General features: G+C 34.2%; 1 long non-coding RNA gene and 1 pseudogene across 2 annotated transcripts, besides 1 other annotated feature; both read left to right on the top strand.

Moving 5' to 3' along the window:
* The first annotated feature begins 1,823 nt into the window (after positions 1 to 1,823).
* On the top strand, positions 1,824 to 6,438 carry LOC105374688 (uncharacterized). 2 transcript variants are annotated; one of them, XR_925853.1, is made up of 4 exons: positions 1,824 to 1,940; positions 4,257 to 4,334; positions 4,520 to 4,641; positions 6,406 to 6,438. It is a non-coding gene; the product is annotated as an uncharacterized LOC105374688 (long non-coding RNA). The 2 variants fall into 2 exon arrangements; XR_925852.2 differs by lacking the exon at positions 1,824 to 1,940 and adding an exon at positions 2,251 to 2,715.
* On the top strand, positions 45,787 to 47,133 carry PTPN11P4 (PTPN11 pseudogene 4; annotated as a pseudogene).
* Positions 54,308 to 55,507: an enhancer, noted in NCBI's record as "BRD4-independent group 4 enhancer chr5:23295698-23296897 (GRCh37/hg19 assembly coordinates)". NCBI's record gives its function as "activates an origin of replication core promoter dependent on BRD2, P300/CBP, MED14 and CDK7 cofactors, and independent of BRD4, by STARR-seq in HCT116 cells {active_cell/tissue: HCT116}" and the evidence as "EXISTENCE:reporter gene assay evidence [ECO:0000049][PMID:35650434]".

Genomic DNA, 72,089 nt, shown 5'->3' with positions numbered 1-72,089 from the left:
ACAATGAGAAGCTCAATTTGGGATAATTTTTATTATTCTTTCCATTATAAGATGCACAGTATACTAATCTAATGAGCGCAAATAAGATTGACTTGTCATTAGATGTGTAAAGTATTTCAACAGCATCACTTTATTCTCCTTCAATCTCCTAACATAGTATGTGATTCATGTCACACAGATATTCATTCAAAAAGGTGAAAATGTTAATCTCTACCTAAGTTTTTCAGTGAGTTACAAGGATGTCCTTTGATGATTGAATTAAATGACACAGAAAAATGCCCAAGTTAGTCTAATGTACTCTCGTTAAAATGCATGTATGTTTTACCTAGTATAGGTCTTTCTATTGGCTATGCACCTAGGGATATATATTTTTTAATGCATTCTGATGGAAAATTTCTTACTGGAAAAAGTTTTTAAAGATCACATTTGGTGAATAACATGTGAAAAAGTGTAATTTGTTTTGCTCAGTCTGGATTTTGTCCAGAAAATAATACTTCCCTGTATTCATACTGAAGACACATACAATTGTTACATTGGATTTTCACTTACAAAGTGTTGTGATGGGTATATTAGCATTTATATAGAAAATATGATTTTTTACAATGAATACCAATTATTTTTATTTTTTACAATATCTAGCACTCAGGATAAGTGTATGGTATAAACTCAGAATATAGGTGCATGCCAAGTCATGTATTCTATAATATACTAAATTCCCATAAAATTATAGGTATGTTGTGCTTAGATAAATTCTTAGTTATCAGAGGAATGCATTTTTGGTTACTAATTTTAGGATTTAGTATAAACTGTATATATGACTGGTTAGTTTTAAAGACCAAATAAGAAAAGGTGAATGGGAACAGCCCTCAGGAAAAAAATGATTGGTATGAATTTAATGGAATTTTACATCATACAAGGATTTCTTACTCCATGAAGGGGGATGAGATGGTACGGTTTGAAACAAAGAGATGAAATTGGGCAAATGAAGTTAAAAGTACTGGCAACATAAAGTTCACTGCTTAATATTAGCTGCTTATTTAAGAATATCTTTCCATAATTCATTGAATTCAGACTGGTTTGTGAAAACTTATTATGCTCCAGGCAATTAAGATATAGCAAAAATTAGATATTATCTTGTCTTCAAGAGATATAGGCTGTTATCCTAGGTATAGAGAAGTAAACTGGTGATTTTCCTAGAGTAAAATAAATATTTTGACAGATGAATATTCAGAGTTTTATGGGATGAAATGCGGTTACAGAGACCTGTAACCATCTTGGAAAATGTGGCATAGAGCTGAGTCCTGGTGGCTGCTCAGAAGCTAACTCAAGAAAGAACTGGGAAGAGCATTTTCAGGCATGAAAGTATAGTACATAAAAGCTGAGAGTTGGGAGAGATTGTACATAAAGTATAAATGGGAGAGTGCTGAGCCAAGTAAACATATGGGCACCAATGCATGCATGCTTATTTGTGATGCATAGATGGGAGGGCACAGGACAAAGACCCTGCAAACATAATCCTCAGTGTACCATGGAAATAGCACAGCAGTTTGTTTTCTTCTCCTTTAGGAAATTTGAAGAATTATATTTAAAGATAGTTTATAAGAATAAAGCAAATTAAAAATACAAATATATAAAGAAGGCAAAAAATACCACCTAGCTCTCAATATTTGGTTTTCAGCCTCAATGTTATATTTTAATATATTTTAGCTTCCTAGTTATTGTTTGGGAGGGTTTGTAGTTACAGATTATATCACTCTCCCTTCTGCTTTGAGGAACTGACAAAGGAGTCTGACCTAAAATGGTAATTTCATTTACAGATGAATCTGGATGACTAAACTCATCAGGGACAAGGATAATATGGCCTCTTGGGTGCTTTCCCTTCAAACTGAACTTTCCTAAAATCTCAGAAGTAGCGGTACCATACTCAACCTAGAAGAAAGGTAAGATTTCTATAAAGAAACAAACAAACAAAACCATCAGTGTAGCATGTTTTTAGTAGTGTTGGCATTGTTCATCGAATAGTACTTGTGTTTACTGTGGGATACTGAAAATTAGTAATAATACAATATTCTAATCAAATAATACCTTATGCCTTTAAGAAACAAGGTTCTAGATGTGGTGAAAGAAGAAATAGAGATACAAGATAGGATAAAGTTTGTAAGCCTGAATTCCATTTGGAACTCTCAGAATGGAATCATAAATCTCTTTTATATAATATGTTTCCTATAACTGCCAATGGAAAGGCTTAGAAATAGTGAAAGAAACCTCTTCTTTGAAGCATCCTGTGTGAAAAATTACTGCTAGTGTCCAGACAGTGGTCCTGAAATAACATATTTCACTAAAAAGCAAATATGATAACAGAGATCTCCATAGAAACAAATTTATTCCTTGTTTGAGGCAGAGCATGGACAAGATGGACCATTTTGATAACCAATTAGCACAGGAGTAAAATAGCTAGTAAGGATCTTATTAAGAAGACTCAGGAGACAATTTGAAGCAGTATTCACTGGCAAAAGATGGAAAATTTGTATCCAAGAAGACACTGAATGAAGCACAGCCAAATACATCAACCATACTAAATCCATAAGTTCATAACAGTATTTAAGACATAAGTTTTCAAATATGATGTGTTGTCAGGAAGCAAAGGAACAGTACCAAGCATTTATCTTGCCTTTATTAATGAACTAAACCCTAAAATAACCACAGGTCTACAAGGTAAAATGTATCTTTTTATAAGTATTCTTTTATCCTAAAAGAAGGAAAAATAATGTAATTATAAGAAAATTTGTGATAAACTAATAAATTAGTGTATTGAACATCAGCTCATACAAGAAGAAGATATATAGTAAACATTATATGACTTTTGATGAAAGAAAAAAATGCCATCTATAAAGAAGTCTTGACAGAACATCACATGGGTTATGACTGAGTCTCGAGCGAAGCAAACCTCAGTGAAATTTTTTTTTAAGTTGTAGAAATGAACAAGCTGATTTTATAGCTTAAAGTTAAATATAAAGAATATGGAATGTCTAAACAATCTTGAAAGAGAAGAAATTTGGAGAACTTACACTACCTGATTTTAAGACTTATTACCATGTATCTAGACTGTGGTTTTTGTGTAAGAATAGAAATAAAGAACAATGGTGTGAAAAACAGAAGCAAGAACAGACATCTTACATGTACTAGTTTAATAGCTTTTTGACAAAGTTACCAAATAATTTCAATGTAGACGGGGTAGTCTTTGAACAACTAAGGGTAGGACAATTGGATACAATCTTTGGGGAAGAATTAACAACAGTATTTAAAACCCAACTAACACAATATTCAATTAATACAAAAATATACCACAGACAGATATTTTAAAGTTGAAATATATGAAAGATAGGCAGAAACACGGAAAACATAGGAAAGATCACTGCGAAAATGAAACGGTAGAAAAAAATTAGTTTTGACCTTGATGGAGGCAAGAATTTTCTAGAAATGACAAAAAAGTATTAAGCACACACAAAACAGATACATTTTATTGAATCATATTACTTATATCCTTTAAGATACATTTTAAAGATGAAAAGTACGCCTCACAAGGAGAGAAAAATGGTTGCATGCTTTATTAGACAAAGGACTTGTTTACACACTTTATAAGATATCTTTAACTTTATGAAAGTTAACAACCCAACAAAAAAAGGTCAAAGATTTTAATACACACTATCCAAAAGAAGTTAAATGAATATTACATAACCAAATGAAAAGAAACAAACATTCATAGTCATCAGGGAAATGCAAATTAAGCCACAACAAAATACCACCACACAAAATGAGAATGGCTAAAATTAAAGACACGCCACATACTGGTGGGATGGGAAATAATTTATTGTCATTGCTGGTTAGGGAGTAAAATATTTTGGAAGTTTCATATAAAATTAAGAACACACTTCCTATATAAAGGAGTAATTTCAACTCTAGGTATTTAAACAAGAGAATGGCTTGCACACAAATGTTCATAGCAATTTTTTTAAGGTACAGACCTAGAAACAATACAGACACCCATCAAAAGCAAATAAATTAATATTGTGATATATACATAGAAATATGACTTGGTAATATAAGGTAAGGAACTGCTGATATCACATACGGTAGCAAAGATGAATTTTATGAACAGCATGCTGAGTTACAGAAGACAGAAACAAAATAGTATAAATGTTAATATTTTATTTATATGAAATCTTAAAATAGTCAAAACTAATCCTTAATCATAGAAACCAGCTGTGGTTTTTTGAGGCTGAAGAATGAGATTGTGGAGTGATGGGATGAGGATAACTACAAAGAAAACTTTAGTAAGTAATCTGATTTGGTTGTGTCCCCACCCAAATCTCATTTTGTGTTGTAATCCCCATGATCCCCATGTGTCTAGCAAGAGACCCTGGTGGGAGGTGATTGGATCATGAGGGAAGTTTCTCCCATGCTGTTCTTGTGATAGTGAGCGAGTTCTCAAGAGATCTGGTGATTTTATATTTTCTAGGGCTCTTCACACTTGGCTCCTCACTCTTCTTTCTCCTGCTACCATGTAAAGAAGGTCTTGATTCCCCTCCAACTTCCGCCATGATTATAGGTTTCCTGACGCCTCCCCAGCCATCCTAAACTGTGAGTCAATTAATCCTCTTTTCTTTATAAATTACCCAGTCACAAGCAGTTCTTTAGAGTAGCGTAAAAACAATTACAGTGAATTATAGAAATATTTTATTATTATTATGGTTGAACTGCTTTGATTATATATTTTTATAATGTATCAAAGTATATGCCTAAAATGTTTTTTTAAAAATAGGGAAGCTATACTTCAATAATGTAGATTATTTAAACAATTAAGAATATGCGAAGTAGAATGACTTTTTCTGTTGTTCTAAAATCTTGCAAACATAAAATAGAATATTTGTAGTGTTGTGTTTGGGGACATGTTACACATTGATGCCCTGGTTTGAGTACTATGAAAACTAAAAAATATTTTCTAAAAATCTCTCTTAAATTCATTATGAAATTTTACTTTAATATAAAATTGATTAAACCATGTCCCCATTTTATTTCAATAGGCAATATACTATTATTGTTCTTTAGAAATAGGATTGTCTCTGAAGTGATTTGAGATTATGATGTTAAGATAAAAAATGAACATAAATATTTACACAATATTCATGGCCTTTATTCACTGGTTCATTGCTTTTTATTTTGTTTTGTTTGCTTTGTGATCTACTTCTCAGTTCAGCAAAAATGTCAATTCCTTAAATAAACTCATTATACATACTAATTGAGTAAATGTGCTCTTTATAAATAATATTATCATGTTGAAACTTAATAAAAATGCCCAAATATGAATTTTTTAAAAAAACCTGTAACTATGATGTTAATTAATCCATGTGGAAAGCAATAGACTATTTAGACAAATAAGTTGTATGCTTCTGTATAGAATAACAATTTAAATAAATCACCAACCAGAAAAGAGATAAAAACATTGTGTATTGGTACAGCAAAACAAATGCTAGACTTTATCTCAAGTTCAGTGAAGCTATATGAAAATCTCAATTGAATGGCAAAGAAAATAATGAGAAATGCTTTTAGGCCTGAACAACATTTAACAGAAATATCAACCAAAAAAAACCCCACAATTTTAATACGGCAGGAGTTGAGGAAACCTGCCAACAACTGAAGATCTATTTTGTAGTGAATATAAAAATGTGAAGGTGATTCCAAGGAATTCAACTGAAATAAATTCACATGAACCATGATTAACTGGATTGGAGACTAAAACTAGCTAAACTCTGCTGAATAAAGCTGGGTTAACAGCCAAAAGAGAGATGTTTTTCTAAATGATACCTGAAGTCTACTTAACTTTTTAAAAATGTTTCTTTTTTTGTTGTGCTAAAAATCATATAAGATTTATCCTCTTAGAATTTTAAGTGTGCAACACAATATTGTTTAAGCACAATGTCCTTCAGCCAACTTTAGAATTTTTCAACCTGCATGACTGAAACTTTGCACCATTGAACAGCCATTATCCATTTTCCCCTTCCCTCAGCCCTGACAACCACCATTGTACCTTCTCCTTTCCTGAGTTTGCCTACTTTAGATATCTCACACACGTGGAAGCACGCAGTGTTTGTTCTTGGTTGACTGGGTTGTTTTACTTAGCATAATATCCTCAGATTAATACATTTTATAGCATATGACAAGATTCCCTTCTTTTTGTGGCCGAATAATATTCCTTTATGTGAATATACCATATTTTCTTTATCCATTCATCCATCAATGGACGTTTGAATTGTTTCCTTATCTTGCAAATCAGACTGCAATACCATAAAAATGCACATATCTCTTTGAGATCCTTATTAATTTTAACTTTTATTTTTGGTTCAGAGGAACATGTGAAGATTTGTTATATAGATAAATTGCATGTCATGGGATTTAACATACAGATGATTTCATCACCCAGGTAATAAACATAATACCTAATAGGTAGTTTTTTGATCCCTTCTCTTCTCCCACCCTTCACCCTCAAGTAGGTCCCGGTGTCTGTTGTTACCTTCTTTTTGTCTATGTGTTTTCAATGTTTAGCTCCCATTTTTAAGTGAGAACATTTGGTATTTGATTTTCTATTCGCATGTTATTCCAGTTCACTTAGGATAATGGCCTCCAACCTCATGCACGTTCTGCAAAGGACATGATAGGATACTGATTTCAATAATTATAGATAGATACCAGAAGTGTGATTGCTAGATTTCATGGTAGTTCTACCTTTAATTATTTGGGAAAACTCTATACCGGTTTTTATAGATGCTATACCATTTTGCATTCCCACCAACAATATACCAGGACTCTGATTTCTGCTTCACAATACTTGCTATCTTTTTTTTTTTTTGCTTTTCTAATAATGGCCGTTGTAATAGGTGTGAAGTGATGTCTCATTTTTGCTTTTAATTTTCATTTCCCTGATGATTACTGAGGTTGAACATCTTTTAATATCACTGTTGGTCACTTGTACATCTTCTTTGGAAAAATGTCTATTCAAATTCTTTGCACATTTTTTAGTTGGATAATTTATTTGTACGCTATTAAATAGTAGGATACATCTCCTTAAATTTTAACAGTATTTAACAACTTTACAATTGACAAGGCTTTGGTTAGCATGTAAGAAATACATTGCAAGATATTGGGATAATGTAATAAATTCAACAGCAATCTGCAACTGATATTCAGCATATCGCTAATAAAGTAATAATGCTTTAAAACACACACTTTTTGATCAAGATAGAACTATGTCATCTATGTGTCCATTAACGTCCAAATTAGTATCATTTGAGTTATATTTCCTTTCAAAAAATCTCTCATTTGATGAACTAAATAATAATATTGTGAAGAAAAAATAATTTATCATCTCCCACCTCCATTAATGTCAAAAAAGGAATTTTATATAGACAAAAGACATGAAACACGATTTCCTACTATAAATTTTAGATGGATGGATTCTACCTATAAAAGATTTCATCTATGATTTCTTTCTGCCTTAGAGACATTTTGTAGGGCAACACTTTTAAATATTTCATATGAAATCTTGTAGCCTGATGAAAAATGGATGGCTTCTGAATACTTAATTATGTTTTTGTTAAATTTTAGTTTGGTTTTCTTTTTTAAAACTCCATTGGTCCTCTTTTATAATTTTGACAAACCAAAATTAATTTAATAAAACATTTGTTATTTTAAAGCACCTTAAATTCTGCTGATTAAGGGAAATTACCATTACCATTTTAATATATGTCATTCCAACCTTTTGTGTATATTTTATGTAACTGCTATTATAAATTACACATACAATTCACAATCCTCATTTTATAATATAACGATATATTGAACATTCGTCTTATTAAAAGTATTTTATAACATTAGTTTGAATGTGTTCTAAGTTTATAGTTATTTTATTGTAAGGCTAGAACATGCTGTAGCTTTTCTCATACCATTAAGATTTAACTAATTCAAGTATTTTGCTTTTGACTTTTGATTTTATATGTAATGGCAATTGGAAAAATCATTTTTAAAATGTTTATTTCCACTGGAAAAATCCTCAAAATGAATGCTAAACAAAATAATCACCCTAATTTTTAGATGTGATATACATTAGGGTATGTATGTCTGAGTAGATTGTCAATTATTCTCTCATCATTTTCAAATCCTACTTTATTTCTATCTATGCATGTATCTATGTAGTGTTATATATTTATTATTAATTATATATTATTATATAGTATTATATATTTATACTATATGGCAACATATAGTATTTACTACTTTTATAACTTTATACTTAGAATTGTCCACATATTATTCACTTTCTTAAATATTAATTCCTAGTGCAGGATGCACCTTTGTAGAGTCTCATACTTTATATTTACCTAATCACTAATTGTGGGTTATATTGGCTAATTTAAACTTAAATTTCATTTTGATGGAACCACTTAATCGACTCTGTATATTTCTCATAATTTTCTTCATAATGAATGGCATTGGTCATCCAGTTGATATTATAATCTTAATCTTAAAAAATTATATCTTTTCATACAATTCTCTGTACATTTTCACTGTTTTTCTCTAAGAAGAATGACTGTTTTTTACATATATGGTAATATTAGTGTTGACATTAAGTTGTTTTACCAATTTGTTAGAGGCAATATATGAATTATATGAATGTGCTGTTTTTCCTTGCATACGAGTTTTATTAATATTTCTCTTTTTCAGAAATAATTACCAATACATTTTTTCTTTTAAAATAATTTTCTATTTTTTTATATCTATTTTTTGCTTATTGAATTTTGTTGAACTTTTCCTCTGGTTTATTATTTGCTTTTTTATTTTGCCCTAGTAATTCAACAATCACTTTTGTCTCTAATTTTTGTTGTCAAATGTTTTGACCTTTCCTCTTGTGATCTATTTTGTTTTGTATGCTAAGCTAAATATTATCGACCTCACATTGACTTTAATTCTGGCCTTTGTCAATGATTCTCGATGTTTTTAGAAGATATATAAGTGATAGTGTAAGAAACTCAATGTTGTCTTCTGGAACCGTGGGAATGGTGGTGGGGCTTGGATTTGAGGAGCAGTAATAATGGCTGGTACTTGAAAGAAAGACATTTTATTAAATTTTCCATAAACCTTAAGAAATTGATTACTTTTGTCATTATAGTGCATTATTTACCCTTACTTTTAAAATTCGAATGTTTAAAAGTCTACTCTAAGAATAAATGGGTGATTCTTCTTTATATTTAATATTAAATATAAAGAAGAATCACCCATTTATTCTTAGAGATTGTTGGTAGTTTTGTGGCTGAAAAAATTATGAAAACAGGGTGTTTTATAATTTTATTCAACTGGAATTAATGGTGGTTTATGTGTAAGGTAATTACAATTTTATTATTTGCACTTAAAGGATTACCAAAACAGTATATGTTTTGTTTTGTTGTTGTTGTTTTTTTGAGATGGAGTCTCTCTCTGTCGCCCAGGCTGGAGTGCAGTGGCACCATCTCAGCATCTCAGCTAATCACAATCTCCGCCTCCCGGGTTCAAGCGATTCTCCTCCTCAGCCTCCCGAGTAGCTGGGACTAGAGGCACATGCCACCACGCCCAGCTAATTTTTGTATTTTTAGTAGAGACGGGGTTTCCCCATGTTGGCAAGGCTAGTCTGGAACTCCTGACCTCAGGTGATCTACCTGCCTCGGCCTCCCAGAGTGCTGGGATTACAGGCGTGAGCCACTGTGCCCGGCCATGTATTTTTTAAGTATTTTTTTCCCATTGATTTTAAGATACATTTCTTTCTGGTTTTAGTCTCTGCTACACCCATGTGAGTTTCCTGATGATTTAAATTTGTGATTTACAATATTTTCTGTTATTTCTAATGCAAACCTTTTTTTCATATTTTTTTTTGAAGATTCCTGGTCTGTTTATAACAACATATTTATTCCAAGAGAGGTTTATTTGCTTGACAAGTTCAAAATCTTTTTTTTTAAATTTAACTTCTATTTTAATTTTGGGGTACATGTGCAGGTTTTGTTAATAGGTCAACTTGTTGTGTCATGGGGGTTTGTTGTACAGATTATTTTGTCACCCAGGTATTAAGCCTAGTACTTATTAGTTATTTTTCATGATCCTCTCTCTTATCTCAGCCTCCACCCTCCAACAGGGCCAGGTGTGTGTTGTTCCGCTCTATGTGTCCATGTGTTTTCATCATTTAGATCCCACTTATAAGTGAGAACATGTGGTATTTGGTTTTCTTTTCCTGTGTTAGTTGCTAAAAATAATAGCCTCCAACTCCATTCATGTTTCTGCAAAGAATATAATCTTGTTTTTTTTTTTTATGGCCGCATAGTAATCTGTGGTGTATACGTACCATATTTTCTTTATCCAGTCTACCATTAATGGGCATTTAGGTTGATTCCATGTCTTTCTATTGTGAATAGTGCTGCAATGAACCTACTTGTGCATGTGACTTTATAATAGAAAAATTTATATTCCTTTCAGTATATATCTAGTAATGAGATTGCTGGGTCAAATGGTATCTCTGTCTTCAGGCCTTAGAAGAATTGCTACACTGTCTTCCACAATGGTTGAACTAGTTTACACTCCCACCAACAGTATAAAAGCGTTCCTTTTTATCTGCAACCTCATCTGCATTGGTTATTTTTTGACTGCTCAAATAAATAAGAAATGACACAAACAAATGAAAAGACATCTCATGCTCATTGATAGGAAGAATCAATATCATTAAAATGGCCATACTGCTCCAAGTAATTCATACATTCAATGCTATTCCTATTAAACTACTATTGACTAGAAAAAAATATTTTAAAATTCATGTGGAACCAAAAAAGAACCCAAATAGCCAAGACAATCCTAAACAGAAAGAATAAAGTGGGAGGCATCATGCTACCCAACTTTAAACTACATTACAGGGCTATAGTAACCAAAACAGCATGGTTCTGGTGCAAAAACAGACATATAGACTGATGGAACAGAATAGAGAATCCAGAAATAAGACCACACACCTACAACTATCTGATCTTCGACAAATCCGACAAAAACAATCAACAGGAAAAGGATTCCCTAATCAATAAATGGTGCTGGGATAGCTGGTTAGCCATATGCAGAAGATTGAAGCTGGGCTCCTTCCTTATTCCATACACAAAAATTAACTTAAAGACTTAAATGTAAAACCCCAAACTATAAAAACCCTGGAAGATATTACCATTCTAGGCAATACCATTCTGGACATGGGAACAGTCTTAGACTTCATGATGACGAAGGCAAAAGCAATTGCAACAAAAGCAAAAGTTGAGAAAGGGGAACTAATTAAACTACAGAGCTTCTGTACAGCAAAGGAAATTGTCGACAAAATAAACAGACAACCTACAGAATGGGAGAACATTTTTGCAAACTGTGCATCTAACAAGGGGCTAATATTTAGCATCTATGAGAAACTTAAACGAATTTACAAGAGAAAAACAACCCCATTAAAAAGAGGGGGCCAGGCGCTGTGGCTCACACCTGTAATTGCCTGAGCTCAGGAGTTGGAGACCAGTCTGGGCAACATGGTGAAACCCTGTCTCTACTAAAATACAAAAGAAGTTAGCCAGTCGTGGCAGCCTGCTCCTGTAGTCCCAGCTGCTCAGAAGGCTGAGGCAGGTGAATTGCTTGAACTGGGGAGTCGGAGGTTGCAGTGAGCGGAGATCGCACCACTGCACTCCAGCCTGGGTGATAGAGTGAGAATCCATCTCTCTAAAACAAAACAAAACAAAACAAAACAAAACAAAACAAAAAGTGGGCAAAGGTCACAAACAGACATTTTTCAAAAGAAGACATACATGCATACATGTGGCCAACAATCATGTAAAAAAATCTCAACATCACTGACTATTAGAGAAATGCAAATCAAAAAACCACAATGAGATACCATCTCACAACAGTCAGAAAGGCTATTATCAAAAAGTCAAAAACAAATCTTAATGTGTTTTTTGTTAAAATTAATTAAAACATTAATTAATTGGGGTGAGTTTCTGTTTTATTTTAGGTTTTCCATACACAAACATGAAATATGCTTCCATTTTATTTTATTTTATTTTCTTCAATAGAGGTTTTGCAGGTTTTATTTTACTCATACAGGTCTTAAATGTTTCTTCTTAGATTAACTCTATAAGCCTGTATAATCAGTACATCTACTTACTTTTGTTTTTTATTACTATTATAAATGAACTTATTTTCAACCCATCATATATTCAAGTGTTACAATTAATAGCTTTAAGGAAATTTATTCAACTCTATTCATTTTTTTCCAAACTGATATTTTTCATTTATTCATTATTTTGGGGGTAGCAACCTTGTGATTCCACATTGGTGATTTTACTATTTGAAAACGTTTACAGTATGTTTTCAAATATTTATACCTATTTTTATACTTTACAGCATTTGATAAAAAAATTTGTTAATTATGTAATATGTTAGATTAACTGAATGTCACATTTTTTTATTTAGCTTTTTATTTATTCAGTTTATTTTGGTTTTATGTCTTCTCTTATGCAGAATTACTAAATCTTTTTTATTTATTTTATAGGTTTCTGTTTTCTACAAATTCTAATTATTCATCATTTAGGTTAAGTCTCATTTTCTACAATATCAGTTCTTTCTATGTATATTTTTTCTATAAAATTTTAATGTTTTTAAAATTAGATTTTAATATTTTTAAAGTCATATAAGAACATCCAGTATTGACATTTAAATAACTATATTGTATCTAAACACTGTGTAATTGATTAGGTACTATAATACCTAATCTTGGCACTATAATAAAGAAACTCCCAAATCCTAGTGGGTTTACCAAGTAAATATTCTTGGTGGGTTCACAGAGAAATTTTATTTCTTGTTCATGTTGCAGTCCTGTACAGGTCCATAAGGGAGGGAGTCAGAAGATTTCTGTTCAATGTAATAATTCAGGGACCTCAAATCCTTCAATCTCAAGGCTTTCATATATATACACTGGAGTGCAGTGGTGTGATCTCAGCTCACTGCAACCTCCGTCTCCTGGGTTCAAGCGATTCTCCTGCCTTAGCCTCCCAAGTAGCTGGGACTGCAGGTGCTCGTTACCACGCCCAGCTAATTTTTGTATTTTTAGTAGAGACGGGTTTCACCATGTTGGCCAGGATGGTCTTCATCTCTTGACTTTGTGATCTGCCTGCCTCGGCCTCCCAAAGTGGTGGGATTACAGGCTTGAGCCACCAAGCCCAGCGAAGGCTTTCCTGTATTCTAAGACACCACTTCTCTCTGTTGGAATCTAGCCCTTGGTAAAGAGAACAGGAGGAAAAAGTATACTACTTTTAACTCCTTTGACCTCAAAGTAATCCATGTCACTTCAGCAGACATTCTAAAGGTGGATTCCCGTCACATATCGCCACCTAGATACACAGGACTTGAAAAACATTTTCTAGCTGTACCTTAGCAAATAGAGAAAAAGGCTAATTATTTAAGAACTGTTTTCTTCATCATATGCTGCTACATTATATTTTCGTTTTGTGTTTGTCTCCTTGCCAATAATGGTACTTTACCTACTCTAAATATGTAATAAAAAGAGGTATCTTTTCTAGGTAAATGAAATGTTTATCAAAATGTACTCTGTGTAAACAGTTTAACATTAGTCCTAATGATGAAATTAACAGAGAAATAACACAGCGCATATTGGTAAAGGTAGAATAGATGCAAACTGTCTTTACCACAGCAGGTAGAAATGTCCTCATAATAAGATTTTTAAAAGAACACTGTAAAAATAATATCATTCACTTATAATAATGTTTGTAATTAATGATCAACACTAATTTTATTTTTTATCATTTTGATTTTATAGTAACATAAGTTCAATTGCAAACTCACAAAATAACTTGTGAGTTAAGCATATTTGACAAAATGCCTTTCCTGATCAGTAAATAAATACAACATACTCATTAGAAAAGATTGTAGTTAGTACTGTTAAGACGATGCCACAAATAGACTACAAAGTGTTTAATGGTTAAAGAAGTTTATTTCTCTGGCACATAATGTCCAAAACAGTTTTACTTCTTTGTATGTCACTATCTTCCTGGTGGTGATTCAGACATCAAGGATCATTTTATCCTGGGGCTTTGCCATCTTCAGTGTCTGGCTTGGGAGTTCACGATGCTCATCTATTAAGGTGACAGAATGGAACATAGTGAAATAATTATTGTTGGAGTTTTTCATGGCCAAGGTCTGAAAGTTGTGCATATATTTTCTGTTTATACATCATGAACTATGATTCTGTTCATATGTGATTGGATTGATATGGCTTGGCTCTGTCCCCACCCAAATCTCATCTTAAATTGTAATAATTCCCACATATCAAGGGCAGGGCCAGGTGGAGATACTTGAATCATGCCCGTGGTTTTCCCCATACTGTCCTCATGGTAGTGAATGAGTCTCATGAGATCTGATGGTTTTATAAATGGGAGTTCCTCTGCACATGCTCTCTTGCCTGCTGCCAGGTAAGACGTGACTTTGCTCTTTCTTCTCCTTCCACCATGACTGTGAGGCCTCCCCAGTCATGTGGAACTGTGAGTCCATTAAACCTCTTTCCTTTATGAATTACCCAGTATTGGATATATTATTAGTAGTAGCATGAGAATGGACTATTACAAATATATTAGTCATATTTTTATGCTTAATTTTAAAGAAGTCTTGAAAATACATTTCACAAAGTATTACTGAGGGAACTACTACAGGTTTTGGTCAACAAACAGCAATCTCTCACACTGGATTTTTAAATTCATCTATCTTTACTTTAAAAACTTTATCTATAAATGAATAGATAAATATAAATTTCAGGATAAAAGGTATCAAGACAATAGAAGAAATTTATAAACTACAAGAAATATATACAGATTATCTATGATGTAATAAGTAGCAGATTTCTAATCCCGAACAATAAACAAAAGAGGTCAATAGAATAATATATTTTCAAGGTAGTAAAGACTTGTTCAACTGGAAATCTAAAGAGAACTCAACTAAAATTCTAGACTAAAGATAAAATTACAGTGTTTAAGCTATATTAAAAAGCAAAAACAAAGATACTTTTTGGTCTCAAGAATCTCCCTTCACAAAAGGAAAAAATAAGAAATAAATTTGAACAAATAGTTTAGTAAATCCGAATGATAATTAACTATAGAAGTACTTGAATATATAATGCAAGTATTTTGAGATTATATCATCCTTATGACTTGTCAATTTCTGGAGAAAGTATAATATGTAAGTTAAGTAAAACAATATGTAAAGAATTTCCTCCTATATTTGATTTTTACAAATACTGCCATAATCTCTCTTCTATTTTACATACATAATTTCTTTCTAGTCAATAAATAATAATTTAGAAAGTTAAGATGTTGTAGAAGTATATTCTTCATGACATTCAGTATGCCATATATTTTATACATACATTTTGAATATGTAGATTGTGAATTTCATGTTTGAACATATTTTTCATAGTTTAAATGCGTAGATATATTTCTACTCTACTATCATTATGCCAAAACAGATGAAATTATTTCAAGTGAACTTCAACTCACATCCTCCATATAGATAGCTATCCCTTAAATTATTTCTTTAGCTTTCTAAATATACAATATGTTGGAGGAAAAAAACAGAAATCTTGACAGTTTATGCAGAAATTAGCATGAACAAAATCACCTTTTCTGACTGAGAGTAAAATAAAATTATTCTAAAAATGATTTTAGTGAATGATTTACCTATCTTAACATTCACCTTGGGTCAAAGAAAAACTAAACACAAAACCCCAATGACTTTGTCTGCTATATGTTAAAATAATAGACATCTATGGCTTTTATTACTTATCACAGGTTTTTCATTCATAGATCATTTTGCAATTTACAATGAAATTACTGAAATCTTCAAGTTGTTTCATAATCTAATATATGAACAAATATTTATAAGCTTTATATCTATCTATATATGTGTACTTTTTTAGGAGGAGTTTCACTCTTGTCACCCAGGATAGAGTGCAATAAACTTTACACTTAAAATGATCTTATTCTTTATAGATAATCAAGATGTAACCTGCTTTTATGTAAGTTCTTTTTCAGTCTTTTTTAATCTACAGAAATGTTACTATTAAGAAATGAGCAGGTCAGTTTTTCAGTTTAAATTCACAGATCCCCAAATATGATATATAACCAAATATGACATTTGCATATGAAGATTGTGCAAAGCAAATTTTCTTTAAATGATTAAATATGTGCTATACTCTGTATTTTACATATAAATTATAGCTTTATTTAAACTGAATGTTTCTAAAGTTAAACCTAATTATATTTGAAAATTATGTTTTGATGGGTTTTATATTTGAAACTGAAGAAAGCAAGAAAATTGAGAGTCTTTACTTCACTTTGTGATACTTATAGTAGGTGAGTGTATAAGATATTTCAAAATTACAAGTAAAATTAAAATATTAAGCTTCTTCAGTATGCCAGCTTCTGAGTAATTATATATGTGCATATGTATATACATAAATATATATTCCCTTATGTGGCAATCATATCTTTTTTCTTTTCTTTCTTTTGAGATGGAGTCTTGCTCTGTCGCCCAGGCTGGAGTGCAGTGGTGTGATCTCGGCTCAGTGCAACCTCTGCCTCCTGAGTTCCAGCAATTCTCTTGCCTCAGCCTCCTGAGTAGACTAGCTGGGATTACAAGCGCACGCCACCACGCCCTGCTAATTTTTGTATTTTTAGTAGAGACGGGGTTTCACCATGTTGGCCAGGCTGGTCTCAAACTCCTGACCTCAGGTGATCCGCCTGCCTCGGCCTCCCAAAGTTCTGGGATTATAGATGTGAGCCACTGCGCCCAGCCGGCAATCATATCTTTTTCAGTGTTGATCAGGCTGAGCATTAGAGGTCAAGTAAACTGCCCAAGATTATAGAGAATCAGGATCTTTTATTTGTACATGGGATACCAAATCTCATTTCCTTTCAATACGCTAAGCACTCATTATCTCCTGATAGATGTACAATGCTTCTTTCAGAACACAGAGTTAAAGCAACACCTGTGAGAGGTAAATATGGTTAGTTAAAGCTCCACAGAGAATGTGAGAGATGATCACGGAAATGGGCTTTAAAGGATAAATAGGATTTTACTAACAGTATTGAGACTGATCTTGACACAGGGCCACATCTGACCTAATTCCAAAGGAAAAAAAAAGTGATGAAGCACCGATAGTAGATACATAAGGAAATGAGCAAAACAAAGGAGAAAGAGGAAGGGGAGAATCAAGATATTAATGCTAGTAAGGTGGAAATTTTCAAATGGTTACTAAGAAATTTGAGATTTAAAGTAGACATTCATGGGGTCACAATATGGGTCTTCAGGAAAGATTCTCAGAAGTTGGACAGAACAACAAGACTTCTTGCTGGTCCCAGAATTTAAAGGTCCCTAGAAAAATTGGCTTTCTTCACTCTAGTTTGGAGAAATTCAAGAAAATTGACCTACAGTCATCTGGGACAATTATCCTCCAATTTGTTGAAGATAAGGCCTGACAAGTGGGGCTGGGTTCCTTGGCCTAACCCCTAGCTGGGGTTCAAAGGTCATGTGCACACAAGGCAAGGGGAAATCAGGGTGCACTCAAATTCAGTGTGTTCAAGTTCAGTGCTTACAAGGTCTGTTTTCTACCCAACAGTATAACCAAATTCTGCTTAGTTTGCTATCATTTTAAAATAAGAATCTCCTTTTCTCCAGTTTCCAATATCATGTTTCTCATTTCCTTTTGAGACTCATCAGAAACACCTTTAATGTTCTACCAACATTCTGTTCATGAAGATTTATCTATTCTTCAAGATGATAGAAGCTTTCTCTACCATGCTTTTTACAGCCAATAAGCCTTCATCAATAACATCTTTAGCATCTATATTTTTACCAAATGACTTTTCAAGGCAATCTAGGCACTTTTTGTCATATGCCCCAAAGTTTGTCCAAGGTTTGTGTGTCTTTTAACCCATTCCAAGGCACTTTCCATTTTTTTATATTAGATACAGCAGTGTCCCAATCTCAGTACAAAAATCCAGGTAGCTTAAAACAAAATACACTTACTCTCTCACATTTCTGGAGGCTGTAAGTAAAAAATCAAGGTCTCAATGAGGTTATGCTCCCTCTAGAGGCCCTAGAAAAGAATCTTTCTTTGCCTCTCCCAATTTCTGGTAATACCAGCGTTTTTGGCTTGTGGCAGCATAACTCAACTTTCTGCCTCCATCTGCAAATGGTCTCCCTGTGCATTCTCCTTTTTCTTATACAAGAATAGACTTAGGGTCCATCCTAAATTTAGGGTAATTTCATCTTGAGGTCTTTAATTACATGTGCAAAGAACATATTTCTAAATAAAGTCACATGCTGAGGTTCTTGGTAGATATAAATTTGGGGGGACACTCTTCAACCCACTGAAATATAATACAAAAATATATAAGTCAAACAACTTATAAAAGAACTTCTTTTAAATTTTCATATTACATTTACAATAAATAGGTAATTTTCCAACCCTTTTCTTTTATTTCTCTTGAATTAATGTGGCTGATCTTATTCTAACCCATCTTAATTCTGGTCAATATGCAACCTCGTTTTCAATTCCTTTTTTATGGCATTTACTTACTTACAGAATAAATCAACTTACTTCACAATACTAAGCATTATGATCTGATTTGTTGTGAGACTGCAGAATCTGGAGTATAGCCAAGGATGACCCTTCTAGGGCTATAAGTAGGCAAAGCAGTCACTCTGTCACCAAGTAATTTAACTGTGCAACGGAACACAACTTGTCCAAAAGTATGTTTGTCCCTCATGTTTGTTTATGCTATTTCTTCAAGCAATTGATGTGAAATGACATACCTAGAGTTGTTTTTAGGGCTAGAAAACAAAGACATAAATACTTTGCTAAAATCTGTGTGCTACCTATGCACTGCTTGTGGTATACCTTCCTTTACTCTTCTAGACTTGGGTACCTCAGAAAGCTGCCCCATTTAATTTTCTTAAATCTGGAGTCAAAGGGAAAAGAATGGAGCATATTTCCAATAATCATAAAAAAGCCAAGGGCATATTAACTTTCTTATTTGCTTCCAGTAAGATGGAACATGGATGAACAAATTAATGGCAATTAAAATGAATTGTATGCTGGCATGCCTTTTCATGCCTACAATAAATGTTAAAATTTGCAATTAGAGGTGCTCTCTAAAAGGATATCATTGTCACTAAGGTCATGCATGTATTGGGTAATTTTCAGCTGCTCTGCTAAGTTTCAGTTATATTGGCATCCATCTTTAATGTGTGATCATTTTCTTAAAACATAAATCCAGATTTTAAGACTTCAGATCAATTTAAAAACTCTGTTCCTCCTAATACTGCTAAAGTATATGCAAAGTTTGGCACCTTTTCATTTGCTAAATTTTTATATTCATTATTAGAAAAAAAATTCTGTAATAAAGACTACTGAACATCTTCTCTTCCATACACATTTCCAAGTCATTATTCTCTTTATAGGGTAATTCAGTTTTGTTAATGTTCAATGGGGCAGTAGAAATAATATAGTAAGCTATTATTTTTTCTTTTATATCAAATGGGCACTAGCCTTCAATTTCCATTCTCATCAAGACTCTCTTTATTGTCTATTTAAGCAGGGTTTCAGACTATTCCTAAAGCCATGTACTTTGCAGCTGTCTAAAGCCATGGCTACATATTTTCTTTTTATATTTATTCCAAACACATTGTTCTAGTTTATTGTATGTCTAAGTAAGTAATACAAATATATAGGGTTAAACATATGACATATTTAAGCAAACTAAAATTATCCTTCAATTATTACAGGTGGTGCAATGTAGAGAGATAAGTTACTACTTTGTTTAATTAAAAAAGACAAAAGCTTGATATGAAATGTTTCCAAAATTAGCACAAATATGATAAAATCATTTTTGTTTGCATACTTTCGAAGTTTCTCCCCACAATACATATTAATTGTGAAGATAAAAACATAACCTTACTATTTAGAAACCTGTCATACACCACTTTGACCAAGCATACAAAGTTAACGTAACCAGTAATGACTCATATTGCCATCATCCACCCACTGAAATGATGTATCAAAAAAACATAAACCATTACTTCCATTATATTTTTACTAAAAATACATACCATAATCAGGAGAAAACATTAAAACGCTCATTAAGAACACTCTTGAAATAACTGGCCAATACTCTTCAAAAGTTTTAAAGTCATGAAAAGCAAAGAAAAAAATGAGGAATTGTGTTGGAAGACACTAAAGAGACATGACAACTAAATATTTGGTCCTAGATTGGATCTTGCACCAGAAAAAGGAAATTAGTTGGACACATAAATTATTATATTTTTCTTTTTGCCCTAATCTTTAGAATCTGTGACATAAATTAATTTGAATAATACTGGTAGATTATTACTCATATTAATTTATTTTCCTAGTGTTCATCATTGGTTATATAACATGAAATTTTTAAAATACTAGATGAAGGATATATTTATATATTTTGAAAAACTTGGGTTCCCTTTTTGTAAGTCTGCATTTATTTCAAAATTAAAAAATAAACACTCATGACACAAAATTGTGACAGATGTTAGAATATTTAAATACAGTTGCAGAAAATTATATAGGTTTTTATTGCTAAAATCTTTATTTTGAAATATAAAACGAGTTATTCATCTTTCTTGTGAGATCATAGCACCCACATAAAGTAGGAATAAGAATTAACCCAATCATTTCAGAAATTTGAATTACACTTTTTAATCCATTTGTAATTATTAATATATACTCTATATTTGTGCATATAGAGAAATACATATCTATAGATTATCTATATATGGGTGTGTTTATGTGTATGTGTGTGTGTGTGTTTATGTGTATGTGTGTGTGTATACATATACATCATTGGTTATATAACATAAAATTTGAAAAACACTGGATGAAGGATTTTTAAAAATTTTTTGAAATATTTTTGTCTCTTTTTGTAAGCCTGAATTTATTTCAAAATTAAAAAATAAACACACACACAGATGTGCAGAGAGAGAAAAAGAGGCAGAGAGAGGAAGAGATGGCAGATTATAAAAGATCTTATGGTTCTGCTGAATGAGATTCTGGAACAAGTGGAAGATAAAATATGTCTGAGATCATTAAAGTAAATCAAAATGAAGTTAGAAAAATTCAATAGAGGAATACAGGATATGATAACTAAGCAGTAGCAGTAAAGAATGCCAAAATGACTGTCATTGTACAAAGTAAAATAAAAAGAATAAAAAAGCATGTGTGACTCTCAAGCATATGTCATGCAAGCAGCCCTAGCATCAAAATCTACTCAGCAGAATACGAGCAGAGGTCAGAGAAGGTGACAGGACAGTTTGCCTGGTGTGAACAGATGACATCAAACTCTCAGGCTAACATAATGTGATCTAGAAGTTCCAGAACCAGAATCAGAAATAAAGGTGACTCAGTCAAATGGTAGCTCTGTTTTAAGTTGTTAGAGAAATCTCCAGACTGATTTCTAAGTGGACGAATTCATTTACATTCCCACCAGCAGCATATAAACATTCCCTTTTCTCTGCAGCCTAGCTAGCATCTCTTGTTTTTTGACTTTTTAATAATAGCCATTCTGACTGGTGTAAGATGGTACATCATTTTGGTTTTGATGGACATTCCTCTGATGATTGGTGATGCCATATATATGTAACTTTTCCATGTTTGTTGGCTGCATGTATGTCTTCTTTTGAGAAGTGTCTGTTCATGTCCTTTGCCCATTTTTTAGTGGAGTTATTTGCTTTTTACTTGTTTGTTTAAGCTCCTTATAGATTCTGGGCATTAGGCTTCTGTCAGATGCATAGTTTGTGAATATCTTCTCCCATTCTGTGGTTGTCTATTTACTCTGCTGATAGTTTCTTCTGTTGTGCAGAAGCTTTTCAGTTTAATTAGGTCCCACTTGTCTATTTTTGCTTGTGTTGCCATTGTATTTGGGGACTTACCCAAAAATTATTTGCCAAGGTCAACATCAAGAGGAGTATTTCCTAGGTTGTCTTCTAATATTTTTGCAGTTTGAGGTCTCACATTTAAGTCTTTGGTGTATTTTGAGTTAGTTTTTTTATGTGGTAAAATGTAAGGGTCCAGCATCAATCTTCTGCATAAACCTTCTTGCCAATTATCCCAGAACCATTTAGTGAATAGGGAGTCTTTTCCCCGTTGCTTGCTCTGGTCAGCCAAGTTAAAGATAAGATGATTGTAGGTGTTTGACATTATTTTTGAGTTTTCTATTCTGTTCTTCTACTGAAAGGAAAGTAAGTAATTCTACCAAAAAGACATATGTATTCATATGTTCATCTTCACGCTATTCACAATAGCAAAGACACGCTGTCATCCCTGATGCCCATCCATGGTAGACTGGATAAAAAAAGTCATACATATAACCATGGAATGCTGTGTAGCCAGAAAAAAAAATGAAATTATGTTTGTTTTTGCGGTAATATGAATGCAGTTGAGATAGGTACTATGCTCACTACCTGGGTGAAAGGATCCATACCCCAAACCTCAGCATCACACAATATTCTCATGTAACAAAAACTTCACATGTACTCCCTGTATCTAAAATAAAAGTTGAAATTTTGAAGAAAAAAATGAAGGTGAGATCATAGAGAGCAATCCACACAGCAGCACTGGAAAACAATAAACTCAATTTTGCACAATTTAGAAATGCATACATAAGCTAGACATAATGGAGGTGGTCTCCTTACTATAATATTTTTGAAAATGATAGTTATTTGCTTTAATAAAGTTATTTTTGTGTGGATATACTTTATTTGTAGTCAAGTAACCTTATTGATCATTAGATCAATCGTACACTTGTTTATATTAACGACAAGAAAAAGAATGAAACTGGTAAATCTCAAAGAATTAATTTCATTTCCGAAAGGTATTGTAGCAAAAAGCAGAAATTAAATTTTCTCCCTAGAATAAGAGAAAGAATTCTCTGAAGTTGTGCTTGACTCTTTTATCATAGAATGAAGGGATGCTTACATTTGTATGCTGGCTATGTATTTTGCTTGGCTTCAAATAAAGGAATCCCATAACAATCTGCTTTTTATAAATAAATATATTACAAGACATTATATTTTTAGTGATTTATCTAGCTTAAACAAACACAAGGTCAAATTTAGAATATTGGAATGTCATTCTTTGAAACAAACTAAATTATTTTGCTTGAATTATAAAGTATAGAAATTCTTTGAACCGGTGAAAGCTAATCTGGCCCAAATTTAGTGTTTTGTTTTGGTTTTTTTCTCTTTACATTTCTGTTTTCTCTTCAAATGTTATTGTATACAGTAATTGGAGATATGTTTGGAAATATTTATACATTAATGCATATGGATCCTTTCATCTAATAAGTCCATATGCAATTCAAATGTTATCAAACTTTTTTTCAGATCCCAAGAGATTCATAGGCCACTACATGACCTAAACAAGGTTTATATGCATTTTTCTGCAAGTTGATAGAGATTTAGCTTTTTAAATTTAAGTTCTATTGCCTGAAGTGAAATTGTGAACCCCTGAGCTTAATTCTTTCAAAGAAAATATTATCTCAACAGAGTTTGTCAATTAAATCCACCTTTCTTTCGCTTTTTATTTTTTCCTTGTCATCAAAATTATTATTCTTCTTTAAATAGCTACATGGTTACATGAGTTAAAACTAATAATCACTATGGAAAACAGAATTTTTCATGCTATAAGTAGAGAAGTGAAGAGAGTTGCAGTATTATAATTATTTTTATTTTTACTGTTATTTTTTATTTATTTATTTATTTTTTTGATGGAGTCTCACTCTGTCGCCAGGCTGGCGTGCAGTGGCATGATTTCTGCTCACTGCAACTTCCACTTCCTGGGTTCAAGCGATTCTCCTGCCTCAGCTTCCTGAGTGGCTGGGACTATAGTGATCTCCTCCTTACTATTCAGACCACAGTTTAAATGTCTTTTTTGAATAAGAGATGCTGGTGAGGCTGCAGAGAAAAGGGAATGCTTATACACTGCTGGTAGTAAAAACTAAGAAAAGATGCAGACTCCTACTCTAATGCCTCTCACTGTTTCATTCAAAAATAAAATTAAAAATACAGTTGCATATCACACAGACACAGCATTGATTATAGAAGAAACATCAATTTGCAAGAGAGGCCCTGAACAGAAGTCTCTGTGCCTCAGCTGTAAGACTCCTGTGGGGAGAGAAAGGAAAGCCCTTGATGTCTTTTAACACATTCTACGTTGACCGAAAATTCATCAGGTGATGAATAACGGGAAAAACAATCAATACATAGAAGCAGAGGCACTTATCTAGGCTAATTGGGAAGTGACAACAATTTAGCAGAATCTTCATCCCGACTTTAACATTTATTTAAAATAGAACTTTTTCAGCCCTAGAGAAATAATGTAGAATTGTAGAGTTCTCAGCTAATCCCACCCAAACCGAGTGAGGCATCTTCGATATATTCCAGGGAGAAGCTTCTACAGGTAGCTGTTTACTGTGCAATCATCAAAATTGCATTGTGCAAAGCTGTAGGACAGCATCCACAGAGGCTTTCCACAAGAAAAAGCACACCCCTCCCCACTCCTCTTCTGTCAGTCTCCCCTTCCCTGAATTCTCTCCCTCCAATTCTCTTATATGTTATTCAAGTAGTTTTAATATAGTCTGGCTGAACATAAAATTACTGATTCTTCATCTTGTTTCTGAAGACATTCAGCCTACATGTAGGCCAGTCAGCCTACATACCTTTTTTTTGTTTTTCATGCCCATAATAATTTCTCCTGTGTTTAAGCAGTTATCTATGTTACATCCTGTTACACATTTATCCATGCAATTGTTATATAGTATGTTTGTAAATATATCAAAACAATAACAATTGATGTTATTTATTTATTTATTTATTATTATTATTTTTTTGAGACGGGGTCTCGCTCTGTCGCCCAGGCTGGAGTGCAGTGGCGTGATCTCGGCTCACTGCAAGCTCTGCCTCCTGGGTTCACGCCATTCTCCTGCCTCAGCTTCACCGGTAGCTGGGACTACAGGCGCCCACCACCACGCCAGGCTAATTTTCTTGTATTTTTAGTAGAGACGAGGTTTCACCATGTTGGCCAGGATGGTCTCGATCTCCTGACCACTTGATCCACCCGCCTCAGCCTCCCAAAGTGCTGGGATTACAGGCGTGAGCCACCGTGTCCCGCCTGATGTTACTTTTAATCTTGATGCTGTTTGAGTGTGAAGGGAGAATCATTGCTTCTTTTTTAAGGTGATTGCGTTTTTACTAATTCATTGTTTTATATTTATTATTGAGTGTGGGATTGCTCAAATGAGTCTCTGTTTTTAGTTTACAGAAGGAGAGATATGACATGTTGTCATTCGGGAAAGGAACTTGACTAATTGTTCATGTGATGCAGAAGCATAATTTTTTTCTGCTAGTTTCCAGCTATTCAAAGCCTCAGGCTTTCTCTTTATTCTGGTAATTTCTTTGGGTTTCTAGAGAATAAGGCAGTATTATCTGGATTCTGGTGCTCAGGCAATGAGAATGGGGTCAAAAATAAGGTCACAGAGTCTAGATCTCCATATCAAATGTGCTAGATAAACGCTGACAGTCTTTCCCGGGCACTCTCCTGATCCTGTATCCACTAGTACCAAGATGTGTACATTTTGAAACTGATCCCTCCTGTCTCTTTTTTCTCTGTAGTGAATGATTTACAGAGTGGTTTCCTCTGTAGATCTGACTGCATTAGTTTTCTATTGCTACATAACAAATTGCCATATACTTAGCAGACTTATAAACATCCATGTGTCATCTCACTGTCCTGTAATTTAGAAGTCAGAGCAGGTTAGACTGGGTCTTCCGCTCAGGGTCTCACAATGTTGAAATTGATGTGTCAGCTAGATCATGTTGTTTCTGGAAAGTCTGGGGAAGGATCTGCTTCCAAATTCATCTAGGTGGTGGACAGTGTCGCTCTGTGATGTTTGGGACTGAAGCCTCTGCTTCACCATTGGCTATCAGTCCTGCTCATCCTCAGCTTCAAGAAATCACCCGTATTTCTTGAATCATGGTTTTTTCCTTTTTTTTTTTTTTTTTTTTTTTTTTGAGGCGGAGTCTCACTCTGTCGCCCAGGCTGGAGTGCAGTGGCGCGATCTCAGCTCACTGAAAGCTCCGCCTCCTTGGTTCACGCCATTCTCCTGCCTCAGCCTCCTGAGTAGCTGGGACTACAGGCTCCCGCCACACCACGCCCGGCTAATTTTTTTTTTTTTTTTTTTTTTTTTTTTTTTTTTAGCAGAGACAGGGTTTCACCATGTTAGCCAGGATGGTCTCGATCTCCTGACCTCATGATCCACCCGCCTCGGCCTCCCAAAGTGCTGGGATCACAGGCGTGAGCCACTGTGCCCAGCAGGTCTTTTCCATTTTTAAATTTAGAAATTGTGACTTGAATCTTTCTTGTACATCAAATCTCCCTGACACCCTCTTCTGCCACCAGCAGGGGAAGGTTCTCTGCTTTTAAGGACTCATGTTATTGCAATAAGTCTACCTGGGTAATTTTCTTATTTTGTGATCAACTACACCTTATAACATAAAATCATTATGAAAATAATATCTTATGATATTCACTGGTTCTGGGGCTCAGGGTAAAAACATCTATTTAATATGAATGGTCATTTTAGAAAATCATTGCAGATTAAACTACTACGCTTTCTTATTTCCAAAGATTCTTCCTTTTCCTGGCTCACCACCAGAAGTTACTCATGTTTTTTAGCATTAATACCAATATTTTTCTTGAAAACCCTATACATATGTATGTTTGTAAATATCTATATTATGATAATTTCTAAATATTTGAGATAGGAAGAAAAGTCTAAGTAATCATTCATTTATTCAAAATTTTTATTAATGCTGCATTACTGAAGAGTCCAGGGATATGTGGGTCAAGGAGACAGATGATGTGTTTGTTGATATGGCACTTGCCTTTCATGGTGATAGACAAATAGCAGAAGATTAATAAATGCATAAAAACAGTTGTTTTGTTAGCCTCTCTTTCACTCCATCAGTGAAGGAGGAATTCTGGTCAGAATGGCTATAGGAAGGCTGAACACTGCATAGATGAGATAGACGGCAGTTTACTCATCATAGATAGAATCCAGGGAAGGAGAGCACCACATTTCATGTGGGGGCACGCAGAGGTTAAATTCAGGAAGAGAGTGAAAAAGTATGGGCCATAGGAGGCTGGCTTTTTAGTATCACAAAGGTGGGTGCCCTCTAGTTTCCACAGGAAGATATGACTTGGCTGAATAATTCTGCAGGCTAGGAGGGAAGCAAAACCCACTATTCTGGGTTTACTAAGGTAAGTATCTAAGGAATATGCCTTATCTCCTTGAAAGAAATGTTATTTAGTGGCCAGGCGCAGTGGCTCACACGTGTAATCCCAGCACTTTGGGAGGTGGGCAGATCACCTGAGGTCAGGAGTTCGAGACCAGCCTGGCCAATATGGTGAAACCCCATCACTACTAAAAGTACAAAAATTAGCTGAGCATGGTGGCAGGTGCCTGTAATGCCCGCTACTTGGGAGGCTGAGGCAGGAGAATTGCTTGAACCTGGGAGGCGGAGGTTGCAGTGAGCTGAGATCATGTCATTGCACTCCAGCCTGGGCAACAGGACGAGACTCCGTCTCAACAACAACAACAACAAAAAATTTGGTGACAAGGCCTTATCCATGGAAGCAGAATGGGAGAAGGAACTTGAAATGAGGCCATTCAAAACCCTCCTGGTTTCACAGGATGTCAAAGCAGCACTTATTATTGAACCTTAATTTTATGCCTTATGCAAGAACAGTTTATGAAAAAAATATGAGTACCGTATTAAAATCATTAGATAGAATGTTATTAGGTTGGTGCCAAAGTAATTGCGGTTTTTGCTGTTACTTTTAATAATTGACTAGAGGACTGATAGGCTGGAAATAGAATGGTTAGGGAAAGCTTCATTGCAAAAATAGCATTTTATTTATTTATTTATTTTCAACTTTTAGTTTCTGGGGTACATGTACAGGTTGGTTCTATAGATAAATTATGTGTCACGAGGATTTGATGTGTATATTATTTCATTACCCAGATAATAAGCATAGTACACAAAAAGCAGTTTTTCAATCCTTACCCTCCTTCCAGTTTCCAGCCTGTTGCAGGCCCTGGTGTCCACTGTGCCCTTCTTTTTTGTCCATGTGTACTCATGTTTAGCTCTTACTTGTAACTGAGAACATGTGATGTGTGGTTTTCAGTTTTTGTGTTAGTTCACTTAGAATAATGGTTTCCAGCTCCATGCATGTTGATGCAAAGGACATGATCTCATTCTTTTTATGGTTGCATAGTATTTCACGGTATATATGTAGCACACTTTCTTTATCAGCTTACTGTTGATGGGCATTTAGGTTGATTCCATGTCTTTGCTATTGTGAATACTGCTGTAATGAATATATGAGTGCATATACCTTTACGGTAGAAAGATTTATATTCCTTTGGGTATATACCCAATATTGGGGTTGCTGGATCAAATGGTAGTTCTATTTTAAGTTTTTTGAGAAATCACCAAACTGCTTTCCACAGTGGCTGAGCTAATTTACATTCCTACCAGCAGTGTATAAGCATTCCCTCTTCTCTGCAGCCTCACCAGCATCTCTTATTCAAAAAAGACATTTAAACTGTGGTCTGAATAGTAAGGAGGAGATAGCTATGTGAAGTTTAGGAAAGGCACATTTTAAAGAGGAAGTAGACCTAATGTGGAAATCTCAAGGTCAAAATAAATTTTTCCTGATTAAGGAATAGAAGGAATTTCAGTGAGACTGTGATATCATGAATGAGTGAGGGAGTGATGGGAGATAAACTAGAGAGCTAAACTATGTTTAGGCGTATGCAGGATTTTTAAAACCAGGTCAAGTCTATTCGGTGCACAATCAGAAGTTATTTAAGGATTATAAATAGGGCAGTGACATTGTCTGGACAATGATTTAATTAGAAGTGATGAAAAGAATCAGCCAGTATGCAGTTTAAGAAGGAAAGGGGACTTATTATAGAGATCTGGACACTCTAATGTTAGCTGTCCAGCCAAGGAAAGTTTGGCCAAGAAAAATATGCTTGGTCTCCCACCAGAACACAAATCTTAAATCACTTCTTTAGGAATTCATAATTTGGCATCATTTATATCACATTTTTGGTAAATCAGGGAAAAAGAAAATTATATTGACTAATGAGAGAGCACCTATAACCTATAACTTTCAAATTTATAGGAATTTAATGTAAGATTGTCAATGTTAGAGACTTACGTATTTTTATCTTTTCTTGGAGACAGGGCCTCACTGTGTCACCCAGGCTATAGTGTAGTGGTGATCAGAGTTCATTGCAGACTTGAACTCCTGGGCACAAGTGATCTTCCCACCTCAGCCTCCCAAGTGGCTAAGATTACAGATACATGCCATCATGCCTGGCTTTAAGTATTTTTATATGCTGGAATACATGTTTAAAGGGGATGATCTTTTTGTATTTTTCTATTAATTACTGTCATGACATTTTGCTATAACTTTCTAAAACTTAAAAGATAAATTTAATTATGTACAAGTAATTAAAATGTACACACATACACACACTGAAAATTACAATTTGTGTTTCTCTATCATTCTACATCCCTGATCTTTCTAAGATGATTTTAAGCAATTATTTTTTAAATATTGCAGCTTTCCTACTATTATCAATAAGCTGATTTAAGAAGTGCATCTATAAGGTAGTATACCTTTTAAAATCCACTTCCATCTTCATTTTTTTAATGCAATGAATATAATCAAATGAAATTTGATGATAAATTTAAAAAGCAGACAATTAATATACTTTATTGGAAATTCACTCAAAACCACATAGGTGACAAATAATTGAAGCCACATTTGAAAACCTGTTTGAAATTCTTGCCACCTTACCAGGGTAATAAGAATTTTATGAAAATTGAGAAAAAGCAAGAAATAGCAATCTGATTGAAAATATTATCTCTTCAAAATAGTTGAGGAAATTGCATTTATAGTCCCAGTAATAGAAAATTATCTGAATACCTCAGTAAATGTGGCAGAATGGCAAGAAGAATAATCAAAAAACGTTTTCAAATATGACTTCAGAGAAATAAAAAGGATATTATAAAAATTTAAATTCAAGACTTAAGAAAATTTTCTCATACATTAGGGTACACAGAGATCTGCGGGGATACTGCTTTAAAATGTGTCAAAAGGATGGGAATTCTTCAAACATTCTGATTCATATGCTCTAGAATGAGACCCAAAAATCCCAATTGTAAACTTACATATCGCAAAAACTCTAGAATAGAATACCATGGACCACCTTTTCTAAACACTGACCTAAGATATTTGAAGAAAACATCTTTATATTTAACATGACTGAAATGCAAACAAAATTAATGCAACTTTTTCAAATCTTCAGCAGAAAAAATGAAAATCTTCTAAGTATTATATTATTGTCCATGAATAAATATATATTTAATGTTATTTATGGTAATTCAAATAATTATAGGAATTGATTTTTAAATTACATTTGTTTTGGACAGTAAGAGAAATAAAATAGTTAAAAGTTTAAACATCTTTAATATTGGAGTTGGGAAGAAAGGGTGACAAATTTTGTACATAGATTATAAATTGCTTAATAGAGAGATAAAAATGCAATTGATAGAGGACAGAGGATATAGAGGCTTTGAGGAAAAAGAGAGATAGAGAGAGAACAGCAAAGCACACAGAGAGAAAAACACTCAGGCACTCATTTCCAGGGAAGTTGCTCCCACTCAGTGGGAGTAATATCCTCAGTATCATATTCACCGCAGCTGAGTTCTGCAAGCTTCAGTTGGAAATTTCTGCTTAATAATGCATTTTAAAGCTTCCTGTAGTTTTATCTTGAAATCATTGAAAATGGAATTGTTTCTGTGATTGTGGGCGTGCTATTAGAATTATACTTTCGGAACAAGCTTCTATTTTTGCCACTGTCTTTACTATATGTTTAAACGCACTGGTACTGACCCCATGAATATTAAAATGATAATGAAGAATATTATGAATCACTCTATGCTCTATTGAAACAACTTTGATGAAATAGACCAGTATTTTTTAGGACACAAACTCCCAAGCTTAACACAAGCAGAAACAGATGAACTGATCTTTCAGGCCCGGTCATAGTCAATTACAAAGTTTTACTGGCAGGTTTCAAGGGGGAAGGTGGCTCTCCCCACTCAACACTCGGTGCACAGCCAATGCATTGCAACCTTTGGAGATAGTTATAGTCAAAGATTCACCCCCACCCCCACAATGGCAGGCCACACTTTTAGGCACATATGCCTTCCTAGCTTAGACATCCCCATTCAGAGGCCTCCTATGGCAGGCTGGGGAGGCTACACTGACAGAGTATTCAGAACGTCTACTGAGACCTCCTTATTGGTGGCCTTGAGATATTTCTTCAAGCTGGCTCAGTAATTTTCCATTATCAGTAATTTTAAACGTTCATCTGACTCTCTGGGTCCACAAAATGGCAGAAGGCTTTTGTTCATGGCTTCCTCAGCAGTTTTTTCTCATGATTATTCCCATTTATGCTGATCCATCTCACCCTCATCCTGTGCTGTTCCATGTGAAAAAAAAATGGAACATTGTGGAAGTTGGTAGAGTTCCAAATAATTTATGTAGATACTCTACCCTCAAGGAGTGGAGGGCATATTTCCTCATTCCTGAAAGAGTAAGGCAACCTTACAACGGAAAACCCTGACCAACACTACCTCAAACATGGGCTTATGGCCAACACTGACATGATCATAAACCATGTTGCTAGCATATACTCTTAATCATCAAAAAAAAATATATTGGGGAAATCCTACAGAATACCTGGTTAATATCCCTCAAAACGGTCAATGTCATCTAAAACAAGAGAAGTCTGAGAGACTGGCTGCTAACAGTGGCCTACAGAGACATGTCAAGTAAGTGGAATGTGGTATCCTGGATGGGATTTTAGAAAAGAAAGGGTATTAGAAAGAAAATCTGAACAAAGACTTAATAATTTATGACCATTTGTTCTTAATTTTAACAAATGTTCCACACTAATATAAAACATTAAAAACAGGGGGAACTGAGCGTGGAGTTTATGTCAATTGTCTGTACCACCTTTGTAATTTTTCTGTAAATATATAACTGTTCCAAGATTTAGATAGTTTATATTTTTTAAAGTTTTGTTTCATAACCACTGCATTATTGGCCATAAATATGAAAATCTTACTGTTTAATATGTATATGAAATACATTGCACTGTATTAGGCACAAGGTATATTCTATAAAGCATCTCCCAGAAACATAAACTACACCCAATATCAACCTAAAGTATTAAATTTGGAAGGACAGAATGGATAGCATGTTGGTTCTAGCGCCAATCACATACACATAGAAACCTTCTTTGTTAGCCATGAAGGCATGATTACAATAAAAACTATTGGGTAAATGCCAAACTCTACCATTACTAAAGGAGAAAAGGTGGGAGTTGTAGAACAAAGCCAAGTTGTAGGGGTGACAAATAGGAGGCAGCAGAGTAGACAGATACATTTCTTTTGTATTGCTCAACATATATAATGGATAATAGCAGATCTAATAACAGGAAGACTGGCCTTTTTATGCCATAATAGCATAATTGTAAAACCACAAAAATATTCTAAGGAGATAACTTTCATTCACTGTTTTGATAGAGATTGTTTGGAATTTTGTTTTGTTTTAAAAGCTTTAAAGATTCTGAAGCCCTATAGCTTCCAGTGCTAATTTTAAAAAACTTTTCATTATGATAAACATAATATTAACCACTTAAACTCTTTTTAAAAATATAATTCATTGGCCAGGCATGGTGGTTCATGCCTGTAATCCCAGCACTTTGGGAGGCTGAGGCCAGCGAACCACCTGAGGTCGGGAGTTCAAGATCAGCCTGACCAACATGGTGAAACCCCGTCTCTACTAAAAACACAAAATTAGCTGGGTGTGGTGGTGCATGCCTATAATCCCAGCTATTCGGGAGGCTGAGGCAGGAGAATTGCTTGAACCAGGGAGGCGGAGGTTGCGGTGAGCTGAGATTGTGCCATTGCACTCTAGCCTGGGCAACAAGAGCAAAACTCCATCTCAAAAAAAAAAAAAAAATCATTGGCATTAAATACATTCACAATGTAGTGTAAACATCACCACTAGCTACTTCCAGAATGTATTCATCACCCCAAAAGGAAAGTTCATATCCAGTAATCAGTCACTTCTGAATAACTCCTCTTCCATTCCCTAATAGTTACTTATCTGCTTTCTTTCTCTGTCTCTGGATTTGCCTATTCTGGATATTTTATATAAGTTGAATCATACGATATGTGTTTTTTGTGTCTGGCTTCTTTCACATAGCATAATTTTTTCAAGGTGAATCCATGCTGTAGCATGTATCAGTACTTCATTCCTTTTCATGGCTGAATAATATTTCATTTTATAAATACATCACATTTTGTTTACCCATCCATTTGTTGATGGGTGTTTAAGATGTTTCTATGTCTTAGCTATTGCATATAGTGCCACTTGGAACATGACTATACACATTTTTGTTTGAAAATCTGTTTTCAGTTCTTTTGGTTACACACCTGGAAGCAGCTTCACTAGGTTATAGGGTAATTCTATGTTTAACTCGTTGAGAAACTCCTAAACTTTTTCCCACAGTGGGAGTACCATTTTACATTCCCACCAGCATACTTCCAGTGCTATTGTTCATGCTTTTTATTCTTCTCATTTTTGAATGGGAGATTGCCCCTGCTACCAATCCATGTATAGTTTGTAATACAGAGTTTGATTTATACTCAAATCTGAAATCTTTTTGTTATGTGAGATATGAATTAAGGAACATTTTTTTCTTTCTGAAACTCAGGTTACTCATCTTAAAGTGGGGTAATTCTTACCTTATAAATTTCTCAGTATTGCAACAAACAAGAGAGAAACTTTTAAATTTGCATGCCTTGCCATCTTATCAGAATTGTCACTTATGCTGTTCATCTTTATATATTTGTTTCTCTTGCTTTTGTTTAAATAGAATGTTGTGGTTTCCTCCTAACAACTGAGTCAATTTGCATTTGCTTCTATGAGCTGCCCTTTCAAATACTGCCCTTCTGAGATTCACATTAGCCCTTCTTTACTCCTAAGTCTTTTGACTCAAGTGACCACTCACAGAGAGAAATTTACTCTATGTTGATGATTCTCATGCCTATATCCCAGCTCAAACTATCCTCACAATTGCAGATCAGAACATGTGTCTCCTAGATATATCTATGGATATGGTATACAGACACATCAAACTTCACAAACTCCAAACTGAAATTTGATTCTCCTTAAACTCAGTGCCTTTTCCTTGTTTCTATGAACGTGAATGACACTGACAACCACACTATTTTTGAAGCTAAAGCCTGGCTATGTACCTCTCCCTCATTTCCTGTTTCCCACAAGTCCCCCAAGAGCCTTGATTCTACAGACTAAAGAGATCTCTAATTAGCCTGCTTTTTCCATTTCCTCCTCCTAGCCTGTACTAGTAGGAGTTGTTGACATAGAGTAGCAGCCACATTCAATTGGGATTTTAAAGAGAATTAAAGAAAGGGACCAGAGACAGATTTAATATGAAGCTAATGAGGTTTAAGCTGCAGGGCCCTCATTTGCATGAGCTTCTGTGAAGTCTGGGATTTGCTGTGCAATTCAGTACTCTGGATGGGGAGGGACAACAAGTTTTCAATTAGGAATCATTACAGTAAGCATTTCAGATAAATTCCCTAAAGGGATTTCAGGAGAAAGGGATCCACCCTTTTAAGTCTGTAGTAAAATAGTTTTGCTCTCAGATTTGGTGTCTATAATTGTGTACTCCCTTTCTTAAAAAAGGAATTCCAAATTGCACAAATTTCAGGCTCCATAAAACCTATATCTACCACTGGAAGTGACAATTTCAACATGTATGGACAAAGTTAAGGAATATAACAAGTAATATTGAGGCACTTAGTCAAGCAACAATAGGAATTAGTTACAACCCATAGGTCTGTAAAGTCAAGGGGAAAAAATGGTTTTGTTACCAGAAAGGGGTTGTGATCCAGACCCCAAGAGAGAGTTCTTGGATATTGTGCAAGAAAGAATTTAGCATGAGTCCACAGAGTAAAGTGAAAGCAAGTTTGTTAAGAAAGTAAAGGAATCAAAGAAGGGCTACTCCATAGACAGAGCAGGGTGTCCTCGAAAGCAAGGGGAGAAATACACCACCTTAGGAACGATGCCTGTTTATATATAAGATACATAGCAAGAAAGCATGGGAGAGATGTGCTCTACAATTATACAGGGCTCCTCACAAAGGATTGTTGGTCTTTGTGTACCTACTGTCTTCAGCAAGAATCTATATTATTACCTTTAAAGAAGAACTTAAACTAAGAATTGTTTTCTTCATAAGATATTGGTCTGTCCGGGCATGGTGGCTGATGCCTGTAACCCTAGAACTTTGGGAGGCCTAGGTGGGTGGATCATCTGAGGTCAGGAGTTCAAGACCAGCCTGGCCAACATGGTGAAACCCTATCTCTACTAAAAATACAAAAATTAGCCAGGTGTGGTGGCGTATGCCTGTAATTCCAATTACTCAGGAGGCTAAGGCAGGAGAATCACTTGAACCCAGGAGGCAGAGATTGTGGTGAGCCGAGATCGTGCCATTGTACTCCAGCCTGGGTGACAGAGTAAAACTCTGTCTCAAAAAAAAAAAAAAAAAAAGGTATTGGGGCATTAGGACATTTCCTGGATCTGTTAAGTCCTGGATCTGTTTAGTCAACATTACTAACCTGTTCCCTTAGCCATAAACATCCTGTGACTAAGAATGCCTAACCTTCTGGGAATGTAGCCCAGTAGATCTCAGCTTCATTTTTACCCAGCCCCTATTCAAGATGGGGTCGCTCTGGTTTGAACTCCTCTGACAGTTTTATCAGGACTGTGTGAGAGGACAAACTTTAGATGGTGCATTTGGAATATGATCTAAAACAATTCATATGAATTGAAGCCTCTGGAGGTTACCAAATATTTCTTATTTTCTATAGTGTTTTTAAAGTATACTTTTTTATTTTTGATCACTTTTTGACTTATACATTTACAGTGAAGATAGTACAGAGAGTTTTCCACATAACTTAGTTTCCCAGTTTTTAACACTTTATATCAGTATGGCATATTTGTTGTAATTAATGAACCAATATTGATACATTATAATTAAGTAAAGTTCAGATTTCATCATATTTTCTTTTTCTGCTGTTGCAAGATCTCATCTAGGATTCTCCATTACATTTAGTAGTCCTGTCTCCTTACAGTTGTTGTTGGCTGACAGTTTCTCTAATTTGCTCTGTTATTCATGATGTTTTCAGTTTTGAAAAGTCTTGGTAGGATATTCTTCTATTGGGATTTTCCTGATGTTTTTCTTATTATTTGAGTGGATATTATTTTCTTAAGATGAAGACCACAAAGGTAAAGTGCCATTATGATAATAAAATATCAGCAGAAGTACTACTCAACAGCGCTACTATGGTTTGAATGTCCCCTCCAGAATTCAAGTTGAATTTAATTGCCATCGTGAAGGTATTAAGAGTGGGACCATTAATAAATAATTAGGCCACTATGTCTGTACCCTCATGAATGGATTTATATTGTTCTTGTGGGACTGGGTTGTTATGAAAGTGGGTTCAGCCCTCTCTTGCTCTCACTCTTTCCATAATCTGCTTTTGCTTTTCTCCTTTCTGCCATGGAATGACACAGCACAAAGGCCCTCACCAGATGCTGGTACCATGCTCTTTGACTTCCCAGCCTTCAGAACTATGCGCCAAATAAACTACTTTTTTAAAAAAATAAATTACCCAGCCTGTGGTATTCTGTTATAGCAACACAAAACACACTTAGACAAGTACATACTGACAGCATGATTTATCTGTTGATGGTGACTTTTATCACTCAGCTGAGGTAGTGTCACTCAGGAACCTCTATTGTAAAATTATTATTCTTCCCTCCTTTTAATAATGTGTTATTTGGAATGAAGTCATTATGCACAGCCTGCACTTAAGGAATGGGGAGATATGCATCCTCTAATTGAGGTTGAACTATCTCTATAAATTACTTGGAAAATTTCTATTCAGGGCATTATTTGTCTATTTTTTCCCATTTGTTTATATAGCTAATAATGTGTTTATATCAGTATGCACCGAAGGATATTTATTTGATAATTTAAGTTATTATCTCGTACAACATTTTTTGTTGCTTAAATTTGACTCTGATATTCTTTCGGTATACCGCCATCATTGCTGTTTTTTGTTGTTGTTTGTCTATTTGTTGCTGTTGTTGTTTTCAAAACTTTCTGGTACTACATGAAATCCATGCTAATTTTATGCATTTCTTGCTCGAGTCCTAGAATCACCTTTTTTTTCTCCAAGACGGTTTGGTTACATTTTTGAGAATGACATTAAATTAGAAGCCAAGCTATGAAAGTTAAGTATGCTTATTAGTTCTGGTAAAGCAAATAAGCATATGTGGATAGATCAACCCATGTACACACACACACACACATACACACATGTATTTAACTGCATTTTTCTATATTAAACTAAACATGTTGTATTGATGTCTCCAACTCTAATCCATGACCACCTGGATTATTCTGTCCTCTTTTCCTTACTTGCCTATAATCTCTCACTCCAATATTTAGAAATCTTGCCCCATCATTCACCATTTATTTACCTAATTATTCAATTTCAGTGTTCAGTGGTTTCAAAAGTATTAATTTGTATCTCCATGGAAAATCGTTTTATCAAGTAGAGTACGGTGCTTACATACACTTCCTTTTGCCCTTATTTTTAAAAACTCCACTAACTCCAAAGTTACTTGTATTGGTGCCTCATTCCATAACGTCAGTCGGTGAGGTTGTTTTATAAATTTGTAATAGATTTGGATTACTTTCTCACATTCTACATTCCATTCTATTGGCATCACATATATCACACAGAACTTTATGGCACAAGGTGTGAACTTAAATGCACAGCATGTCAAATGTTAAATTTCTTCTATTCACCATTACAGAATAGTTTTGTCACAATAAAATATTCCCTCTGATTCACCTACTAAAGTTCCCCCCATCTGAACCTCTGGCAACCAGTGATCTGTTTACTTTCTCAATAGTTAAGCACTTTCTAAAACTTTACATAATTGGAATTATACAATATATGATTTTTTTCTGAATGACTTTTTAAATATAACAATGGGCAGATTTAAGGTTCAGCCATAATTTTTTGATAGCTTGATAGTTCATATACTTTTTTAATCACTGACTCATATTCTACTCTCTGAATGTATCACAGTTTGTTGTTCCATCTACCTGTTAATAGCCATCTTCTAGTTTTTGATGATTATAAGTAATACTGCTATAAACATTAATGTGCTGGGTTTTCTGTGGATATAAATTTTTAACTGAGTTTTTTAAATACCTGGGAGCACAATTCATGGATTATATGTTAAACATATGTTTCATTTTTTGAAAAAAAATGCCAAACTGTCTTCCAAAATTATTAATTTGTCATCCTACCAGCAATCCTATGACCAACTTATTTTCCTGTTGCTCCACATCCTCCACAGCAGGGAGCATTGTCACTTTTTTGGTTCACATTGAATTCATTCTATTAGATGTTGTTTTAGTATGCAATTCACTAATTAAAAATGATGCTTAGCAGCTTTTCATTTGCTGTGTGCCCATCTGTATATCTTCTTTGGTGAGATGTCTGTTCATGTGTTTTGCCCTTTGTTTTAACTGTTTGTTGTTACATTTTTGAGCTTACAAGTTATTTGTGTATTTTGAGTGCAAGTCCTTCATCATTTGTGCTTATCAAATATTCATTCACAGTATGTGGCTTAAATTTTCATTTTCTTAATAGTGACTTTTGCAGGGCAGACAATTTTTGGTTTTAATAAAATGCAACTTATGACTTTTTTAATTGCTGAATTATGCCACTGTTACTGAATTTAACGCATCACAATATCCAACTCCACATTTTTTTAAATTTTTTTCAAGAGGTTTCATAGTTTCACATTTTACATTTAGGATGAAAATGTATATTTACATATTTACCTCAGACTTTACATTTTGCCTTTTATACAATGATCCATTTCAAGTTAATTTTGGGGTACAATATAATGTCTCTGTCTACACTTTTTTTTTGCATATGGAAGTCCAATTGTATTCCATCATAAATTGCTGAAAATACTATCTTTTTCTCACTAAATTGCCTTTGTTCCTTTGTCAAATATTAGTAGATGATATGGTTTGGCTGTGTCTCCACCCAAATTTCATCTTGAATTGCAGTTCCCATAATTCCCATGTGTTGTTGGGGGCTCCGGTGGAGATAATTGCATTATGCAGCAGTTTCCCCCATACTGTTCTCATGGTAGTGAATAAGTCTCATGAGATCGGATGGTTTTATATGGGGTTTCCCCTTTCACTTGGCTCTTATTCTCTCTTGTCTGCTACCATGCAAGAGGTGCTTTTTGCCTTCTGCCATGATTGTGAGGCCTCCCCAGTCATGTGGAACTGTGAGTCCATTAAACCTGTTTTTCTTTATAAGTTATCCAGTCTCAAGTATATCTTCATCAACAGCATGAAACAGACTAATGTAGTGGTCTAGATGTGTGTGGGTCGATTTCTATGCTTTCTAGTCTGTTTCATGGATTGACGTGTCTATTCTTTCATCAGTTCCACATGCTCCTGATTATTGCAGTCTTATAAAATTGGATAAGGTTTGTCATCCAACATTTTTTCTTCTTCTTCAGTATTACGTTGGTTTTTGTAGGCTGTTTGCCTTTCCACTAAAATGTTACAATCAATTCACCCATATGTATATCCTAGGTTGCTCAGACTTTGATTGAGATTGTGTTGAATCTATAGATTAAGTTGAGGAGAATTGACATTGTAACAATATTGAGACTTCTAATCAATAAACAGAGAAAAAAGTATCAATTTAATTAGAGCTTGTATTTTTTCATAATGTTTTGCAGTTTTCCTTAAATAGGTCATGCATACATTTTCTTAGATTTAAAAGGAAGTATTTTACTGTCAATGTATAGTTCTACTGTAATATTTTTTGAATACTCGATTGCCTTTGTATATTAATGTTAGATTTCACAATCTTCTTGGACTCATTAATTTTAGATGTTTCTGTTTATTCCTTTGAATTTTCTACATGAACTATTATTCCATTACAAATGAGGAAGTTTCTATTTCTTCTTTTTCAATCTTTATACCTTACCACCCTTGCCCTGCTTTTTTTCTTATTGCCCTGGCCAGGAATTCCAATATGATGTTGAATAGAAGCTATGAGATAGGATATTATTGACTTGTTCCCAGTTGTGATGTTTAATTTTGTGTCAAATTGACTGGGCCATGAGATTCCCAGATTGTGTTTAGAGTGGTAGACTGAAGAAAGAATATTTCCTGGCCTAATGTAGGTGAATATCAGCCAACCTGTTTAAGTCCCAGATAGAGCTAAAATATGGAGGAAGATTGAAGTCTTGCTCTCTGTCTGGCTGCTTGAACATTGAAACAACAGTCTTCTCTTACTCTTGGACTGAGACTTACACCATCAGTCCTCCTGGTTGTTAGGCCTTCAGACTTGGACTGAAATATATGGCTGTCTTGGGTCTTTATCTTTCAAAGGGCAGATCCTGGGCCTTCTTAGCTTCCATAATCACACAAGACAAGTTCTTATTATAAATAATATTATTAAAAATAATAATAATATTATGTATTTTTTCTATTGATTCTGTTTTCTAGAGAACTCTAAGACACCAACCTTATAGAAAAACATATCATTTCTCACCAGCTGTAGATTTATTGTAGGTGTATATTATACTATAAATTTCCCTCTAAATACTTCTTTTCCTTCATTGCACAAAGGTAAATATTTTATTTTTATTTACTTCACATTCTTTACAATATTTGTTTGAAACTACTGTTTGATACATTTATCATTTAAAAGTGTGCTGTTAAATCTTCAAATGTTCTGGGATTTCCCAACTATATTTTATGCATTTCTAGTTTAATTGTATTGTTTTCTGAACACATGGTTTTCATGATTTCTGTGCCTTTAAGTTATTAATATGTGTTTTAAGTTATTAATATGTTTTAAGCTATTAATATGTTTCTAACACATTGATAGGCATTTTATGTCCCAGAAAAGAATGTGGTTTCCATTGTTGAATGTTCCATGCAAACTTGAGAAGAATATACATGCTGCTGTTATTGAATGAAGTGGTATTTAAGTATCAATTATACCAAGTTGATTTTTAGTATTGTTCAGGTCAACAATGTCCTTACTGATTTTCTGCTTACTGATATATCACTTGTGAAAAGAAATGTTGAAATTTTATAGCACACTAAGTATAATAGTGTATTTCTCTATTTCTTCTTCAGGTCTAATAGAGCACTTCGATTCTTTATTATTAGGTTTAGGGTTGTTATATATTATACATATTTGGATAATTGTTTCCTTTCTCGTTATGTTGTGTTGCTCTCTATCTGTAATAAATTTTCTTCTTCTGATGTCTGCTTTATCCAAAATTAATACAGTTACTTCTGCTTTCTTTGTATTAGTGTTAGCATGATATCTTTTTCATCCTTTTTAAAATTTTAACCTTAGTTTATATGCTTCAGATGAGATTCTTTTTGACAACAAAGAGTTGCATCTCTGTCTTTTAATGGTTCATCTAAACTAGTCATTTTAAAGCCATTATTGATATAGGTGATTTACTGTCTACCATGTGTGTAACTGTTTTCTATTCATTTTGTTTGTTCTTAGTATATCATTCATAGTAATTTTTAAAAATTTTAAGTGGCTACCCTTAAGGTTCTAATACATTCACTTAACTAATCAAAGTTTATCTTCAAATTATAGTGTATCTATTCATGTTTACTGTAAGTTTCTTAGAATAGAATAGTCGCAATTCCTCCGTTCCATCACTTTTGTCATTGCTGTTATGCATTTCACTTATCCATATATTATATAAACATATGTAACAACAAATTGTCATAATTATTTAAACACAAATTTTATATTTTATTCATAAAAATAAGAAAAATAAAAAATATTGTTTATCATAATCTATTTCTTTTCTCTTGCCTTTATTTCTAAGTTTCAGGCTTGCATTATTTTTATTCCTCTTGGAGAACTTTTATCATTTATTATAAGGCAGATTAAATGATGATGAATTTCCTCAGTGTTTAATTTTCAGAGGATGTCTTATTTTTCCTTCACTTTTGAAAGATAATTTCTCATGATATCTAATTCTAAGTGGTTTTTTAATACGTTAAATATTTGACCCTAATCTTTTCTTGCTTATGGACTTATGATAAGAAGTTTGCTGTAATTCCTAACCTTATTCTTCTCTAGGTATTTTCCCTCTTGTGTTTCCTCAAGAGTTTTTTTTTCACTTTTAGCTGTCTGCAATTTGAAAATAATATGTGTTATTTTGTGAGTGTGTGTGTGTGTGTGTGTGTGTGTGTGTGTGTTTATCATGCCTGTTATCTCTGAGCTTCCTGAGTGTTTGTTTTCGTGTCTATTCTTAATTTTGTAAAGTTCTTAGCCATTGTTCCTTGAAGTATTACTTCTGCTACACTATCTCTTTATTCCTCTTTTAGTATTACTATTATGTGTTTGTTGAAGATTTTCAAATTGATCCTGGTTTTGGGACATTCATTTCTATTTTTGTTGTTGTTATTATTAGTTTTATCCTTTGCATTAAGTTTAAGACAATTCAACTGGCCTAATTTTAAGCTCACTAATTTCTTTTCTAGGCCATGTTCAGTCTACTGATTAGCTATCAAACAACATTCTTCATTTCTGTTACTGTTTTTCATTTCTAGTGTTACCTTTTGATTTTTTCTTATAATTTTCTTTACTTAAATTGTCCATCTTTTAAGTTGTCTACTTTTTCTATTGCAGATTTTAACATATTAGTCATAACTAACTTCTTATCTGTATCATATCTGAGTCTAGTTTGTTTGCTTTCTTTATCGCTTCTGTTCTTCATGGGCATGACTTATAATACTTTTATTGAAAGGCAGATATTTTGTAAAGGGTAATACAATATGTATATTTAATATCATGTCTTAAATATATCTAAGGCATTCCAGGTTTATGTGCTAACAACAAAATAAAGTTCCCCCAAACATGTGCCTCTTCCAATGTTTCCTATGTAGGTGAATGACATTATGATCTATAGAATTGCATATATTCTTATTTATTTTACCTAGTAAAAAATACTGTATTTTTTTTGACCTTCCCTCCATCTACACCACAATACCTGCTCATGCAATTATATCACTCACCTGGAAATCAGCAGTTAAATTTTTGTTTTTCCCACACTAGCCATAGATTACCTGTGCTCCATTTTCCCCATAGCAGTCAGGATAATATTTTAAAAATCTGAAAATGCCAACAAACACAAAAAATATTTTAATTGTTTTCACTCTTTTTTAGAAAAAGACAACTGTTAGGCTGGGCACGATGGCTCACGCCTATAATCCTAGCGCTTTGGGAGTCCAAGGCGGGCGGATCATGAGGTCAAGAGATCGAGAGCATCCTGGCCAACACGGTGAAACCCCGTCTCTACTAAAAATACAAAAATTAGCTGGACGTGGTGGCGGGTGCCTGTAGTCCCTGCTACTCAGGAGAGTGAGGCAGGAGAATAGCTTGAATCCGGGAGGTGGGGGTTGCAGTGAGCTGAGGTCGCGCCACGGCAATCCAGCCTGGCAACAGAGTGAGGCTCCGTCTCAAAAAAAAAAAAGACAAAGAAAAAGACAACTGTTATCCTGATCAATAAAAATCTAACACCCTCTCCCTAAGTGTCTCTTCAGCTTTTTTTCATATCATGCATCCTCATTGTATTCTTTGCTTTGTCATCTCTGATCTTTTACTTTCGGGAGTCTCTGTACTCATTAATAATGCCCCTGCATATCACAGTACACTTCATGTGCTATTTCCTGTGTCTTGGCTTCTCTATGCTGCCCCACTTATTATCTGGTTTTTTGATTATTCAACCATTAATGCATTATATTCCATTATTTGATTTCCACTTTCACTAATCATAATTATGTCAAATCTTACTTCCATAAGTCCTCAAAGAGTTAGTTCCTTTATATAGCAGTAATCATGGATACACATTTATAGTGTCTGTTGTGTTTAATGTGCTTTTCTATCTCTGGATTATTAGTACAAAGTAGGCCAAAGTCACATCTGTTTTTGTTATCAACACTTATAAAAAATCATGACAACTTTAAGGGCTCAATAGTGTTTTGATAAATATTTATACATTAATTTCCTGCTGAAATTAGTCACCAGACTTATACATTTAAAAACTACGTATTGAGCCCTTCCCATACTGTTGTCTCAATACTAGGCATTAAAAATGCAGTGATGCCTAAAATGTACTTATGCATCCTCATGAAACTAGGAGGATCCTCATGAAGCAATGAGTCTAATACATGGCCTAATAGATAGCATAAATATTAGGTATTACTTTTTAGTCTCAGAAGTATATATTAAAAGGTCTGTAAAACAATAGATTATATAAGATCTATCTTGTCTGTATTCACCATGTAATCTTTACATGTAAGTGTTATTCAAACATAAAGAAACATTATGAAAAAGTAAGGCAACTTCTACTTTTCGAGGCATACAGATCTTTATAGGAGTAATCAATTGTATCTGTTTTATCAGGTACCCCTTGAGTCAACACATAATAAGTATGAGAAGAAGAAAAAATGCTAGAAAATAAATACAAAATATTTTAAGTGAAAGAATTTTAATGTACAAAACTAAAATACTGCGGAAAATAAAGTTTCATTTCCTAAAAATTCTGTTTCTTCTCATAACCAGTTCAGAAAACAAAACTCTGAATGTATAGATGTACAAAAGCAATTCTATCAAATGGCAAGAATATCATTATGAAGTTTGCATTTTTCTAGTAGTGAATTTATCAGTTTTACTACTTTACATTGTTGGTCTTCTTATGAGAGCCTCTAGAATTTTATTGGAAATTCAGGAAAATCTTGTCTATCCTATAATACACCATAATTTTCTTCAGTTATTCCTATAAGCTAAGAAAAATATAGTCAGATAATCCAATAACAGAAAATCCATATCTTTCTAATTTTGGATATTACAATTACTATTTTGTATGTTTGAATCCCATGCTCAGATCTTCAGTGTTTTATTTGAAATTCATGAAATTATATACAGCTTGTAATATAGATATTTCTATAATTAGTTATGGAAAGCAAAGCAATATAATACAGTATAGGCTTCTCCAGATGTCCATCCAAATAAAAATCATATTGAAATAGAGGCCCGACCAGGCCTGGTGGCTCAAGCCTGTAATCCCAGCACTTTGGAAGCCCAAGGAGGGTCAGGAGTTCAAGACTAGCCTGGCCAAAAGTGAGAAACCCCATCTCCACTAAAAGTACAAAAATTAGCCGGAGGAGGAGCAAGCCGGACCGGGGGGGGCGGCTGCACAGTCTCTGGGATCCCCAGGCCTGGAGAGGGGGTCTGTGCACAGCCGGCTGGCTCTGTCTCCTCGTCTGGTCCCGAGTAGGCCTCCCTTGGGCTAGCCCGATGTGACCCAGCCCAGTGGAGCCTGAGCAAGCAGCGGGTCCGTCACAGAGCTGGAGGGCGGGAGGAACATGACATCGCGGAGATGGTTTCACCCAAATATCACTGGTGTGGAGGCAGAAAACCTACTGTTGACAAGAGGAGTTGATGGCAGTGTTTTGGCAAGGCCTAATAAAAGTAACCCTGGAGACTTCACACTTTCCATTAGAAGAAATGGAGCTGTCACCCACATTTAGAGCACTGGTGATTACTATGACCTCTATGGAGAGGAGAAATGTGCCACTTTGGCTGAGTTGGTCCAGTATTACATGGAACATCATAGGCAATTAAAAGAGAAGAATGGAGATGTTATTGAGCTTAAATATCTTCTGAACTGTGCAGATTATACCTCTGAAAGGAACTGAAATATGACGTTGGTGGAGGAGAACGGTTTGATTCTTTAACAGATCTTGAAGAACATTACAAGAAGAATTCCATGGTGGAAACCTTGGGTACAGTACTACAACTCAAGCATCCCCTTAACACGACTCATATAAATGCTGCTGAAATAAAAAGCAGAGTTCGAGAACTAAGCAAATTAGCTGAGACCACAGACAAACTCAAACAAGGCTTTTGGGAAAAATTTGAGACACTACAACAACAGGAGTGCAAACTTCTCTACAGCCGAAAAGAGGGTCAAAGGCAAGAAAACAAAAACAAAAATAGATATAAAAACATCCTACCCTTTGATCATACTAGGGTTGTCCTACACGACGGTGATCCCGATGAGCCTGTTTCAGATTACATCAGTGCAAATACCATCATGCCTGAATTTGAAACCAGGTGCAACAATTCAAAGCCCAAAACGTGTTACATTGCCACACAAGGCTGTCAGCAAAACACAGTGAATGACTTTTGGCAGATGAAGTTCCAAGAAAACTCCCGAGTGATTGTCATGACAACAAAAGAAGTGGATAGAGGAAAGAGTAAATGTGTCAAATACTGGCCTGATGAGTATGCTTTAAAAGAATATGGCGTCATGCGTGTTAGGAACGTCAAAGAAAGCGCAGCTCATGACTATACACTAAGAGAACTTGAACTTTCAAAGATTGGACCAGGGAATATGGAGAGACCGGTCGGGCAATATCACTTTCGGACCTGGCCGGACCATGGAGTGCCCAGCGACCCCGGGGTCGTGCTGGACTTCCTGGAGGAGGTGTACCATAAGCAGGGGAGCATCACGGATGCAGGGCCGGTCGTGGTGCACTGTAGTGCTGGAATTGGCCTGACAGGGACGTTCATTGTGATTGATATTCTTACTGACATCGTCAGAGAGAAAGGTGTTGACTGCAACATTGACGTTCCCAAAACCATCCAGATGATGCGGTCTCAGAGGTCAGGGATGGTCCAGACAGAAGCATAGTACCGATTTATCTATACGGCAGTCCAGCATTATATTGAAACACTGCAGCTCAGGATTGAAGAAGAGCAAAAAAGCAAGAGGAAAGGGCACGAATATATAAATATTAAGTATTCTCTAGCGGACCAGAAGAGTGGAGATCAGAGCCCCCTCCTGCCTTGTACTCCAACGCCACCCTGTGCAGAAATGAGAGAAGACAGTGCTAGAGTCTGAAAACGTGGGCCTGATGCAGCAGCAGAAAAGTTTCAGATGAGAAAACCTGCCAAAACTTCAGCACAGAAATAGAAGTGGACTTTCACCCTCTCTCTGAAAAGATCAAGAACAGATGCAAGAAAGTTTATGTGAAGACAGAATTTAGATCTGGAAGGCTTGCATTGTGGTTGACTACCTTTTGATAAGCAAAATTTGAAACCATTTAAAGATCACTGTATTTTAACTCAAAAATACCTGCTTCCCAATTACTTATTTCCTCAGATAAGAAGAAATCATCTCTTCAATGTAGACAACATTATATTTTATAGAATTTGTTTTAAATTGAGGAAGCAGTTAACTTGTGCACTGTATTTTGCAGATGATGGGGATTCAAATTCTAGTAATAGGCTTTTTTTTTTCTTTTTATAACCTTAACCAGTTTAAGTTTTTTTCCTCATTGTGGGGGATGATAAGAAGAAATGATCTGGGAAAATTAAGTAACGACATCCTAGAAAAGTGAGAACAATCTCATTTACCGTCATGTATCGAGTAGTGTATAATTCATTTTGATGGCTTCTATTTTTGGCCAAATGAGAACTAAGCCAGTGCCTGAGACTGTCAGAAGCTGACTGGTCTACTTTTGCATTGGCATTAAAGAGTCATAGGAAAAGAATCATGGATATTTATGAACTAAGATAAGAGGCGTGGCTTTTTTATTTTTTTTCAGTCGATGACCAATTATAGTTCAGCTGTTGACTGAGAAGGTTGTGGTGGGAAAACGTTTGCCATATTTTCCTTGCATTTGAGTAATTGTCTTGTACTTAGAAAAAAGGCATCTATGAATGACCAGTGTTTTTGGTTGTCAAGTATTGCTGACAAACTTACCCTAAAACTTTAGTGGCTTAAAAAATCACCACCCCCAACTGTTCTTCAATCTGAGCTGGGCTCAGCTGGGCTGTTCTTCTGCCAGCCTGCAGGTGGCCCCTCATGTGGTTAGCAGGTCAGCGGAGAGACTGGGATGGCTGGGCTTATCTCTCTGCCTGCAGTCCTGAGTCTCTCCTTCTCCATGTAGTCTCTTTCATGGAGCCAGTGGTGGCTGGCAGGGTACCTAGACCTCTCACATGCAGCTCAGAGCTCCCAAGAGCTCAAAAGCACAGTAGCCAGGCCTTCTGAAGACTTAAGTGCAGAATTGTCACAGTGTTCCTTTTACTGCCCTCTATTGATGATGATGATTTTTTCTAATCAGAAGAGAGCTGGAGTATGCCCTCTACTTACTAAACAAGTCACAAGCCCAGCCCAGATTCAAGAAAAGGGTGTGAAATGGAGTTACAGCTAATTGGGGGGCCACTAGTCTAACAGATGGTCACAACCACAACCTTGGCCATGGAAAACCAAGGATATTAGCAAAAGTAGAAGTTGCTAGTGAACTTGGGAAGCCGAAGTTGCTTACAGTAGCTGGGACAAGCTGAAAGTCAGACTGAGAAATGAAGAAAGGGCCTTCAAGAAGCTTCCTGAATGATTTCTGCCAACCCTGAGCCTATTTTTGGAAACAGCACATGGGGAAACTGATCTTGTGAGGATGGATGTGTTTAGGGGCTCAGGGCTTTTGAGAGCAGCACCACCCCACTGGGGCACCCCCAGACTTGGGAAATGTGACTCTTTCTTAATGCCACTGGTTTTCAGTCAGGCCACAGTGAGAAGGAACAGCCCTAACAGGCCTCCAGCCAGGTTGAACAAGCTCATTTTTGTTTTAGCCAACTGGTAAGATTTGCTAATATTCTACCTTAAGTCCCTTCTCCAAAGACATCCCTTTGCCTCATATGTTGAATCATCATTCAATGCAGATATTTCAATGAAAACATCATTGGTTGTCTTTTGTAACGGTAATAAAATGCTATGGCATCTTTGCCGTGAAGTTATGGTCTCCTTGGATTCTTCTGACTGTGGCTCCTGAAAGGAAGGCCGAGATCCAGCCCTGGTAGTAGTTGCTTTCTGAGGTCTCTCAGTCTCTTGACACTCTAAGGTAGTTTGGCTGCCATTCTCACTGACAAAATACATATCAGCCCCTACCCCGCCCCCCAATATTCATTGAACTTTGAATTGCTTCAGAACACAGGTGTGGCCTGAAGGTATTCCCTTATTAAGGAAATGTTGTGACTGCTGTCTTCTAGTCAAACTTGTAAAGAAAAAGATTTCAGTTCAGTATTTGCAGCAAGAAGCTTGAATCCTGTTCTTTTTATTGCATTGTTACATATACTCACTCTCCATTTTGCTTTGGTTTTGTCTTGACTTGACTTTGGGGGTAAAGTCTTTCACCAGCACACAAGAGTTTGTGCAAATGTATCTCCTGCATTAACATCTCTGCCTGTTGCTTAAGATCAGTTGCTTTTATACTCAGAATGGAAATACCTGATCTTGGCTAGCTTTGTTTGTTACAAGATACTGATTTCATTTAGATTTCCCTCCATGAGGTCAACAAACTATCACGTTCTTATGTGAACTTAGGCCAGGGCCAGAGTTATCATAGACCCTAGATTGCTAAGGCTTATCATGTGTTTGGTAAAAGGTGATCGCAAGTTCTCAGAAGAGTTTACTTTACACGGGATGGAATCAGGCAGAGAGGCTGGGATGATGGAGAAAGCTCGAGGTGCAAGTTTAAAAAAAATTGTGGAAATGCAAGTTCCAAAGAGGTGGTTTCTGAGGAAGTCAGAGAGCCCAGGGCCAGAGCAGTCAGCAATGGGTGAATCAGGTTATTTGGAAAGTCGGTGTGACAGACACATGGATGCCATTTACTTCTAGGTTTCTGGTAGGTATTAAATATGCACAATATTCCATAGCTCACTGAGGATTTTAAAATTATAAGCATAGGATATTATATTTCGCGGTGAAAGATTTATCTGGCACATGGTATTGGGGTTAAAAAAAGCCAAATTTCACAGTCTTAGTAACTTTTTCAAAAAAAAAAGAAAAACTAAAAGGCACTTCGTGTCTAGTGTGTGGCCCTTCTGAAACTTATGGTCATCTCTCCCACTGAAATCAAGGTCTTTTCAAATGTGGCTAATTGGGGATGAGAAAACATGGGTAGGACTTTCTTGGTGTGTGTGCATTCTTTAAAGAGCCCATTTGCTTTGGGGAAGCCAAGAAAATGGTCAATATTATTTTTAGAGGTTATTTTATTGGGGATTTTAAGAACCAATAGCATCTTGAGTTTTTTTAATTCAGGATGATGTGGAAAGGTTTGCAATTTTGAAGTGTTTTGTTGTAGCTTAGTATCCATAAGGGAAACTTAGACTACAGACATAACTACAAAGCCAGTGCAGCTTTTGTTTTCTGTATGTTGTTGGGGAACTCAAGTTTCACATATAGCAAGCACGTGGCCTCCCTGATGTCAGGATGCCTTTGTTAGGATCTGTATTTGCCCTTAATTTTGTTGAAATCTTTTTTCCTTCTTCCTCTTGAAACATTCCAAACTATAGTTTATAGTATCTTTCATCACTAAAAATTTGTTTGTTTTTCACTACGGGCAGTTCACACAAGGCAAAAACCATTGAACAGTTGGTTTTAGTGTGTCGTATAACTTTGCTGTGTATCAAACTAATTTTGACAAGCTTTCATCATAAGCCTCAAATCATGTAATTAATAATTTGCCTGTTTATTTACGACCTAATTGTGATTCTTTTATTAATAAAAGCTAATGGGAAAAGGATCCCTGATTAAGCTGATGACTAGACCTACAATTAATTTTCCTGCAATATATGAAGTATTGTACCAGAGTATTAAAAGATATGTAATATTTATTGATAAATCTATCCTTTAAAAGGAATATGTTTTAGGATGTCATCATTTTGATGTGACTCATGTAAATGTTGATAATATGCTGTTTATCATACATTTAGTGTTTCAAGAAATTCACTTAATTGCTTTTTTGCCCAAGTATATTATGTAGTCTATTTGCAACTGTTTTTTAAAAAATGACATTAAAAGAATAGTTGATGTAGAGAAATATTAGTGAATGCTAATTTTCTCCCCACCTATATTTATGAATGTTAGTGCAACAGCTTTGCTAGTTGCAAAGCTGTATTATCACAGTAAAAGTGTATTTGTAAACTGTATGGGAACTAAAAATTAGGAATAAAACCATTTTCTTATATGAAAAAAAGAAATTAGCCAAGCGTGGTGGCGGGTGCCTGTAATCCCAGCTACCCGGGAGGCTGAGGCAGGAGAATCACTTGAACCCAGGAGGTAGGTGTTACAATGAGCCAAGATCATGCCACTGCACTCCAGCCTGGGTGACAGAGTGAGACTCCATCTCAAAAATTTTATTTCCTTAACAAGTACTTATTTTTTTATTTTTATTTTTTTAAGACTAGTCAAGTGCAATAATGAGAAGGAGGAAAAGAGTAGAACAGAAGTTCGATCTGTGACTGTGAACAATCAATTGAGATAATGCGTTATCTCTGGACAAGCCTCTTCAAGTATTTAATGAACACATTATAATCATATTGAACTAATTTTAAAATTATGTAATTTATATAAACTTATATGTAAATTGCACATACATATACATCTACACAGAGCTTATTCTCAACAAATGTGTATGTATGGGCAAGAAACACAATAAAACTCCTAGGACAAAATGGTACACTGCTGGAATATATTACTGTATTGTGCCTACACTGTGGGATTGTGTACATGATTTCTTATGGAAGTGACAATTGAACAAATGTAAAGGTAAATTTGCCAAATGTAATACATAAAATTATTGTTCCATCTCTTCACTCCCTTCTTGTAATAAAATGATACATCAACACTTGCCATGTGACTGCAGTTCCTCCAGGAGAGAACACAGACCATCCAGCATATCACATTGATGAAGGCTTCACCAAATTATTCTTGTGGCCGATAATAGGATATTAGGAGATGCCATGAGTTTCTGCTTAAAATGTGCTTGTGAAGCTCTTACATTTCTTCTACCATCTGCCTTGAAAAGAGCATAACCAAGGCTAGTGCTAATTCCAGAATGAGGAACTCATGGGGAATATGTAAGCCCATGTTTCTATAAGTAAAAAAGAAAAAAAAAACTTTCTGTAAGCCATTGAGATTTTGAGTTTGTTATGAAGAATTTATGGCAGAATTCTAATAAATACATCAATGGTAGTATCAATATCAGATAATTCTGGAATGAGAAAATTCTGAAATAAGCAATGTGGGAGAAAAATTAAACATTGTGAAGGGTAGAGAATGAAAAATAAACCCAGACAATAACATCTCGAGGTCAAACTCGAGATGTAATAAAAATAATTGCTATTTTTTTTTAATGCAAATCACATGCCAGCATAGGTTAAAGTTTCTCTGTATATTGGTAAGCAAATTCTATTTTGATAAATGTTTTCATTGTGTTTATTTTTTTCATACTACTCTACCTACCTTATATTTACTATATGGAGTTTTGATAGTAATAGGCAGTATATATATTTTTTAAAACCAGTGTGACAAACTTTTAAAAAATATGTTGTTTAATTCATTTATAATTACCCTAATTACTGACGTGTGTTTAAGTAGAGTCTTTTCTATTTTATAATTTTTTCATTCTTTCTTCCATTTTTTGGATGTATTATATGTTTTTTAATCAATTTCCGTTTTCTTTTTGGATAATTTGCTAGTTATTTTACTTTTAGTTGACAACTCATATAAAATTTATAAGATACACTTAACTCATTAATGATAAAATAAAATACAGGACTAATATAAGACAGAGTGTGAGAGTGTGTTTCCCAGAATATTTCCAGATTTCAGACAATATCGGGGTCTCAGAATTCTTAGAACACCTGTCTCCAGTTATTTCCCCATGCCTTTAGTTTTATTGTAGATATGTGCTTTAATTAAGGTGCATGCATATATATAATATGTACTTAATTGTGCATAAGTATTATATACAAAGTTCTACAACATATAATTATTTCCTTAGTCAATTTCATTTAATCCACCTTCAAATTTGCCTGCCACATTCTTCCCTCTGCTTTCTTTATCCCCATGTTTCTATCTGTGATTGTTTTCCAGTGCCAAAAAAATCTTCCTGTAGCATTTTCTTTAATCGGGACTTACACAGCTGATTTCTTCCAGTTTTTGTTTTTCAGAAATTAACAATTATCTTCATTTATGAATGATATTTTCACAAGGTATTGAATTCTGGGGTTCTAGGGTGGCACTTCAATGATTTCAGCCCATTGTCTGCTGGCTTCTATTGTTTCTTTGGGGAAGTTTTTTGAAGGTTACATTCTTTTTTCGGGCTTCTCTAATTCTATTTTCTTGCTGCCTTTATAATTTTCCTCTTTGTCTTTGTTTTTGGCAGTTTTACTGTGATATTTCTGTTTCTTTTCTTTCTTTGGTTTGCTTTCAGTTTGTGTGTGTGTGTGTGTGTGTGTGTGTGTGTTGTTGTTGTTGCTGCTGTTATTGTGTTGCTGCATGCCTGATTATTTTTGCATGAGAGCAAGAAATTATGTATAAAACATTGCAAGATAACTTAAAACTCAAATTGTTTTTTCATCCAAAAATGTTTGCTTCAAGAATCAATTAAACAGTGTTCAGGTAACCTTAATACAAATGGACATTGACTTGCTTTGAAACTGGCTTCACTTACTGTGATTGCCGGCATATTTTCTCTTCACCTAACCTAAGGCATATCCTCTCAGGGGCCCAACTGAAATTTTGGTGTGGAATCCAGGATCCTTCTCCCAGGTTAGCCTCAAATTCCAATTTATGTCCTCTCATCAACTCTGTGCAATTGTCCAAAACGCTGGTAAGTTTCTTACTTCTCAACCACAGATGACTGTTCAGCTTCTCAGATCTCCACCCTCCTCAGAGCAAATCCTTGGCGAAAAAGTGGTTCCAAGTGTCTGCCTCACATCTCTGGGCTTCTCTGCCGTCCAGGAGAGTGCATTTGTAAGGCTTCCACGCTATAGAAGCACTCTGATAACTACAACATAAGGAGTGTCTAAAATTGGATACTGAAGATTAAGATGATGGATAGAAGACAGGACTAAAGTCTGCAGCTCCCATTTGGTCAGACAGAGCAGCACGTGAAGACTCACATTTTTGTGAGTCCTTTGCTCCAAGAACTACCACAGGAACATACTAGGAAAGGTGAGAGAATCCACAGACTCTTTGAAGGAACTGGATCACCCATGCAGGCTACCTGAGATGCCAAAAACCTGAGTCTGCTTGCTTTCTCAATGGCGAGGTTTGTGTTCTGAGGCAAATTCTCTGCCCTAGTCAGCAGTTGCCTGGAAATAGACATGGTACTCTTAGGGGACCACAAGTGGGAGTGAAATTGACCTTTAGGACTACCGACTGCAGAGGAGCAGAGTGAAACCAATGACTCCTGGCTTTTCCCCACCTCCCTGGTGACCTGTATGAGTCAGCAGAGGCAGCCATAATCCCCCTGGGAATATAACTCCATTGAACTGGGAACCACGCCCCATCCCCCACAATAGCCACAGGAAGCCCTTCCCAAGGAGAGGCTGAGCTCAGATATGCCTATCCGTGCCCCCGACCTGGTAGGTCTTTCTCTACCTATGCTGGTAGCCAAAGACAAAGGTCATTATCTCTTGGGAGCTCTACAGCCCTGATCACCATCTGAGATTCCTGAATACTTAACCAGGTGTCCCTAGGGCAAGTTTGCATCCTCCCTATAGGACCACAGCTGATGGACTCTTAAAAGTCCACCTCCTGGCTGGAGGCCAACTAACACAAAACCAGCCCACTAAACAAAAACACAACTGTGGACCCTCACAGAGTCCACTTCACTCCCCTGCTACCTCCACTGAAGCAGGTGCTGGTATTCACGGCTGCAAGATCTGAAGACTGATTGCATCACAGGACTCTTTGCAGACACTCCCCAGTACCAGCCGGGACCCTGAGTGGCTAGACCCAGAAGAGCAAAAACAATTACTACCCAGTTCAGCTCTCAGAAAGCCCCATTTCTATGGGAACAGGGAGAACACCACAACAAAGGAGCACCCTGTGGCACAAAAGAATCTGAATGGCAGCCCTTGAATCCCAGATCTTCCCTCTGACATATTCTGCCCAAATGAGAAGGAACCAGAAAAACAATTCCGGTAATATGATAAAACAAGGTTCTTTAACACCCCCAAAAGATCATACCAGCTCACCAGCAATGTATCTAAACCAAGAAAATAAACTCTGAATTGCCAGAAAAAGAATTCAGAAAGTCAATTATTAAGCTAGTCAAGGAGGCACCAGAGAAAGGTGAAGTCCAATTTAAAGAAATCAAAAACATGATACACGATATGAAAGGAAAAATTTTCAGTGAAATAAATTTAAAAAATCACAACTTCTAGGAATCAAGGACACACTTAGAGAAATGCAAAATGCACTGGAAAGTGTCGGCAATAGAATCAAACAAGCAGAAGAAAGAACTTCAGAGCTCACAGGCAAGGCTTTTGAATTAACCCAATCCATCAAAGACAAAGAAAAAAGAATTTTTAAAAATAAAAGATGTGTCCAAGAAGTTTGGGACTATGTTAATGTCCAAAAGTAAGAATAATTGGTGTTCCTGAGGAAGAAGAGAAATCTAAAAGTTTGGAAAACATATTTGAGGGAATAATCAAGAAAAACTTACCCGGCTTTGCTAGTGATCTAGACATCCAAATACTAAAAGCTCAAAGAACACCTGGAAAATTCATAGCAAAAAGATCATCACTTAGGCACATACTCCTCAGGTTATCTAAAGTCAAGACAAAGGAAAGACTCTTAAGAGCTGTGAGATAAAAGCATTAGGTAACCTATAAAAGATAACCTGACAGATTAACAGCAGATTTCTCAGCAGAAACCCTACTAGGTAGAAGGGGTTGGGGTCCTATTTTTAACCTCCTCAACAAAACAAGTATCAGCCAAGAATTTTGTATCCAGCGAAGCTAAGGCTCATAAATGAAGGAAAGATAGAGTCTTTTCCAGAAAACAAATGCTGAGAGTATTCAAGCAACGAAGAACATGATGAATAGAATGACACCTCACATCTCAATACTAACACTGAATGTAAATAGGCTAAATGCTCAACTTAAAAGATACAGAATGGCAGGATGGATAAGCATTCACCAACCAAGTATGTGCTATTTTCAGGAGAGTAGAAGAAGATATACCATGCAAATGCACACCAAAAACAAGCAGAAGTAGCTACTCTTACATGGGACAAAACAAACTTTAAAGCAACAGTAATTACAAAAGACAAATAGGGACATTATGTAACGATACAAGGACTAGGACTTGTCCAACAGGAAAATATCAGAATTCTAAATATATATGCACCTAACACAAGAGCTCCTAAATTTATAAAATAATTACTATTGGACCTAAGAAATGAGATAGATGGGGGACTTTAATCCTCCATTGACAGCACTAGACAGGTCATCAAGACAGAAAGTTAACAAAGAAACCATGGACTTAAATTATACCTTAAAACAAATTGACTTAACAGATATTCACAAAACATTCTGCACAATGACTGCAGAAAATATACTCTATTCATCAGTACATGGAACATTCTCCAAGATAGACCATATGATAGGCCACAAAACAAGTTTCAGTAAATTTAAGAAATTGAAATTATATCAGGTACTCTCTCAGACCACAGTGGAATGAAACTGGAAATCAACTCTAAAAAGAACCCTCAAAACCATGAAAATACATGGAAATAAAATACCCTGGTCCTGAAGGATTGTTGGGTCAACAATGAAATCCAGATGGAAATCAAAAAATTCTTTGAACTGAATGATAATAGTGACACCACCTATCAAAACCTCTGTGATACAGGAAAAGTGGTGCAAGAGGAAAGTTCATTACATTAAATGCTTACATCAAAAAGTCTGAAAGAGCACAAATAGAAAATCTAAGGTTATACCTCAAGGAACTGGAGTTAAATAGAACAATCGAAACCCAAATCCAGCAGAAGAAAAGAAATAACAAAGATCAGAGCAGACTAAATGAAATTGAAACAAACAGTCCAAAAATTCAGAAGATAAATGAAACAAACAGCTGATTTTTTGAAAAGATAAATAAAATTGATACACCATTAGTGAGATTAACCAAGAAAAGTAGAGAGATGATTCAAATAAGATCAATTGAAAACAAAATAGGATACTACAACCAATACCACAGAAATATAAAAGATTATTCAAGGCTACTATGAACATCTTTACACAGGTAAACTAGAAAACCTAGAGGAGTTGGATAAATTCCTGGAAATATACAACCCTCTTAGATTAAACCAGGAAGATACAGAATCTCTGAACAGAACAAAAACAAGCAGTGAGATTGAAATAGTAATTTTTAAAAATGACAACAAAAAGAGTCCAGGACAGGATGGATTTACACCTAAATTTGATTGGACATTCAAAGAAGAATTGGTACCAATCCTATTGACACTAATCCAAAAGATAGACAGAAAGTTAATCCTCCCTAAATCATTCTAAGAAGCCAGTACAACCCTAATACCAAACCCAGGGAAGGACATAACAAAAAAAGAAAACTACAGACCAATATTCCTAATGAACATAGATGCAAAAATCCTCAACAAAATGCTAGTGAACTGAATCCAATAGCACATCAAAAAGATAATCCACCATGATCAAGTGGGTTGCATACCAGAGATGCAGGGATGGTTTTACCTATGTAAGTCAATAAATGTGATACATCACATAAACAGAAATAAGAACAAAAATCACACGATCATCTCAATAGACACAGAAAAAGTGATTGACAAAGTACAGCATCCATTTAGGATTAAAACCCTCAGCAAAATCAGCATACAAGCGATGTATCTCAATGTAATAAAAGCCATCTATGACAAACTCACAGCCAACATAATACTGAGTGGGGAAAAGTTGAAAGCGTTCCCTCTGAGAACTGGAACAAGACAGGGATGCCTACATTTACCATTTCTATTCAACATAGTACTGGACAATCAAACAAGAGAAAGAAATAAAGGGCATCCAAATCAGTAACAAGGAAATCAAACTGATCAAATTGTTGCTGTTTGCTAATGATGTTTGTATACATAGAAAACCCTAAAGACTCATTCAAAAAGTTCCTAGAACTGGCAAATGAATTCAGCAAAGTTTCAGGATATGAAATTAATGTACACAAATCTGTAATCTGTAGCTCTGCTATATACCAACAGTGACCTAGCTGAGAAAGAAATGAAGAACTCAACCCCTTTCACAATAGCTGCGAAAAACAACAACAACAACAACAACAAAAAAAAAAACAAAAAACAGAAATATACCTAACCAGGCTGGGTGCGGTGGCTCTCGTCTGTAATCCCAGCACTTTGGGAGGCTGAGGTGTGCAGATCACCTAAGGTTGGGAGTTCGAGACCAGCCTGACCAACATGGAGAAACCCCGTCTCTACCAAAAATACAAAATTAGCTGGGCATAGTGGTGCATGCCTGTAATCCCAGCTACTCACTAGGCTGAGCCAGGAGAATCACTTGAACCCAGGAGATGGAGGTTGCAGTGAGCCGAGATCGCACCATTGCATTCCAGCCTGGGCAACAAGAGCAAAACTTCATCTCAAAAATAAAAGAGAAATATACCTAACCAAGGAGGTAAAAGATCTCTACAAGGAAAACTATAAAACACTGCTCAAAGAAATCATAGATGACACAAACATACAGAAACACTTGCCATGTTCATGGATGAGTCGAATCAATATTGTAAAAATGACCATACTGCCAAAAGCTATCTACAAATTCAATTCAATTCCCATCAAAATACCACCATCATTCTTCATAAAACTAGAAAAAAAATCTTAAAATTTGTAAGGAACCAAAAAAGGGCCCACATAGCCAAAACAAGACTAAGAAAAAGAGCAAATCTGGTGGCATCACATTACCTGACTTCAAACTGTATTATAAGGCCATAGTCACCAAAACAGCATGGTACTGGTATAAAAATAGGCACATAGACCAGTGGAATGGAATAGAGAACGCAAAAACAAAGCCAATCACTTAAAGCCAGCTGATCTTCAACAAAACAAACAAAAACATAAAGTGGGGAAATGACACCCTATTCAATGAATGGTGCTTGGATAGTTGGCAAGCCACATGTAGAAGAATGAAACTGGATCCTCATTTATCACCTTATACAAAAGTCAACCCAACATGAATCAAAGACTTAAATCTAAGATCTGAAATCATAAAGATTCTAGAAGCTAACATTGGGAAAAAAAAAACAAAAAACCCTTCTAGAAATTGGCATAGGTAGTCTTCATGGCCAAGAACCCAAAAGCAAATGCAACAAAAGCAAAGATAAAGATGGAACTTAATTAAACTAAAAAACTTCTGCACAGCAAATAAAAATAATCAGCAGAGTTAACAGACAACCCATAGAGTGGGAGAAAAATATTTACAACCTATACATCCAACAAAGGACTAACATCTAGAATCTACAAAGAAGTCAAATAAATCAGCAAGAAAAAAATAAACAATCCCATCGAAAAGTAGGCTAAGGACATGAATAGACAATTCTCAAAAGAAGATATATAAATTGCCAATAAACATATGGAAAAATGCTCAACATCACTAGTTATCAGGGATATGCAAATCAAAACCACAATGCTCTATTACCCCACTCCTGTAAGAATGGCCATAATCAAAAAATCGGGAAAATAATAAATGTTGGTGTGGATGCAGTGAAATGGGAACACTTTTAAACTGTTGGTGGAAATGTAAACTAGTACAACCACTATGGAAAACAGTGTGGAGATTCCTTAAAGTACTAAAAGTAGATCTACCATTTGATCCAGCAATCCCACTACCAGGTATCTACCCAGAGGTAAAGGAGTCATTATACAAAGAAGATACTTGCATATGCATGTTTATAGCAGCACAATTTGCAATTGCAAAAATATGGAACCAGCCCAAATTCCCATCAATCAATGGATGAATAAAGAAAATGTGGTATATATATACCATGGAATACTACTCATCCATAAAAAAGGAACAAAATAATGGCATTCCCAGCAACCTGGATGGAATTGGGGACTGTTACTCTAAGCGAGGTAATGCAGGAATGGGAAACCAAACTTATGTTCTCACTCACATGTGGGGGCTAAACTATGAAGACGCAAAGGCATAAGAATGATAGGTTGGACATGAGGGATTTGGAGGAAAGGGTGGTGGGTGGCGAGGAATAAAGGATTACACATTGGGTACAGGGTGATGGGTGCACCAAAACCTCAGAAATCACCACTAAAGAACTTATTCATGTAACCGAACACCTTCCTGTTCCCCCCAAATCAATTGAACTATAAATACATAAGTACATAAAATAAAACCAAACTATAAAATTGGATCCCATTTTTAGTTTTTACCAGTCAAGTTCTGTCCCATTGCTACAAGTTGAACTCACTTCCCTTTAGCTTTACCTTGTTAAATAACAAATTTAAAATGTATGAAATTATAGAGTAAAGATATTAACAGACAAGTGATTTCTACATTTTGGTGAGGTATGCATTGTATACTACTATAGAATAGATACGTTTTTTCCAATGTGAATTAAGCTCATAATATACTGCAAGGACTTCTGTGATTTTAATCTAAACTACATTTAAAATTATGGAATATGCAATAGATATACAAGGAATACCTCTTGAAATAATGTAACTTTGAACTGAAAGCATGTTAGATCCATATTTGAACAAGTTAAGTTTACAGTCATTTATTTCCAGATTATCCCTTAACACAAAACATCTGTTCTAGAACTAAATTGCTTCATCACAAAAGTATATGCTAATATGGAACTGGCACAAAATAAGGGCTTAGTAATTGTTTGACATAATTAATTTGCGGTTGTTAGCTAAACGCAGGCTCTTCCATTAGAAACTACTCTCGTGTTAATCTCATGTCTTACTCTCAATTTGTTAATTTTAATTTAGTTCCTATTTCATAGCTTTGCCTGTAATAAGTGCTTGATAAGTACCAATTAAAGGAATTTGAGGAAAATTTAAGTGAAAATAATAAGATTGTGCCTATGGTATGTCATATCATTTGGAATGATTTGAATTCAAGTAACAGAAAATGTATTTTCCTGAGAAGAAAATAAAATATTGGAATGCCATAGAGTAGAAAATAAAGATAAATTTTATTATATCAGATTTCAGGAAGGACATTCTGCATGGGTAAGGACTTAATGTCTACATTTTTAGGTACAGAGGTCAGAGTGACTCATCTTCAACTGTCTCCCGCAGATATTCAGTTCAACTCAGGATTTCTAGGATAGACAGAGACACACGTTGAATCAAGTTGAGTCATGTGATTTAATTGTAAATAATATATGGCTGTTTTATATATATATAGTAATAAAACTTGGCAATAGATTATTTTGGAGATATTATATCTGAATATACATAACTATGTACCCAAGTCTTTATTGAGGCAGAGAGCTGTTTTAAGACAGTCAATCAGGATAAAGTTGAATGGCATAAGACTAACCTCTCTAAAGACCTGTAGGGACTATTACCAAAAGATGAGGAAATAGTTGTTTGATTGGCAAGCAGAGAAATGCAATAAGGTATAGTGTCCAAGGCACAAGCACTGGCGCTACCTTTACAAATTGCAAATTCAGACTTAAGCAAGTGCTAGGTTCGTGATCTTTGTCAAGGTTTAAACTACCCCATGCTTGTTTCTCATGATCATTAAAATGTCAACAATAATAATAATAACAACAGCAATATCTGTTTTATAAGAGTGCTGGGTAAATTTAATGAATCTACAGACATAAAATTGTTTAGAAGAGTGTTTGGCACATAATGACTCAAGTAATTATAATTGTTTATATTCCATATGGTTGATTAGTTCTCTGAGTTTGCATGCATTTTTCTGCTTTTCTTTTCCATAATATGAGTTAAAGTTATTATGCCTTCAAGTAACACCCTGGAATATCCAGCATTTTAAAATGTTGGCTCTGTAATCGGATTTGGTTACAATCTTGTGTTTTCCACTTAATTGCTGTGGAATATTGGCCAGGTGACAAACCATCTGAGATAAATTTTATTAGTAACTGAAACTAATATTTACTTTTTTTTGAAGAGGTTTATGAATAAACTAAACAAGATAATACATCAAAAATTCTTAGTATACATTCCAACATTTCTTAAGTGATATAACATTTTATTATTCTGCAATATTTATGATGTCTGATCATTATGGGGGAAACTATAAATAGCCATGAAAGTACTTTCATCCTTCAAAACCGGGCTAGATTTGATGCATTTCTTTGTGGCCCTTACTTTATGTTCTTCTATACATATTCAGGTATACTGTCTGTATGCCAGGGTTTCATTGTACCCTTATAATTAAATTTAATTGACATTTTGATGCTATTGGTATGTGGTGCCTTTAATAGATTATGATGGCAGAGGACTTATACATAAATAGATTCATGAAGTTATTACAGGAGCAGGCTAGTTATCATGAGGGTGCGCTCTTGATTTAAAAAGAAAAAGAGTTTGGCTAAATTTCTCTCTCAGTTGCATGCTCTTCCTTGACCTACTGCCTTCCACCATGGAATAATGCAACACAAATGTCTTCACCAGATGCTGGCACCTTGATATTTTGCTTCCCAGTCTCTAGAGCTGTGAGTCAAATAAACTTTTACTGTTTATAAATTACCCAGCCTGTGGTATTCTGTTTTAGCAGAAGAAAATGGAAAAATGTATTTTACAACTTCATTCTTTTTAAAACAAAACTTTTTTATGTGATAACCTATTACTGAGTTTTATTCAAATGTAATAATATATGTAAATGAGATAAATGTTTTTAAGCTATGTACTGCCTGGTGGATATTAAGGGCATGTTAAATTTCTATAGCAAATTAAATATTTAATTTAAAATTTAATTCAATTATTTTTATAATTCAAACTATTTAATATTTAAATATAAGCTATTTACAATTACATCACATGAAGTTTTTTTAAATATATGTCACATAGAAATTTGTCTTGTAATTAATAAATAGATAAATATCCTTCTGTCTTTAGTATTCTTAGAAACATTGACAGTAGAGTCTATCTGTTGTAGAGGTAATATAGTGTAACCAGAATTCTGAAATTGAAATTTGCTATATATGAAACCAATGGTATACTACATAATTTCTTCAGGGCTCATTTTCCTCATCTATAAAAGGCTAACAATAATAAAATTATACTATAGAATTACAGAAAGAATTAAATGAGATAATTCTTAATGCCTGATGTATAGGAAAGGCATAACAATTATTGTGGTTAAGTTAGTTATTTAATTGAATATTTAATTTATAATCGTTAATTAAATCATATTTAAACATATTTAAATTAATATTTATCCCTAGTATTGGTTAACTCACTAGTACTATGAGTTGCTCTAATCAGTAAATGAAGTTTTTCAACAATTTTTAAATGGGAGCTAGAATCTAACAGCTGCATCTTCACATCCATCACTTATTTCATATCCCACACATTCACACAATATAGTTTTGGACAGAAGCAGGATTCTGTAGCCAGACCCATCAGGCAGTGAAATTTGATTCCCTAATAAATATACACAGAGTTCACATATGAATTCTTGTTTTCCTAATTTTTTTGATTGGACAATACTATCATATGCTTGTCACCACCCACCACTGATAGCTATTTACAATTGGTGGGATTTTTAATAGATGCATAGCTATACTGCAACAGTTAGACACATATTTCTGGTAAAACAGGTAGAAATAAATTAACTATTAAATATTCAGACTAATTGCATCTATGGTGTTCAAGGCTCAAAAGGAAAAAGAAGCCACCAGCTTTAAATAAAAGACTGGCAGTTGAACTCACAATGTAGGTTCTGTATGCCAGTAACTCATTGCATCAGGTGAACCATTTGATATGTGACAACTTTAAGGTGGTGTTAAACTGCAGGAAATTGAAACATTAAACTTCCTGGTAGTTACGAGTCATGATGGTCCTAACAAATCACCGGAGGATATTTCAAATGACATATTATAGCTCATAATCCATCTACCTGAAAGTAGAAAGAGCTGAGGCTTTTGTGGCTGCTTCTTGTGTTTTCATGGTCTCAATGTTTTTCATCATTTTGCACTTGTATGTAGAAATATATGTAGCCATGAAGTGCTAACTGCATGTAGGAGAGATTTGAGAAATTAATTAACTGGAAGCCAAACTAAATTTGTAATACAGGTGATCTTAGATAAAAAATTATACTTCATATTTGTGTTTCTACCCTTTTGGAGGACTTAATATAAACTTGGCATTGTCTGTGCTAACATTCACACAGAAACAAACTGCACTTTCTGAAAATAGGTGCACAGATCCATAAATAAATGAGAAAATAAATTTTCTACATTAAGAGGTCATTTTAAAAAAGAAAGTAATGTTCTATGCTTTGTCTTTCTCTCCCACAGAGACCTGCCTCCATTTGAATACTTTAACATTGATAATATTATTATTATACAATTAAAGCTTTATTACCAGTGAAATCGAGATGTTTTAATGATAGAAATTATGTCATTTCATTTTATGTTAATTACAAAGAGGAAAATTACCTACTATATCTCATAATCTAATATTGCCAAATTTCAGTAAGCAAGATTAGATTCCTATGTAAATCATACCTGAAAATTAAGGACATTTTTCAGTTCATATGATAACACTACATTCTTTTCAAACTGTTTTTAAGAGTTTTCACTCCATTCTATTGCTTTTTTTCCCCTATAAGACTTTGATGATTAACGATTAAGCTTTATTTATTTACTCATTTCTAAACAGCCCAGATTTAATCACTATGATCAGCAAAATCATAGCCAAATACATTTTATTTAAGAGGCCTAAGGTTTTAGAGTACTGATAATGGTGGGTAATTGGCACTCTTTCTATTTAGGGCGACTTAATCTGCTATTTAGAAAAAAGAGAGATGGAAAAAGGCTACTTTCAGAAAATGCTTTGAAAAGTGAAAGGAAATGGCAGTAAATGAAAACAGAAAGCATAATGTTTCTATGATTGGAAGTGAATAAAAGATTTCCAATCTCACAATGTGTTCAAGGTAGTGAGAAAATATGTATTTAATTTTAAGACTATTATTTTCAATATATTCATTTCTTTCCATAGAGATTTTAGACTATTTTTTATTATTCATATCTTTAAAACAAAAAAATATATATTTTTGTAAGGCAGAATGAAAAATATTGCCTCACAGTTTCTATATGTCTTTGAATATTAATATTAAATCTCAATCTTTTAAATAAATAAGAAATAGAACAAGTAGTAATTTTATAAAAGAAAATACCATAATATTCTTAAGTAAACAGAACAAAGCATCATCACTAAAATAAATAAAAACATATAAAGCAGATTGCCCTTATATATATTTGTCAGCACATTTAATGAAATGTTTATTTAATACAAATAAAAGAGTTTATATCAATAAATATGAAATCTTTCAATTTCACAAATAATTACATTTTGAAATATCTTAAAGTCAGCCAAAGGAATTTCTGCAAAATTGTACTGTGTAATTTAATTCACTAAGAAATAGTTTTGCAATCAGTGCAAATACTAGCTCGATGCCTCTTGAGTATAAATATTAACATTAGAATAGAGTGGTTAGTTTCAGGGGTCACACTGGAATAGTGCGCAATCCAGTCCATGAGTGTAAAAGTTTCATTATTATACAAGATTCATTTCATTATCTGAAGAACATAGCCCTGGGGCAATCAACCTTTGAGGGGCCATGTTTAAAAACAGTTTAATCAGCTCTGATGCATTTTGGAAGAATCTGCAGAATTGGCTAAGAGGAAAAATTATTGTTGAGATAGCTTTAGAGAAAGATTTACTTGCAAAGAAAGGTTGAAAAGGGAGCAAGATGGTCCCAACCAAATTTAAAAAAAAAAAAAGCTTTTATTTAAAATGATAATCACAAGATTGCCAGAATTAACCAGGTTTACAAGGAAGCTGATCATGAAGAAAAAAAAATTTACATGATTATCATATCTCATGGTTGTTACAGACCTTTAGACATCAACATTGCAAGTCAGAGTACAATTGGTTTGTGAAATCTAACAAAGATGGAAGTCTCCAAGTTGCATTGATTAAGAAACTATAATTAAACAGTGTGGCCATGTATTTTGTTTGCTTTAGAAGGCAAATTTGGGTTTCCTGACTCTGGGATCTTATGTGTACTCTTATCATCCATAAAGGCAGCAGAAGAAGTTGTCTGTTTTACTTCTACTTAGTCCTTTGACTTAACCTTCTCTCAAAATAATTCAGAGTAGAAGACCTTTAGCTTTTTCTCAGGCCACCATGTTTTTTCAGTTTCATCCTCTTCACTGCTTCTTACCTCTCTAGCCGCTTATCTTCTTTCTTGTTCTTCTATCTCTACTTGACCCCTGAATGTTTTATTTTTCTACTTGTTTTGTTTTTAATTTTTGTTTTGAGTTTTAAAAATTGTTGTTGGCTTTTGGCTCCAATTCTAAACTCTTTGCTTATCCTTCTCCAATATCTTTTTGTATATTATCTCATCTAGATATTATCTCATCTAGATATTATCTCCAATATCTTTTGGTATATTTTTGTATAATATCTTTAATATTGTGGATAAGTTCAAACATGCGTCTCTAACCCCAATCATTTTTTTCTTTATACCCTACGTATATATTTAACTTTATATTTAAAATCTCCTGTTAGATGTCTGACAAAAAGTCTGAAATCGTTGAGGTAGGCCTATAATGGGTATGACTATAACTGTTTGGTAATTAAATTGTTGATTGCCACACTCGTTCCTTTCTTAGTCTTCCCTTATCAGCCATATTTTTTCAGGCCATGAATTTATTCAACCATGATTTTGTCACTGATTTCCATTCATTCTGTCTCCTCAAACATATCTCAGTAAACATATATTCGAGAACACATTGAGAACGTAAATATTTCTCTCAACCCGGACTGCCAAAGTCAATAACAGCAATTGCTGTTGGCTACACAACTGTCATATTTTCTGAATTATTCTCTATGATTCTGAAATTAAATCTATTCTCCATGCAGCATTCTGAGACATATTTTAAGTATTTTACCACATATATAATTAGTCTTTTAAAAACTTCACAGGTCTTCCCATACAATTTAAACTCCTTAATGAGATCTACAAATGTTTTTCTGCCTCTGCCTTGAACTGCCAGTCATAACCACCTCCAGTTCATTTCCATTTTTGTCACGCTTGACCATATGAAATATCTTTACCTTCATGTCCCCACTCTCATGACATTCTTTTCATGTCAAAAAATTATGAATCTTCAAAACATAGCTGAAGTGACTAAAACAAAAAAAATCTTTCTTGCTAATGCACCAACACCCTTAACCTCAGTAGTCTCTTTCAACATACCAGGATTTGCTTTCTTTACACTAATCTGAATTTTCATCTCTTTTGGCTTTTGAACTATAAGCTCCACTTTTTTTTTTTTTCTGAGAGGGTCCATTAAAGACTATGTTGAAGCAAATTGTTCAACTTTTGTGTCCCATGCTTGATATAGTTGCTGTCCATTATATATCAACCCTATTTACATTAAATATGTAAATTAGGAAAATGAAGCATAATGAGTTCCCCACAGTATTATAGAGAACTTTCCATTTGGAAATTGAACAAAGCTTTCTTAAGAGAACATTGCATTTGAAAAATGATGAGACTGACTATAAAATATCTAATGAATAAACCTAAAATGCAATTGAAACCATATAAGGTATATGATTATCCCCAATTAAATTAGCAAGGAGTGCTCTCAAAATGTATTTAAAAATTCTTAAAGCCTCATATGCATATTGGACAATATAAATATTATAAAGGGTATGATTCAAAATCTAAACATTCTTTTGTGACCAGTACCCACGTCAAGAAATGAAACAACACAGAGTACTTCTGTGATATTCCAGAAGACTTCTGATGCTGTCATCCAATCACTACCAAGTTCTGAATTTCTAAGAATATGTTTTGTTTCTTTGCTCATATGAAACTAAAACTTGTGTTATTTGTCTATTTGTAATACATATTTGTGACATCAAAAATTGAAAGAATAAAGGTTAAAAAAGAAGAAAAAATGTCACTGCCCAGAGACAAATTTTGGTATAGATGCTTCTTTTCTAATCATACACATATAATTTTTAAAACAAAACAGTGATTGCATGATGTATATTTAGTTTTATAGTATATGTGAATATATTTCTTGCCATTAAATATTCTTTCCTATATGATTTTGAATGGTCTCGTAATCTTTCATTGAGTGTTTGTGCTAAAATGTATTTAACCTACCTCCAATTGCTGACAGTTTAGACTGTTATAATTTTTTTCTCTGCTATTTGTTATGAACATTTTGATAGTTAAATCTCGGTACACTTGCTTGATTTTTAAAAAATTTTTATTATGGTAAAATACATACAACATGACATTTTCCATTTTAATTATTTTAAGTGTATAATTTAACAGCATTAATTACATTCATTGTGTTGTGCATATTTACTTTCAAAATTTCATTATTCCAAATAGAAACTCTGTATCTATTAAGCTATAACTCTGCCTTCTCCTAAATTGTGATAACCTTTAATCTACTGTCTGACTCTACAAATTTGCATATTATAGATATTGCGTATAGTTGGACTTGTACAGTATTTATTTTTTGGTGTCTGGATTATTTCACTTTGCATGATGCTTTCAAGATTTTTCATGCTGTCGTGTGTATCAGAAATTTATTTGCTTTTGTGGCTGAATAATATTTCATTGTATGTATTATAGATTTTATTTTTTACATAGATGAAATCATGCTAATTTTCTCTTTTGTGTCTAGTTTACTGTGGTTAATTTGATATATGGATATTTATACATATTATACATGCAGTAATAAATTGTTTATTTTGATTATCATATAGTATTCCATTGTGAAAAATATATATGTCTATTTTACTGTTAGGCATTTGGGCATTTTGCAATTTTTTAGCTACTATGAATAATACTGCTATGAAGATTCTAGTATATGTCCTATGGTAAACTTATGTTTTTCTGTTGGATATATACTTTGATGCAGAATTTCTGATTCATATATCCTGTTTTGGTAGATAAAGCCAAAGAGCTTCCCAATGTAATTATATCAATATATGTTATCACCACCGTGAGAATTCTACATCCTCACCAAACTTGGCATTTTCTTTCTTTGCCATTTTTACCATTATGATGAGTATGTAGTAGTATATCACTGTGTTTTGAATTTGCCTTCTCCTTATAACTCCATTAATTCTTTTTACTTTTGCCCATATCCGTATTTGATTTTCTGTCTTCTTTTCCATTCATCTGTTGAAATTGTTTATATATTCTGGATATACAAGGTTGTAGTTAAGTATTGTGTAGTCGTCTCTTATGATGTTCCTTGCCTTTTACCTTTTAGTATGTCTTTTGATAAATAAGAGTTTAGCCTTAATTCAGTCTAATTTATAAATTATTTTTCTCTTAAAATTAGCACTTCTGTTTTCAGTTTAAGAACAGTTTGCTTACATCACAAAAATATTCTATTTTCCTATTTAATTATTGTTTCCTTTTTACATCTAGATCTGCAAATCTAGAATTTCTTTTTTGTACATAGTATGAAGTAGTGGCTAAGATATATATTTTTTCCACATGGATTTGCAATTGTCTCAACACCGTTTATAGAAAACACTCTCATTTCCTCATAGTACTGAACTATTACATTTACCTTTAATCAAGACTTCCATATTTACTCCTATTTTTAGATTTGAGAAGTATTGATTTAAGAACTCATATTTAACTTTGTCACAATGTATAGTCTGGAGGGTGGCTATTATTGAGAAGTCACACTAGCAGGGAACATAACCCAACAAATACACAGCATAATGGTGATTGGAATGGGATAGAGAGGAAAAATGTACTGAAACCATAATGCCAAACTGATTTATGAACTGGTTGCATATAGGACATGAACAATTAATGCAGTAATAAACTTTAAGATGAACAAATCAAAAGAGAAAAATATTTTTTTTAATGAACATAATGTTATAAGTTGTATCCATATTGTGTATAAATTTCTTATTAGCAGTATTAAGAGATTGCCTAGTCACAATTAAAAAAAAATGCCCCAAGCTCAGATGAAAGATAATTTGCATAGAGATAGATGATTATTGAAGTTTTGATATTGGAAGAAACTCTGAAATTAGACAATACATACAGTAAAGTAATAAAATTAATTTAATCATCCTCCTTGTGTCCATTCATTCTTCACAAGTAGTAATTACTACAGACAAGTTTTATGAGCCTGAGGTTGGTAATAGATTACCTATTTATCAGAAATCAATTAGGGATGATTTTATTTTACATTTCATATTTGCCACATAAAACATTATGCATAGATCGTTATGCATGATTATAAAAAGAGATTATACTTACAAATCTTCTATAACAATTAAATTTAAATCCAGTTTTATTAAAACTTTGGTGATAATAAACATCTTCACTAATAATGACAAAAAGTATTTTGTTTGCTGCCCTTTTTAGAAGTCAACATACTAAATATGTGCCCATTCCTTGAGTAACTTCTAGAATGTGGCATTGATTTATGCATAATTAGGGCAGGCAGCTACTCTATTAATGTGATTTGAAGGATTCTAAGAAAATCCCCTTTGAATAAATTAACTCCTAGTTGAATCTTTTAAAATTCCCACCATTAGTGTTTTTCTCTGTAGACACTTTATAGGGGATGTATACAGAGAGTTAGGCATTACATTCCCTTGGAGAGGTAACACATTATCTGGCTAATGAATTAACAGAGAATAATTGGTTGGATTTACCACCACTATCCCTATTCATACATTAGATGGATCCTGAAGGGAATAGGAAAGTAGAAAAATGCAGATCATCAGCAACACGAAAAGACAGGAAAGTCAGTGAACAAAGAAGCAGCATATTTTTATCTAAATGTTTGGATTGTGGCCAGAAAGCCCATGTGAAGACAGTCTGCTAGTGTTTGCATGTGTATACACATATTTATTTTATTATAGTATTTCATACTGTGTAAACATGGATACACATATACATGTATAAACATATTTATTTTATTATATTTCATATTGTATAAACTGTAATACAATTTAATTCTATCAATATATTACAAATATATATGATATTGACACTTATCTAACACATTGCAGTTTCTGAGTCCTTACAAATTAAGTACAATTTTCAACTGTTTGAAAATTTTACACTATATTGCGATCTAAAAATTGAATAATAGTTTTCCTATCACATTGGAAAACAATTACATACATTTGCCTTTATAAAATTTATTTTAATGAAAACTATTGTTTGATTACTATTTATTCTTCTTTGAATAGAACATTACTGAGAAATGAATGATGAAATAAGCATGTGAAGGTACAAAGAAGAATGGACAGCAATCAATCTTTTAGAGGGTTAATACTTTTACTTAAGGAGTATTATGACAAACTTTAAAATTTTACATTTAATAGAAAATGTCACTTTTTTCTGTATGCAAATGGCATTTTTTTCCTCTTTGT

The sequence above is a fragment of the Homo sapiens genome, chromosome 5, assembly GCF_000001405.40.
Source record: "Homo sapiens chromosome 5, GRCh38.p14 Primary Assembly".
NCBI lineage: Eukaryota > Metazoa > Chordata > Mammalia > Primates > Hominidae > Homo > Homo sapiens.
The sequence above is the reverse complement of the archived record's forward strand: the minus strand, read 5'-3'. Positions and strand labels throughout refer to the sequence as shown.